Genomic DNA, 72,089 nt, shown 5'->3' with positions numbered 1-72,089 from the left:
AATTTTTTATGAATTTGAAAACTAAAAGACGTATGTGCTTTCACCAACAACTTCAAAAAGGCAATTAACGTATGTTCCTCTAACCAATCGACGTCTAATGAGTCTCTTAAAATATCTTTGGGCTTAATTTTTTATGAATTGAACACTAAAAGACGTATGTTCTTTCACCAACAGACTTCAAAAAGGTAATTAACGTCTGTTCCTCTAACCAACAGACGTCAATCGTGTGATTTTATTTACAATATTGCCACCAGTCATTTTTAACGTTGGGTATTTGGTTATCCGATGTTGAGTGTTAGACATTATATGCCCGTTTTTACTAGTGATGGCGATCAAGTTGTGAAGTCTCCTTTTGAAGAGTAATGAGACACCTATTTATAAGTGTAAATGGGTTGATAAAACCCAACCTCCCACGCCAGTAGTCATCCATCAACTACGAAGAATCACATAACTTTTGGATGAAGAAGTGGTCAAACTGTGTGACACTGTGAACAACTACTAGTGACTCCTATTCTCATCAGAAAGGAACGAGACTTGTGACTAACGAAACTGAAACTTGCAACGTTCATATTTTGCAATATACTTTTTTTACAACAATCCTCCATATATTGCAAAATATAAGAGACAAAAAGAAAGAGAGAAGAAAAACATGGATCCCATATAAGTTGTAATGCCTGAAAGGTGATATAGCAAGCTATATGAACCAACCTTAGATTGAAAAACTCAACACACAATGTAGTTTGTATAGCAAGTTGTATGAACCAAAGATACTTGATGTGCGTTAGCATTTTATTAATCATAATACACCTCACTCGACACTCTTATAGGTAATTTTATCAAATGTATATTGCAAATCATACACCACCCATAAGGGATATGAAAATCATTACAAACTTTGTTTAAACTAACATTCTTAAACCACATAAAATTTTTATTACAACATTTAACATCTCAATAATGCAGTTTTTAACAACTTCACACACGTCATAAGAATAGATATAACTAATTCAAAATCAATTTAGTGTTATCAAAACTAACAAACGACTTATTTTTCCCCATATGAACCTTATTCATGGGATCTCTAATCACAAAGGTTGGGTTACCATCACTTGTTTGTTTGTAAGTGGCTTAAGTCGCATTGTCCTCGATGTTTCTAAAATCATATTTCTTTCTAGGGGTTTTGTTAGACGATTTGCTAGATTTCGTAACTTCACATAATCAATAGAAATAATTTCATTCCTCAGAAACTGTAGCACTATATTATGTGTCAAATATATATGTCTCAAAGTGTTTTTAGTTATAACTATTGTCGATTCAAAATCACATATGGGTTAATTTCATTCCTAAAGGAATGTTTGCTAACAAGTTTTTCAACCACTCAACATCACTATTAGTCATTTCAATAACAATAATAATATTGGTTGTTTGGTTGATCTTCATGTAATTACATCATCCCAAGTTTAAATAGATAATCAATAATGGATTTTGTCTTATCCAATTAGCATCACTATACCATTCTAATACAACGAAAAATCCAATATAATCAATGATATAATTCATTGAACTTTTTAAGTACCTCATAAGTCTACTAAATGTAGCTCAATTTTCCTTATTAGGACATGGAGTATACATACTCAATCTATCTACTGCATAAGAAATGCATGGTCTACAAAAGCTCATTAAGTGCAATAAGCTCCCAATTATCTAGGTATACTAGATTAAGAGATTCTCCACTATTTTTCTTTAATTTAGAGTTAGTATCATAAGGGGTACTCACTGATTTAAAGTCATAATACCCAAACTTTCCAAGAAGTTTCTCAATGTATTGTTTTTGGGATAGTTATATACTAACTCCCTTCCTTATGATTCTAACTTTTAAAATCACATTGGCTTCATTTATAAACAACTTACATTTCAAAATTAAATCATAGAAACAACTTGGTTCAAGAGACTCTCATTGCATATATCAATCATTAGCATATAAATATAGTTGAAATATTATTAATTTAGAGTATGAAATGAATGTATTTTGTCTTTTTGTAATGTTAAAATATCATTACTCATAAAATATAATTTAGTTTAAGAACAAAACATATTTTTTTTAAATAGGAGGATGAAAAATATGTTTAACTCATTTTTTTCATTATTTTAGTAGTAATTAAGCATATGGCATTTTTAACTCTCTTTTTTCTTGGCATAGGTACTAAAAATGATCAAAAATGTGTATTAGGATGTGTATTAGAATGGCAAGATACTAAAACTTATCTAAGAAAAAAAAGGTATCCTTTTAAGTATAGGAATTAAAGAAGAAGAAAAATGAACTAAAAGAAAGATGTTTAGGGCTAAAGAGAAACTAAAGGAAAAACAAGCATATACTAATTCAAGAAAACATAAAAACATATTAAACTTGGACTTAAAACAAGGTAAAAGTTACGAAGAAGTTAATTTATTCATGAACATAGATACATAAAAACACAATAATTGTTATCATGTGGCTCAACTATAGTGCTATAGTTTGTTATGCTTAGCCAAAAAGTTAAAATATGTTGTCCTGTATTTTCTACTTCCATGGCTCAGCACTAGTGGCTATGGCTTAGCACTTGGGGTTTTTAAAAGTCCTAAGCCTCAAAGCCCACTATGCATTTTCAATTTTTCCTTTCATTTGCTTTACAATCTCTCTCTAACGATTTCTACATGATCACTAGTGCAGAAAAGCTCATAAACGTCCGTTCTTTCGCCCTTTTGACGTCCACTCTTCCCCCGACGTCTATGCGGGTGACGTTAAATATAGACGTCAGTTGTGTCAGCCGGACGTCTATATACGTCCGCCTGAAACAATGGACGTCTATATGGACGTCCGCCCCCTGGAACAACGGACGTCTATATAGACGTCCGTGCCCTCGCCCCCGGACGTTCAGTTGCTTGAATTATCTGTGGTAGGGGCTGGGGGGTGGACGTCCGTGTGTGCATTGCCGGACGTCCGTAGACGTCAGTTGGTGCACTAACGGACGTCTATAGACGTCCGGCAGTGCACCAACCGACGTCTACTGAGTGTTTTTTTTTTAAATTTATTTTATTTTTGCATTAAAACCACACCTGAAAAGCAGAAAATTGTCCCAGAACAATTTTGTAATAATATAAATATACGTTTCATATGAACAAAGTTCTACTTAATGTGGAGTTGAATCCACTAACAAAACTATCATAATATAACTTAAACTAAAACTAAGCAATGTTCAACAAGAAATAATAAAACTTAAACTAAAATTATTCCTAACTCCATCTTTGCAGAAGATATGCGGTCCACTCCTGCCTTATCTGTTTAATTGTGTCCTCTGAAATAGGCGATGTACTCTTGAAGCGCTGCAAAATTCAAGAAAGATTCATTATGGTTTCATATATGTTGAAGATGAAATTGATTTGTAATGTATTGAAGGTATACATCATTACCTCATTCCAGTCATCTGTAATGACAGCTCGAATGATGGTCTTAATCCAACACATCACATAGAAGCCACATTCCCATGAATCTAGCTACTGGTTACACTAAAATCACAAACTAAAAAGTTAAGAATTTTGATCATTCAATAACATATAAAAATGAATTAGAAACTATAAATGACTTACAACCTTTGGATACAAAATTTGAACCAGTGACCACGAGATTTACCAATAACTCCTCCCAGGACGGACGTTCGGGCCCTCCCAGGACGGACGTTCAAGTGGCTGACATGGGAGTTGAAGCGTTCCTAATGAACGTCCGTTACCTCCCAGGACGGACGTCTAAAGTTTCACTTATTTACGAATATGCCACCGGTCAATTATTTACGTTGGGGCTTTTTTGGAAGGACGTCTATGGGAAAACGTTAAAAGCCAATTCTGCACTAGTGGATATTTTACTAATATTATTTTCTTATTTTTCACTCCAAACATCTTTTTGCAATGTTGATAGAAAGTAGTGTAATGATTATTTTGTATAAATTTTGAACAATGAAAGTTAATTTATATTTGCTTCTAATCTATTATTCCTAGAGAATATATAAATATTGGTTTTATAAGACACTATTCAAAATAATTTTTTAATTATAATCATAGATACATAATTTCATTATTTTGAAAACTTGAAAATATAATAATATATGTTGATTTTGTTTAAGCTTAAAAATGCGGATAAGTAAAAAAATGTTCAAAATAAGCCATTTTTTATAAGTTCAGAAATTACTTATATTTGGATACAATTGAAAAAAGACATTTTGTTTAAAAAAGTTCATGTTTTGAAAGTTTTTATGAATTTATTTTGATATATTTAAAAGATTACATATAAATAAGCTTTTAACTAATTTTTAGTTTTGATATCCAAAATATAATAAACATATTTTAATTTATTTAAAAAGAAATGGTTTTTTTCTCAAAACAAATCCATAAAAATCAAATAAGTTATTTTTTTATAAAACAATGCTAATATAATATAAATATTTTTGTATATTAAAATTGAATAAAAATATAACAATTTTACAAAATAAAAAAAAATAAGAAACTAGATATTAATACAGTTGCATAATTTGATTCAGGAACATGACGAGTGGATATGTTAACTTAATAAAAAACTTTTAATTTTATTGCGAATATATTATTAAGAATAAAATAATTAACACATTAAAGAAGGTAATGGACTAATCCTACTTAATGAATTATATGGATATTGATATTGTGAAATCTTTTAATAAATTATATTTTGTCCTTGTAAGCTTTTTTGACCTCTTTAGAGTGAAGTCTTTTGAAATGGACTAATTTGACAAATCTATAAATAATTTATTGAGTATTGCTCCCTCCACCACCACCACATGCTCCCTGCACCACTTTATATCTATTTTGTTCTTGTTATAAAACGGTGTTTCACCTTCAACGGACATCCATTTACATATTTTATATTTTAGTTTATTGTTTTTATTTAAAAAAAAAAGAAATATTCAACAGATGTGGTCACATCCGTTAACATCTGTTTAAGAAATTTTTAAAAAATATTTTAATTATTATTTAAATAGTAATACATAAACTAAATTAATAATAATTATTTTATTAAATAAAATAAAATTAATTTATAAATAATTAAATAATAATTTTAAAAAAACTAAATAATATTTATATATTAATTTAAAATATAATAAATTAAAAAATTAAAAACTAAAAAAAAAACTTCACGGATGTCACCACATCCGTTTTAATAATTTTTTCAAAATATTTTAATTATTATTTAAATAATAATATATAAATTAAATTAATAATAATTATTTTATTAAATAAAATAAAATTAATTTATAAATAATTAAGTAATAATTTTAAAAAAGTTAAATAATATTTATATATTAATTTAAAATACAATAAATTAAAAACTAAAAAACTAAAAAAAAAAACTCAACGGATGTGGTACATCCGTTGAAGAAAAATTCTTTCACGGATATTGACATTCGTTTAAGAAAAGAGGTGGAGGTGTAGGATATTTTAAAATATAAAAAATAGTTTTAGAATTTAAAAGCAAATGTGGTGGTACAATAAGCAAGTGGTGCAGGGAGTAATCTCTAATTTCTTTTGTTACTACTTCTTCTTGCGTACAAGTATGCTTTAAAAAACTGAAATATGGTAAAACTTCACAAGCTTAGTAGGTTGCTTCTCTCCATTTTTGGCATAATTAACTAGCTTTGCAATACTGACATTTTACTTTTTTTTCCAAAAAAGTTGTTCGCATGAAGCATTATCTTGCAACTTACCTTATATGATATTTTGATGTTGGCAAGACGCTAGGAGATCTTTCATACAATAATGAAAAAATGTACAATTCTTACAAATATAAAATAAGCATTTATTAAAGTTTGACATTGAAATGGTTAAGATTTACCTCTATAAGACAAAATATACTTATTGTTTATTTAATACTTATGTCCATAAAAAAAATCACATTTTAAACTGTGCTTGTATAAATCCACTCACAACTTATGTCTATTAGACTAAACTTAATATTTTGCGATTGAGGTGACGTGATATACAAAACTTTATTTTCACACTTAATTATTTAATAACATTCAAAATCAAACTTGTAATTTGTTAAACTTAAATTTAATAATAATTATAATTCAATTAAAGTTTAAGAAGATTTTTTTTTTATAAAAGGAAAAGAAAACATAATCAGCTTTTTGAAAAAAAAGGGTAAAATAGACTTTAGGAGGAAAACAAGCTTGCTTCCATTTTCGTCCTCTCCATGTTAACTCATGTTTGTAAGATAAAGAAGAAAATGATAAAATTAGTTCCATTTTATTTTTTATTTTTATTTTAAATTTAAATGGAATACAATTTTAGTTTTCTCTCTTTTGTTTTTTTTCAAGCCGCATTTTGTGTTCCTTTGTTTGAAATGGACACATTGGGTCCCTTGTTTAAAAACCCCAACATTTTGTATATTTTTATAGAGATAATATTATTTAAAACTTGGTCAAACATTAAATATAACTACAACTTTTAATAAAAAAAAATTAAGTTGACATTAGATCATTTCACTAGATCAAATCCAATTAGGGTTTTATTTTTCTTAATTAACTTAATATGATTTAAAACATGGCTTATCAAATTTTGGTTTTCAAAACATTTAAATGCACTTAGTCATAAAGTTTGTGAGAATATTCATTGTAGCTGTCTACACACTTTGAAAATGCGATAATGAAAATCTGTTAGATAAAATCAAAGGGTGATTATACTAATCATACAACTCAAACATAATAAATAATAAACAATAGAAAACGAGTAAAATCATCCAGCTCTCTTGTTTTGGTGGTTTGGATAAGACAGAGGAAAAAGATAAAGACTAAATTACTAATAAATATAACTTGTGTGGATGTTAATCACTTCAATTTTTACAATTTCTATGAATAACACGAAAGTGATTGATTACATGTCTGATTCATTTCACACTACAAGTCTTAAATCCATTGGATAGAGTGTTTCATTTTTTCCTCCCACTAAATAATGTTCATATACACAATTAAATTTTCATTGCAGATATATATATTAGTATCACTACAAACGTTTTACACCCAAAAGGTTTGCCATAATATAATATATTTTAGATGATTTTGTTTTATTTAATTTTAAAAAATAGTTAAATTTAAATGAAAACAGTTTAAATTTTAAAAAATGTTACTCAAAAAATAAAATTAAATAAAAACGTAGACTCCAGAGGAAAATGAATCCTCAAATAAGATTGAAGAAATAATATAAATTAGTTAAGATGATTAAACCTAATAAATATATATAGTAGATAATCTGAACACCACTTCTATATTAGTAAGTAATCTTATGTTCTTTTTTTCACAAGAAAAAAAAAATACTAGTTTGACTAATCTTTTTCTACCAGATTATCTATTAAACACAATTTAGATCAATCATTACTTTTAGGGTTAAATATGTTTTTAATCCCTAAACTATTGGCCGTTTTTTATTTTTGTTCCTCTTTCAAAATAAGGTACAATTTGGTCCTCATTCTTTTCAAAACGTTCGTTTTAGTCCTCAAAAACTAACACCGTTAAAAATTTGGTCCACATTTAGTCAACAAAATGAGGACTAAAACCAAGAGGGACAAAAACCAGAAACGACCAATAGTTTAGGGACTAAAAACATATTTAACCCTTACTTTTATACATGGCTATAAGTTTAAAATTTGATTTTATATGTTTCATATTTTATTCAAGAATAACGTGATAGGGTACGAGGGCTTTTATGTCTTTTCGCTTTCAAGATCTCACGCGGTAGCAGAAAAGGGAAAGAAAATAGTCCAACGTTACCCACCAACATTGGTGTTGGTGACAACAAGTAAGGTTTGAACTATGGAAAATGTTAGGTTTGCACACCTTTGACTTGGTCCAAACCTTCAATTATTATTTTCTATTTTCCACTCTTGGAATTTTAGGTATTAAAAAGTTGGTTCCCATTGTTGCATTCATTCATTTATTTTATTCTCCAACTTAAAATAAAGGGAACATTTTTTTAATTATTTTATTCAAAAGTTAAATTGAAAATTGATGACACAATTAAGTCTATCTCCATATTGTACCAATCCAAGAACTAAACGTAATGGGTATTGGAAAGAAAATGAAAAAGTTAATAATTTGAGTTAAATTTATAAAGAAAATTAGTGGTTTAACACTATTATTTAGTTTTGTAATTAATTCAATCATCATTTTAAGTATTATTTATTTTAGAATATAAAATTCTTTGACAATTTTATGTATTTTGAAATTACAGGATAAAAATATATTTAAATAATGTGTAAGTATTGAATTACCGGAACAATTATTATGATGATATTTTAAATTTTACTTAATTATTTTTGAATATTTTTAATTTAGATATGTAAAATTTGTTATTGGTATAACGTTTTTATCAGCAAATTAACTGTATTATTTGTGTGGTAGTGAAACTGAACAAAAAATATTAAATCTAAAATTTCATATTTAAATTATGAAAAGAATACAATTGGACGGAGAGATATGGTCAAAGTTATGTGTTACATTTATTAATAAAATTTAAATGATTTTTATACCAACAATATATATAAATTATAAAAGTGAAAGTGAGTGAGAAGGCACTATTGAAGTTTACACGACATTTTGAGATATAAAAGAAAAAAGTGTTACAATGCTATGTTGGGTTGTCCCACGCGTGTGATTCTAGCGCGTTTCTAACATTTTTATGTGAAAAGAATGAGATGAGCAAATAATTATGGGTCTATATTTTATTCTTAAAATGAATGAAAACTTCAACATGTCTTGTAAATTGTAATAATTAGTAAAACTGAAAACAATTAATATTTGAATAAAATATATTAGTTTTGACACAAAACACGGTTAGTTATTAAAGTGGACTATTTGCCTTCAAATGATATTGCACTCAAATTTAATGAAGGATAATGATATTTTGATAATATTTTTTTTGACAACATTTTAACATTATCTACGTGTCATTCTGTGATTGGTCCATGTTGATGTTTATGATTATTATTATTGATTGTGGAGTAATTTTGAACCAATCACAGAATGACACGTAGATGATGTTAAGATGTTGTCAAAAAAATGTTGTTAAAATATCATTATCCTTTAATGAATATATAGAATTAATGGTTTAATAATTTTGGTTTCTGTATTTCACTTAATTTTTAGTTTCTGTTTATTATCTTTTTTAAAAAAGTTCTTGTATTTTAGCTAAATGTAACTATCGTCCTTGATTTTCTTTTACATAATTTTCATTCTTTCATTATAATTATGCTTATGTATTACTTTTAATTATGGATAATGATATTTTGATAACATTGTTTTTACAATATTTTAACATTATCTACGTGTTATTATGTAATTGGTCCAAAATTATTTCATAATCAATAATAATAATCATAAACACCAACATGGACCAATCACATGGTACAAAGATAATGTTAAAATATTGTCAAAACATTATTATCCTTTAATTATCTAAGCTAACACATTCTATCTCTTTCAAAAGTAACATGCTCAATAATACTTAAATATTTAAATATTTAATTTGTTTATTTTTTCAAGTTATCACTTTGATTTTCACTTAATATTCCTGTAATATTATTTCACTAGTTAATGATTGTGAAGTAGGTTAACACATTATTAGTACTCATATATATGTTATATATATGGTTGTTAGGTCAATTTGCTTTTAACTAGACTACAATAAATATAAAAGTAAATAAATAAATTACAAAATAAAATCTACTAAAGTAAACTAGGTTATATAGTTAATTCGAAATAGGTTATGTTATATTACAAAACTTTTAGCTTTAAAAAAATAAAGTTAAATTAACTTGTTTTTATTTTAAACTAATAAGTATCCAATTCATATGTGAACAAGATTACTTCGTGTTACACAAAAAGTAAAAATAACAACTTTTTTAATTGATCTCTCTGAATGATTGTGTGTAAAAGTTGGTATTTGTCCTTAAACCCATACTTAAATCCTCATTTAGGTACAAGTAATATACAATTAAATAATTTTATTTCATAATTAAATATTTGAGATTTAAAATACTTTTACTCGAATGGAAATTAAAAATTTAATGTAAAACTTTGTCTCAATTTTTTATACTTAAATTTAGAATTAAAATGATATTTACTGATTTATGAAATTAAACATACTTTAAAATGTTAAATTTATCCAAAAGATAAATTACCGATAAAGGTATATTCGCCAAAAATGGATCGGGTGTAAACGCATGAATAAAACTCATGTGGCAACGCGTCTATTTCAAAAAGTCCTCTTTTTTTTCCAAATAGGACTTAAGTATTCTAAAATCTTAGAATGTTTTTATATATTTATGTTGTAAATTCTACTTTTACACCTTTTAAAGACAATTTTACTAAAATTTCCAAATCCTATGAGTTTTTTTTTTTTTTTTGGAAAGATGTGGATTCTCACCCTCTTTGAGAGCCAAGGTAGTAGAATCATTCAACCCTTTCAATCAATAATTTAACATAAATAAGATTGTGTGTAGCTCAGTTTCACATTAGGGTTGAAGTTGAGAGAATAGTGAAAAGACACTATTGCCACACATGGTTGCTGATTATGTGAACCCCACAATGGCATTCTGTGCAGCTTGGACCGTCTATGATGGGTACGTTTGTCATTGAATGATCATAGTTTCGTGTGGCCAATGTCTTCGGCTGATAGACAAGTTGCAGAGAATTCCAAGAAGTTTCGTTAATTCTAGGTGGGTTTGTATTTCTTTTTCCACTTGCTTACCACTTTCACTCGGTTCCTGAAGCTAAGATTGTCGTCATGATTATCATATATAGTGAATAAACAAATGGGCATCTTTAGACTATAATTCATATTATTTTCTTACTAGGGTTGCTCAATTGCTCCTAACTTACCACAATTCTTAATTCATTGGAACCTTTAAGCTTAAAAGTCTTGTTATCTTTTCTTCCTTTGTCCACGTCTATATTTATTATTCTTAGATTTTATTGGTTGTGTATATCAATTCTCAAGTACCTTGTCAACATATCTTTTGTTTATCTGTTTTGTTGCTATTCCACCAATCTGACCTTCCTAAGGAAACATTTTTTTTTAATATATTAAGGAGACATCAAGAGGTTGTCTTGCTTGCCCCTTTGGGTTGCCTATAATCAAATTTCTCTGCTTCTTGGTCAAAAGCCTTACCCGGGTTTCTGTCTCTGTCTCCAAGAGCATCATCATCATCATCCTCATCTGCCAGAAGTTGCACCAGGTACCCTTTATCCTTTCTTTGATTTCTTCTACCTCTAGAATATTGATTATGTGGTTCAATTTTTGTAAATTGGGTGGTTCCTAATAACAGGTATCGGTTGCAATTCTTGTGTTTATTGTAAGTTGAATTAAAGCAAGAGTGGAGAAAAAATGTCTTTGCTTTCTAGTTTCTGAATTCAGTGTTTTTTCCAGGGAGTATTTAGCTTTTTCCTGTCAAGGGTTGGTTCCCCAAAAATATATTTTTTTTCTCCCTCATCTTTTTCTTTTCCTGCATTTGCAACAAAGTTTTTGGAAGGGAGTTTTGTTGTCTTGAAATAACGTTGTTTCGTCACAGTGGATTCTTTAACCCTTTAGTTTCACATATAAAAAACACAGAGTGATTGGTTGACTAACTGTTCTTGGAAGTCTTATACTTTTGAAATCACAATTTTTGTTCCAACCAAGATACTCGTTTTTTGTGCTTTCTAGTTATTTAAAATGGCAAATTTGTTGTCAATATATGTATGAGTCCTTTTTTTTAGTGTCAGATAAGATTAATGTCTGAAGAATCATCTATCAATACAAAAGTTTTAATTTCATGGGTATTTTCATTCGATTTCAAGAATGCGCTTGGTTATGTTGATTGGATTTAATCCAGTTAGCATCTGCAGTCATTTCACTAGATTGTACACATGGGTGTAAACTAAATATATTTTTCTCTTCCAAATACTGTGTTGCTTGGTGAATAGTATCTCTCAAGATTTTTGTCTTTCAACAACCTGAATAGCATCGTGTGATGTAGTCGACCTTGCCTAGCAGGTTAAGGTTCTTGTTGCTGTTGTTGTTGTCCCGAGTAATGTGTGAAACCACTATTTTAAGAACGAAATTATTTGCTATGCAAGGTGAAGCTTTATCTTCCATATAAATTTATGTGATGATGGCCAATTATTAAATTTTGTTAATAAGTTGCTTCATATGTTTATAGATCGGTTGTGTTCTAAATCAAAATGTTTTCTAATATTGTTGTCTTCCCTTTTGTTTCACCAATCTCAGCGAAGACATCCCAGAAGGTTCAACGAGATTTCATCAGTGAGCATTCATTTTACAATTTCTCAAGGTAGGAAAGGGAGGAAAAAATAAAGCCTAGTAGTTTTAAGGTTTAATCCTTTTGAACATCCTTATTTGTGAAGGTTTGTCTCAAATAGCTCCTCGTATTCTAAATGGTCTCAATTAGGTCCCTTATTGTATAAAATTGAATAAATTTAGACCTCGCCGTTAATTAGGCTGGACGATGTTAAAAATTTTGATGCGTGACTTGGTAACATGAGCAAGTTGTTATGACGAGGCATACATTGGTCGTTGAGTTGGCTTTCTTTTAAATAAGTTGGTGGTCGGCCAGGTGGTCGGCCACTCGGCCTGGTGGTTGGCTAATCGGTTTGGTGGGCGGCCACTCGGACTGGTGGTTGGTCACTAGGCAGGTCGGTCACTCGACCTGGTGGTCGGTTTGGTAGTCGACCACCAGGCCGAGTGGCCAACCGCCAGGCCGAGTGACCGACCACCAGGCCAAGTGGCCGACCTCCAGATCGAGTGACCGACCGCCAGGCCGAGTGGCCGACCACCAGACCGATTGACCGACCAAGAGGCCGATTGGCCGACCACCAGGCCGAGTGGCCGACCACCAGACCGAGTGGCCGACCACCAGACCGAGTGGCCGACCACCAGACCGAGTAGCCGACCACCAACTTATTTAAAAGAAAGCCAACTCAGCAACCAATGCATGCCACGTCAGAACAACTTGCTCATGTCACCAAGTCACGCATCAAAATTTTTAACGCCGTCCAGCCTAATTAACGACAAGATCTAAATTGATTCAATTTTTCATATTCAGACACCTAATTGGGAGATTTTACAATATGAGGACCTAATTGAGAAATTGCTACAGAAATAGAGATGTTCTAAATGATTAAACCTAGTTTTAATTGATGGCTGATTTTATAGCATCTTCCTTACTAATCTGTGTAATGTTTTGGGTGCAGACTGAAATTTTGTATGAGCTGAGTGAATAAAAGGAGAACTATGTCATTGGTTATATCTACAGAGTTGGCTGATGCATCATATAGGAATGCCAAGCTCTACACACTAAAGGGAACTGATGTTACACCTGATCTGTCCTCCCACAATTTTGTTCCGGATAAGCACAGAAACATGTATATCACAGATTCTTACTCCAGTGAGAATTATGAAAAGTACTTCCGTGATTCACCATCAGAAGAACTGATAGAACCGTCTAGTTCCAGCATATCAGGAAACTCAGTTCACCCTGACTCTTCTTACCTTCTCCGAGCTAGTTCAGGAGCTTCTGTGATTGTTAATAACCCATTCGACAGTCGTATCTTGTCTACAAGGCATCACAACGCCTATCAGTCCAGTTTTGAATCAGATTTTCTGGAAAATAGGAGCCCTGATGGCCTTGACTTTGATGGTGAAATGAGATTAAAACTACAAGAATTGGAGAAGGCTTTGTTTTCGGATGAAGAAGAGGAGGAGGAAGACATATTTGAGACTGCCCAAATCATGGACATTGATCCTGACATGGCTGAGTGGGCCAATCCACTTCAAGGTATGCTACTTCATGACTCACCAAAGGAGTCCTCATCCTCTGATTCTTCCAATATTAGCAGCATAAGTAGCACCACCAAAGAAACTTCACAGAACTCACCCCAGACCCCCAAACAATTACTTTATGAATGTGCTAGTGCGCTTTCAGAAGGAAATGAAGAGCAAGCCCAATCTATGATAAACAATCTCAGGCAAATGGTCTCAATTCAGGGGGAACCTTCTCAAAGAATTGCAGCCTACATGGTGGAAGGGCTTGCAGCTCGCGTTGCTTCATCCGGAAAATGCATCTATCAAGCATTGAGATGCAAAGAACCTCCTTCTTCAGATCGTCTTGCAGCTATGCAGATCCTATTTGAGATCTGCCCGTGTTTTAAATTCGGATTCATCGCTGCAAATGGTGCTATAGTTGAGGCTGTTAGAGATGAAAAGAAGGTTCACATAATAGACTTTGACATCAGCCAAGGAACACAGTACATAACTCTAATACAAGCACTTGCTTCAATGCCAGGTAGGCGACCTCATGTGAGATTAACTGGGGTGGATGATCCTGAGACTGTGCAGCGCTCTGTTGGTGGCATGAACATCATAGGAAAAAGGCTTGAAAAGCTGGCAGAGGAACTTGGATTGTCATTTGAGTTTCGAGCAGTGGCTTCAAAGACCTCAATTGTCTCACCATCAATGCTCAATTGTCGTCCGGGAGAAGCACTTGTAGTGAACTTTGCATTCCAGCTTCATCACATGCGTGATGAAACTGTATCCACAGTGAACGAGAGAGACCAACTTCTTCGCATGGTTAAGTGCTTGAATCCAAAACTTGTGACAATTGTGGAGCAGGACATGAACACCAACACCTCCCCTTTTCTCCAAAGATTTGTTGAAGCATACAATTACTACTCTGCTGTGTTTGACACTCTTGATGCAACTCTGCCTAGGGAGAGCCAGGACAGGATGAATGTTGAAAGGCAATGCTTGGCAAAGGACATTGTCAACATTGTGGCTTGTGAGGGCGAGGATAGAATAGAACGGTACGAAGTTGCCGGAAAATGGAGGGCAAGATTGACCATGGCTGGCTTCACTCCATGTCCAATGAGCACAAATGTTAGAGAAGCAATTAGGAAACTCATAATTACACAGTACTGTGACAGGTTCAAGATAAAGGAGGAAAAGGGAGCACTTCATTTTGGGTGGGAAGACAAAAACTTAATTGTTACTTCAGCATGGAAGTGACCGACATAAATTCTTTGTTGCTTGAGACTCATTGTAGTGTTGATGTAGTATTTGTTTGTTTGTTTAGTCTGTGTATCTGTATGTTTATGTTTGGTTCAAACTCAGATGTATACTACTAACTTGCAACTTATGCTGATACAAACTTTCATGTGTCATACTGCATGCATGGATGAAGGTAAATGGGGGTAATATCACACATTAAACGATTATCAATGCTCAGGCTTGAATTCACATAATTTCTTGTTGGCATAATTCTGGTAATTGAGCAAGATTACAGCATACAAATCAAACAAGAGAATCTGAACTATTTTGATATCTACAACTGTAGATACCCTGTTAAAGTTACTCTTAGTTCATGATGATTTTTGTTCGCGCAACAGCTGGGAAGGAAGTAGATGAAGTTTGGGGAGATGAAAGAATTTGGTTTATACTATTATTTTTTCATTAAGGATAAAGTGGACATTTCATCATACCTTTGGAGATGCAGATTGAGATCATGGAGGTGCAAGAAGCATTGCCCTTGAGGATAGCATATGTTGAGCCCTAATAAATGGTGTGATTGTTCTCATATTATCAAGTGGTTATGGAAATAATTTCAAACTTGGTTAGAATAATTTAAAATTTAACAATTTGATGTGATCCAAAGTCCATTTTAGTATTTATGAGCTAGGAATAAACTCATTAGAAATCAATATATTATATTTAATCTAAAATTTTAAGATAATATATTTCTGTAACTTTTTTTATTTATATTTTGTTCATTTTACTAATTTTTATTTAATATAAAACTTTGAATTCATCTTAAGTTTCTAGTATATAGTTAACATTATCACTAAGTTACACAACCAAAATTTAGCTCTCAAATTTAACTAATGCGGGAAGAACTTATAGATACAGAGAAATAGACACTTGCTTCATGATTAAAGATGGATGATGTAACACCTCTATTAGAATATTAAAACTCATATTGTTAAAAACTTAAACATAAAATCACAGAATTCATTCACCAAGTAATATGAGAAATATATGTTTTACTGTTAAAAAATATAAAATTATTATTTTAACGAAATATTTATCGATAAAAAAAAGGCTTATTTCTTCGAAAATACTAAAAAAACTAAGGAAAATTGTTCTCCTTTCCTTAACGTATCCCATCATAAGTGTAACATCCGATATTTTTTTTCTCTAAAATCTATAACTAACACAAATTACATAATTTAAAATAAATCTTCATTTCCATTAAAAATAAACATTGTCTTTTACAAACAAACTTTATTAAAAAGTAAAAATATAAGACTAAAATATTATCTTAAATGTCTTCCAATATCGACAACTCTTTCTATTGTCGTGTATCTTTCTCAATACATATATTATCATCTACTTTCGTATAAAATATTATAATCAAATATTATAATCATAAGTGAAAACTACAACCACAAATAGATAAATGAGCTAATGTAAACAATAACTGTCATAATAATAGTTTTCATCACAATATAAGTTTAAATTTATTTTTCAATAAAAAAACATAAAATCAAACAACATATCGTACATGCACACACAAAAATATGTTGGCTCACACAACAATTAAAGAAAGCATATTTTCATATCAATAGTATGATTACTAGTGATATCTGCTCAAAAAACTTAGTTGAAACTCTCACATGAAATTTACCAACAATTGCTCATGTGCCTCTGCTCCCTAGGAGTCTTATGGGCGAAGCTCATAGGTGCCACTTGATAAGAGTCTAGTTTACTTAATATTGCATATAATTTTGACACTTATCTTGTATGAATTTGACATAAATCTTATTAAAACAATCTCATTTACTTTAGATTATACGATAAGGAGTAAAGAAATTAGAAAATATGGAATTGGACGAGTTTGTGATGTTTTTGCACATAAATTCAAGGAAATCAAGAGATATTCAAATATGAGCCATGCGGATGAGTATCAATATTAGTGTTGAGCCACAATGAAGAAACCTTCATTGCAAGAAACATCAAGCACCAAAATTGGTGGCTGGGCTTCAAGAGAAAACCCTATTGATGAGGTTTCTCCAACAAGAGTGATGGGTTGTATGCAGTGGAAGATGGAAACCAAAGTTGGCAACGGAGATGCAGAGGTGAATTCAATGGTGTAAGTGATGGTTGAAGAGTTGTTTGGTGTGGGTGGAATCTAGCTCAGGTGGCCTTCCTCTGGAAGGAAGCTAGATGGAGAAGGAAAACTCATTAGAGTGACTTTTGGATAGAGTTTAGGGTGTTGGAAATGCATCAGCAGAGTAAAACTCAATATTCTTCAAAAGTGATTTCTACAATGAATGAAGAGTGACCTTATAGATGATTCACCCCTGTGTGCATCAGTAAATTACAAGGTTGATCAGCCATGATCTAGGGACTAATGCCACGTGGAGGGAAGCAAATCTGGTGTTGGGTCATCATAGTCACATGGTCCACATGCTGAATGAGCTGGCTGGATGGAGTTCGTGCGCGAGGACGATTCCTAGTTCCTGTAGCGTGTGCTTGAGCTCCTGGAGGCTCCGACCACGTGCGCTTGGGCGCCCTTGGTGTTTGGCGCTCCAACGCCATCTGACTTTGGTTGCTTTGATTTTGGAGCTTCCTTCCCTTTACCTTGTGATTTTATGTTCCTAGATGGCTTTCTAGATGCTTATAGAGTTTCTCTTTGAAGTGAACCAAGAGGTATTGGTTTGCTCTTAAGTTCATTGTGAAGCATTCTTTGTTATTCTTCTAGTAAATGATTCTTTGACTAATTTAGGGGTTTGGACCCAAGTCATCCCTATTGGAAAGGAAAGTTCTATTGTTGACCACTAAGCCATAAACTCAAGCATGAAGGAAACCTACTTAGGGAGGAAACACCATGGTTGACCAACATCTTGGGAGCTGAAGCGACACAATTTATTTCTATAAAATCATAGTGTTGTTTTGTTATTTGTATGGTGATTTTGTAGTTCAATTCTAGAGTTCTTAGACACTCATTGTAATACACTTAGAAAGAGAACCATGGGTGAAGGATAAGAGTTCCTTGTGCTTGTTTTAGGATTCATTATTAAGAGCATCTAAACTCTTCCTTGTTGGGATTGAATATAATTTCTCTAACTCTATATTGTATTTGATCCAATATATGTTATGTTCTTGCTTTAAGTGTTGGTTATTTGATTTGTGTTTGTTTATTGCTTTGATGACTTGATCACTCATCTTACTCCATGAACTTAAATTAAGTGAAAACTAGTTTAAGTTTAAATCCAATCAAATATTTTAATGCTTGTTAGATGTTAGGAATAAATCTAAGGCTTTAGTTGAATATATAAACGTGTTCATTGATGCAAGAAGTCATTCAATCAGGGGTGAAAAATCAAACTGAGTTTGATAACCTTAGGTTTTAAAAGCCAATGATGAGTTTATACTTACCATAAAGAGAACTTAGAACTTTCAGGTACACTAAAGAAACGAACTTAATTTATATCGAGTTAATAATAGTGTAGTGAAGGAAGAGTAGCAAAGTTCAATCCCAATATCATATCAACATCACTTATTCTTGTTATTAATCAAACTTGTTTTCAAATATGTCAAACTTTATAATTGCTTTATACAAATTCAACTATATCATAAGTTATTGATATTTTAAACCAAACACGTGAATACGACCTTATTATGCTACAACTAAACTAGTGCACTTATTGGAAATATTAGATATCCAATGTTTCAATTAAACTCTTTAAACTTCACTCTCATGTTCCTCCTTTGTTTTCCTTCAAAAAAAAACTCACTTATGCTTCTACTAGATCATTGAACACTTCATTTGAATGTCTTACCACTACCTTTAACTCATCTATTTTATAGGAGAAGTGTAGTTTATATTTTCTAAGATTCAAGGGAAGAAAAACAAAAAATTTGGAAAAGAGTTTAAGGTTTTTAATGACTTTGTTGAAGAGAAACATCATGCGGATAAGTTATTTCATTTAAGTATTGAAAATACAGAGGATTTTAAATGATGTTTTATCTTTATGTTATTAGTTTAGCTTTTTTCTTAGTATATACATATTTCATACTTCTTATCATTAGAGCGGTTTAGTTTTCTTTGGAAGTTTGTTTTTTATATCTTGAACATATCTATCTTCAAAATAGTATTCTCTATAATATAAATGAAATTTTTATATCATTAACACAAAGTATGTACTTAGATAAATCTATATTTTTTTTAAATTCATATAAAGCTGTTAAAAATTATTAACATACATTAATAAATTATGTTTATTTTGTAGTATATTTTAACGTATAATTTATAAATCAATTAAAACATATAAGGCATAACCTTTTAAACTTTAAAAAAGAAAACTTAATAATATTCAAATCCAAAAATCCTTCATTTACATATTCTTACGTTATTGCACGCAAAATTTACAACCATGTATACGACATTTCTAAACTTAGACACAAAATTAAACTTCGTCTTTATTTTAAACTTTAATACATTTTAATCTTAAAACTTTAAAAATAAATAAAAATATTTTTTACTTAACAATGTTAATTATTTTTTGTGTGAAATGATATTCTAAGTTGTTGACATTCGAGTTGTTTAATAATTTAACATTTAATACGTAAAATAGAGTTAACGTTAATTGTTAAACGAACTATATTCATTTATCTTAAATTTAGAAACCAAAATATATAATACAAATATCAACTTCACGTATAAATTTAAAAATTAAAAATATATTTAACCATGCATTTAAATATACAATTTTATAACCTTTTTAAACTTTAAAAAGAAAACTTAATAATATTCAAATCCAAAAATCCTTTTTTACAGACAACTTTTGAAAAACTTTCTTGCACGAAAAACTTTGAACTACATTAAGTTTGTATACTGCACTTTTAAATAGTGGTATAATTTAAATTTATAAAAAGTACTATTTTATGATTAATTTTAACTTACATTAATAATTTTTTATTTATTTTATAGCATATTTTTGTGTACAATTTTATAAATCAATTAAAACATATAAGGTATAACTTTTAAACTTAAAAAAAAACTTACGCAGTTTTAAATACCAGTATAATTTAAATTTATAAAAGGTACTATTTCATCATTAATTTAACTTACGATAATAAATTATTTTCTTATGGTATATTTTAATGTATAATTTTATAAATCAATTAAAACATAATAACATGCTGTCATATAAAAATTGTTTAATAAACAACATAAATCTACAAATAAGGACTACTTTTGCTTTTTTATTTGGATAACTCTTGCATACAATTTCTAATTATTATTTTTCAACTTTTATTTAAGCAAATTATTCTTTACTTACTTTTTCAACTATTAAATGAAAATAATTTCAGTACTATTCCAACCTTGCATGGATATTCAGAGCAAAAAACCGAAATATTTCCAACAAATAGTTATTAAAGTAAAAATGTCAAAATGTGAACACTCTAACAAGTTTAAAAGTTCAATTCTATAAAATTCTTTTAAAAAAATTTAAAAATCTAGTGATTAACTGAACTGTTCATTCAAACTTCAAAACTAAGAAATACTGTATCTAAGAATGCATATGAGAACAAGAATAAATAATGACTAAGTAACTTTAACGGATGTAGAACTATTGAATTCAATACATTTGGGGCATATTCATATTATACACGTATGACTACTCTAAGGCCTCTGCCACTATATTTACAACGTTCACAATCAAAAATACTCAATGCTTTACGCCTACAAAACACAATGCTACTTCTGCTTGGGCCTGAAATTCTGCCAAAGTTTCTACAATCTTCTCACGGCATAAATTACTTTCATTCTGCTCTGCAAGCATTCTCCTCAACCTTCAAAAGGGGTGTGGTGGGTCAAGATTTGGACAAATGGAAACTTTTATGCAAATTATGTACGAGGATTGAGGACTCGTACGAAAAAATGCATCATTCAAGAGTCATATATTAATTTATTCCAACATTATTGTTAGGTGGTCAGTGCATAGAAATTAAAACAAATACAAAAGATAAAATACTTGGAATAGAATAAGGTAAGCATGTCTACCTGCGGACAATAGCAGTGTCTCCGTGACCAGTAAAAATTATCATCATACCATTTGTGGGTAAAGACAAGTAGAGATTATAAATTCTAGCATCCATGCGAGCCATAATTTCCTTCAGTTCAGCAGGTGCTTTCAACTTGAAGCCTTTCTGTTTAGCAGAATTGTTCTGGCACGTTTGTAATGCCATCATCTCGGCAAGTCTTTCATTCAAACTATCAGAATCTTCAGCTTGCTTCTTCAGGTATGAGTGTAGCTCCGAAAACTGTGTCCAGATAAAATGTACCTTGTCATTCTTCACCTAAAACAAAAAAATCAAGGCATAAAGTAGTCATTAAATGTTAAAGGGAAGGGAAAAAACAAGGAAATATAACCAGCTTATGACAAGTACCTCCTTCTTGGTCTTTGCAAGTGCTTCATCATCAGAGATCACTGGAATTGCATTAGAGGACTCAGAGGCATACCGTTTTACTATGGATATATCATCAATCAATGACGAAGTTTTGCCAGACTCACTCAGAATAGAAAGGAACTTTTTCCTTGTAAAGGATGGAGGGGAACCAAAGTCAGGCCCTGTTTCAAGAGGGTGACAGTAGTAACGTTAAAAACAATATGGCAAACCAAAAGCTTGCTGAAAGAAAATTTCATTATTTCACACTGAAGTATAGTTTTCTATGTTTCCCATCCCCTCCACATTTGTTCTTGCCAAATTACTATATACATATTATTATGACGTTGCTGGTATGACGGCTGCACCCTACACACTCACGTAAAAGGGTAACAGCTCTACACGTGAAGCAAATCATCTGCTTTTACAGATTATATACAGAAACTGGAAATGTATTTAAACTACAAATGCATTCAAAACTTCCAACATAGAGATTGCAGCATCAGCAATAATGCATGAAGAAGAACTACTTGCCATTTCTTATCTTCAATAGTGCCAATTCCAGGGTAGCTCTAGCATCTTCGATGCTGTCATGTCCATTCGTTGATTGTTGTATCTCCCTTGCTAGAAATTTCTTAGCAAGAAACCGTAGAGCTTTTTTATGAGATGTTCCCCGGGGGTGTCTGTACAACACTGCCGTGTCTATGATCACATCATGGGATATCTTCAATGCTAATAAATCATTTTCCAGAGAATGCCCAACAAGGATAGTCTCCTCGTAAACAAACTTTAGGAACAGTTCCTGAAAATGTGAAGCAAATCAAACTAAATCAGCAAAACAAATAGTTTCAACTTAAATGGTTCAGCACAGCACCAGAAGTTTGAGCCTATTAGCTGAAATAAGACAAAAGACCAAAACCAAGACAACTAAAGTAATAGAACCTGAATGTCTCTCAGACTTGTTGTCACCCCATCTAACATTTCAGGCGTTATTCCACTAAATCTGCACAACATAACTTTTAGTTGATGCGGACAATTTTGTTTCAAATCCAATGAAGAAAAATAGATCATACTGAACAATTTCAACTTTGATTTTTTAGATTTAAACTTATTTTCTGGTTTTGTACAGCTTCATTTTAATTGCAGAAGATAAGAGTATCCCACCAATACCAAACAACAACATATAATACTCTAAATCTATTCAAGGGTTTCAAGCACTAGAAAGTTGACAATACTCTGATATGTTCTCAGTATTTTCCCAGGATCATTAGGATACCTAACAACATCCATTTAATCTATTCATTTTCATAAAAGAAAAGTCAATCCCATATAAGATGGAAACCATACCCCCAAGCCAACTTTGCAATAACAATGTTCGATTGGAGGGAACTGAAAGGAAGAGGAGGGAGGGATTTTTATAAATTTTTGCTGTTCGGTTCAATTTTAAAGAAGGGAAGGGAACAAAATCCTTCCTCATTTAATATTTTCTCCCCTTATATACAGGGGATTTGGGGGAGATTTAAAGCATTTTAAGTATAATGACTGAAATACCACTAATAATGTTTCGAAATTTAAATGTTAAGGGTACAAAGGTAGACTAACTTTTAAAAACCCTACCCTATCACTGCTAACCAAACAATAAAATGACTACCTTTTCTCCTCTCCTATAAACTAAACAGTGCCCTTGTGAAAAGATTTTACAAAGGAAATGAGAATCAAAGCACACAATTACTCCCATCAGAAGGGAAAAAAGAAAAAGAGAAATGTTACACATATAGATAATCCACCCGCTACCTGGATTACCCATAGTTTTCATAGGTGAGAGCATTAGAACTTTGAACTAATGCATGGCTGTATGGGTAACTTCTAATGTTTGTAGAACTTACAAATGTGAAAAAAAAAATCATTTTAACTAATAAGAAATATGTATAATTCATGTAAAAAATTTAAAAAGAAAAAAAAAACTACCGGTCAAGCAAATTGTAAAAAAATGAAAAAAAATGTTATTTGAGATCATATGTATTTGAGATTTAAGATGAAAATAAAAATTTTAATTTAAAAAGATGAATTTAAATGCAATTAAAGCTGGGAATTGAGAGGAAATGTCTTGATGGAAAATGAACATTTGGAAAAAATTAATAATTCAAGAACTTTTTTTTTACTATATATGAGAAATAGAGAAGATTGGGAGAGAATATCCCTTGTGTGTGTTGCATACACATAGGGTAATTTATTTATATTGTAAGATATGGGCCAATGCCCTTAATACATAATAGACTAAGCCCAAATAACAGAAACACACATCTTAACATCTAACACTCCCCCTCAAGCTGGAGCATATAAATCATATGTTCCAAGCTTGTTACAAAGATAATCAATTCTAGGTCCTCGTAAGGACTTAGTGAATATGTCTGCCAACTGGTTGCTTGAGTTAACAAACTCAGTCTTGATATCTCCGGATATGATTTTTTCTCGAATGAAATGACAATCAACTTCAATGTGTTTGGTTCTCTCATGGAAGACAGGGTTAGAGCTAATATGGAGAGCAGCTTGATTATCACATATAAGTATCATGTGAGTGACATCTCCAAATTTCAATTCACTAAGCAATTGTTTAAGCCACACAAGCTCGCAAGTAGCTGATGCCATAGCTCTATATTCTGCTTCTGCACTAGACCTTGCCACAACACTTTGCTTCTTACTTTTCCAAGATATCAGGTTGCTACCAATAGAGACACAATATCCAGAAGTAGACCTCCTATCAGAAGGGGAACCAGCCCAATCAGCATCTGAATAACAAACAATTTTTGTATCGTTGTTAGGGCCATATAGCAAACCTTTTCCAGGTGATCTTTTAATATACTTCAGTATGCGAACAACTGCATCCCAATGGTCTTCACATGGGGAGTTTAGAAATTGACTCACCACACTAACTGCGAAAGAAATGTCAAGACGCGTAACAGTAAGATAGTTTAATTTACCAACTAGTCTTCTGTACTGTTCAGGATCTGAGAAAGGCTCCCCCTGATTTGGTAGGAGTTTGATGTTAGGGTCCATAGGTGTCTCAACAGATTTACAGTTCATTAACCCTGTTTCCTCCAAGATGTCTAACGCATACTTCCTCTGAGATATGACAATACCATCATTGGATTGTGCTACTTCAATACCCAAAAAGTACCGGAGTTTGCCAAGATCTTTGGTTTGAAAATGATGACAAAGGTGTTGTTTCATCTGAGAGATGCCAAGATAGTCGCTTCCTGTGAGAACAATATCATCAACATACACTATTAAGTAGATACATCCAGCACTCGAGTGGCGATAGAACACTGAATGATCCGCTTCACTGCGAGACATACCAAATTGTTGAACAACACAACTGAATTTACCAAACCAAGCCCGAGGAGACTGTTTTAGGCCATATAAGGATTTGCGAAGACGACATACCAATCCAGATGACTCCCCCTGAGCAACAAAGCCAGGCGGTTGCTCCATATAAATTTCTTCATGCAAATCACCATTGAGGAAAGCATTTTTGACATCAAGTTGGTAAAGAGGCCATTGGCGAAGAGCGGCCATGGCAATGAAGAGGCGAACAGAGGTCATTTTTGCCACTGGAGAAAAAGTATCACCATAATCCAAACCAAAAATCTGTGTGTAGCCTTTGGCAACCAGTCGAGCTTTCAGACGATCAATCGTGCCATCAGGACCAACCTTGATAGCATACACCCACCTGCAACCAACAACAGACTTTCCAGATGGTAATTGGACCAGCTCCCAAGTTCCACTTTCCTGTAAAGCACTTAATTCATCCATCATAGCTTGACGCCAACCAGGATGAGTTAAGGCATCACTCACAGATTTGGGAATTGACACAGAAGAAATGGATGAGAGACAAGTATAAAAAGATGGAGATAATCTGTTGTAATTAAGAACAGTATAATGGGGTGAAGGGTTACGGGTAGAGCGTATACCTTTACGGAGGGCAATAGGCAAGTCAGACTCAGTTGCTGGAGCCGGAGGAGACACATGAGGCGGCACCGGAAGTGAGTCATGAGGGAGACGATTACGGCGACTATAAACCTGAAGGGGTGGAGGTGAAGGATGATCCTGTGGTGAAGGAGAGTCTAAAGAAGGAGAAGACAAAATGGGTGGAGCATCACCAGGAGGATCACATATAAGAGGAATATCAACAGTAACAGGGAGAGGTACAGAACTAGAAGATAGATGTGAAAAGTAAAAAGAAGACTCATCAAAAGTGACATCAGCAGAGATAAAATGACGATTGAGGGAAGGGGAAAAACACTTATAGCCCTTTTGTGACCGTGGAAATCCTAAGAAGACACATTTGTGAGACCTAGGAGATAACTTATCAAGACCAGGACTAAAATCATGAACAAAACATGTAGACCCAAAAACTCGAAGAGGTAATGGATGCAGAGGGTCTTGAGGAAATAAGATAGAATGAGGGATTTTGTTATCTAGGACGGAAGATGGCATGCGGTTGATAAGATAACATGCTGTGAGAACTGCATCACCCCAAAAACGGGAGGGTACTTGACCATGAATAAGAAGTGTACGAGTTGTTTCAATAAGGTGTCTATTCTTGCGCTCAGCCACCCCATTTTGTTGAGGGGTATAAGCACATGAGGTTTGGTGAAGAATGCCATGAGAAGCCATAAACTGTTTAAGCGGTTGAGAAAGGTATTCACGGCCATTATCACTTCGTAAATTTCGAATAGAAACCCCAAATTGTGTTTTTATTTCATTGAAAAAAGATTGAAAAATAGAAAACAACTCAGAACGATTCTTCATTAAAAACAACCAAGTACATCTGGAATAGTCATCAATAAAGGTAACAAAATACTGAAAACCTAAAATGGACTTAACACGACTAGATCCCCAAATGTCAGAATGAACCAATGAAAAAGGAGACGACGCCCGTTGTGAGACACTACGAGGAAAGGAACTACGAATATGCTTCCCTAACTGACAAGACTCACACGACAAACTTGATAATGTGGACAACCTCGGGACAAGTTGTTGTAGTTTGGCAAGACTGGGATGACCGAACTGAGCATGAAGAAGGGATGGTGACTCCATGACAACGCCAACATGTGGAGAAGGGCGGAGATGATAAAGGCCATGAGACTCACATCCTGTGCCAATCATGTGTTTCGAACTCCGGTCCTGCAACCAAACAGAATCTTTAGTAAATGAAATAACACAATTAAGAGTACGAGTTAAACGACTAATGGACAATAAGTTGAAGGGAGACCCAGGGACATAAAGTACATGATCAATGGATATGGATGGAAAAATATTAACAGTACCAATACCATGAGATGAGACTCTAGACCCATCAGCCATTGTTACTGAGGGTAAATTATTCGGACATGACAAGGAAGAAAACAAGGACTTGTTACCAGTAATATGATCGGTGGCGCCTGAGTCAAGGACCCAAGGTCCAAGGGAGTGAGTTAGACCAACAAAAGGTGTACCTGTACGTGCAACAGATGCAGATGTAGTGGAACCAGAGTGCTGATGATCCTCATACCATTTGAGAAATTCGTTAAAGATTGCAGGTTTGTCTACGATATTAGATGAAGTAGGATGGTCTGCAGACGGTGATCGGGGAGGTGGATCAGAATTTGCCATTGCTACAGGTCGAGGAGGACGTCCATGGAGAGCATAACATCTATCAATTTTGTGGCCTAACTTGCCACAATGGTCACATTTTGGACGTCCTTTACTTGGCTTGCGAGACCGACTTCGATCATCACGTTGAGCAGCCATAACAGAGGAATCATCAGTATGAGGGGATGTCTCAGTGACTGGTTTGCTCGGTATACGCAAAAGAGCAGAACAAGTAGAAGTAAAGTTGGGTATGACAGGAGAACCCAAAATCTGATCACGGACATGAGAAACATCATCAGAGAGTCCGTATAATGCCAACAACATGAAGAACTTTGATCGTTGTTCCAATTCTTCAGCAGGAGTGGAAGCAGGAGGTAATATATCATTAAAGTCATGAAGAAGGGCATGAATTTTACCCAAATATTCTGCCATAGGACCAGGATTGCGCGGACCAATAACAGTTAATAGGTCCTGACAAACACCATAAAGACGCTGAGTGTCATTGGTGTATAACAACTTCGCTTGTGCCCATACTTCTGAACATGTTTCATAGGATCGAAACATTTGTTTCAGTGAGGAGTGAATGGTGGACTTTATAACAATGCACAACTGAGCATCAATTTTCATCCAGCGGGAAGTGTCATCTATGGGAGCAGTAGTCACATTTTGAGTAAGATGATCTAAGTACCCTTGACTCTTCAACCAAAGTTTGATGTCGGACGCCCATGTTGCATAATTTGTGCCATCTAACTTGTCAATGGACAAGTGTACATTCACATAATTGGTATATATTGAAGGATCAGAAGATGAGCCACCAATAGAGGTGTTTGTAGACGAGGAAGACGCCATAGGGAAGGAGAAACCCTAAAAATTCAAAGTGCTCCGATTGACGCAACGACCACAGATCCAGAAAGAGGGCGAGGAGGCGATCACGGCGGTGCTGATCGGCGGCGGAAAGCTCCGGCGACGCGCGGCGGCAGCGGCGGCAGCGGCGACTCTTGCGGCGGCGCGTGGGAGGTCCGTTCGCCGCGATCTTCGTACGACGGTGGTCGCCCGGCCGAGACGATTCCGATGGTGTGGTCGCCGGTCGATTCCGGAACTCCGGCGGCGGCGGCGGCGGCGGCAGCGGCGACAGCGGCGGCGACAGCGACGGCGGCAGCGACAGCGGCAGTGAGAGGTGCCGGAGACCGTGGAGTTGACTGGAACTATTCCTGTGCTCTAGATACCATATGAGAAATAGAGAAGATTGGGAGAGAATATCCCTTGTGTGTGTTGCATACACATAGGGTAATTTATTTATATTGTAAGATATGGGCCAATGCCCTTAATACATAATAGACTAAGCTCAAATAACAGAAACACACATCTTAACATCTAACACTATATAACAAACTGCTAAACAATGATGAAACCATGTGGCATGTGGAAAAATATATTGAGAGATATCCTCAAATTGAAAAATAGGGACTCAAATTATAATATGGATGTTGATTAGATCAACTCATGAATTTATTAAGCAATAGCATTTTTAATATCCAATATTAAATAGTGAGCTTATTCAGGCAAATTGACTGATATTGAAACAACTTACCTTGTGTTGTAGTCAATGATAGCATTTGACGGTTTAACCAATCTATCTATCAAAACCTGAAAAGATATATCTTAGAAATTAAGCCATCACTATGCAACTAAATGTTCCCAATTTTAAAGAAATGACTGAGTCTCAATATATAACTTGCTTACTTCAATTTCTTAAAGATTGTAAACGAAACAGAATAAAAGACAAGCAAAACAGAATCTCTAACCAATAGGATTTAGTCTTTTACAGACATATATATAGGTAGCTTCAATAACAATTAAAAAGCTAGGCTCTTTTCTATTTGGCCAAAAGAATATAGAATTGTTAAAAATGCAATTACATCCAGCATAGCATAAAGAGTTTTGTCATGAAGCATTCTAAGGAAACAACTTTCTATTTATCTACTGCATACTATAATGCCATTGCTGCAGAAGAGCATTGGGAACACCTTTGTGAAGCTACTTATTTACAGTCAACCTATTTCGAAGGAGAGGAATCACAGCCGAAAATTTGTGGCTGCTACCATGGAAATCGCAGACTTTATAGCTGCTATTCTTTCACAACACAAGAACAAATCTACTATTTACTCATTCAAATTTTTTCACCATTCTAGTTTTTCTTGGGGTGTTTTTTTGTATACCCGTGTTTGACATCTGATTCAGGATAACACCTTTCATACTTGGCTAGTATTTGAGTGTTACAACCCAGACACTTGGCTATGGCCGACCTCCATATCTGCCACTGAACGTTCACTCAAGTATCATTTCAGGCCAATCCCAAATTTTATATAGCATCTTTGTTTCTTTCCATATCAAGTTCAGAGTGGCAGGTGTTTTATTATTTTTATTTTCAGACAGGATATAATGTGTCTCCACGTTGGTCTCTATGTTGATTCTTCGTATGTTCCTTGATTTTCATGTCCCTCATGTACTAAGCTCTAGCTTATGAGTTTTGAATATTAATTATAATATTGTTTACCTAATTTTTCTACTTCTGAGCACTTATGTGTTCTGTTAAATTGTTTAATTGTATTTGTAGTCCTTCAAAATAGTGGTCATCATGCCATGTACTATCCCACTATAGCAGTCTTGAGGCAATCACTGCGCCCAAGAATGAGATTTATAACTACTTCCAAGAACAACACGCTTCATGAAGGGAAGGACATGGTAATTTGTATACATCTCAATGGAAATAGATACATAGTAACAGTCAGAAACCCATGAATTATGCTGTAGTTAATATTTCCTTGTTTGGTTTTAGTTACACAATTAGGAGATTTAATTACATCCCATAATTAAGAGGATTAATAGACTGACATAATATTTTATATTTATTGCTCAATTGTAGGGATAGATTATATCCATCATAAATTAGGATTTTCAGTTATTAAGACTTTGTTTTCTATTTAAGGGAAATTGCTGCTCCTCTACGAATAATATAGAAACAGTTATTCTGAATGAAGCAAGCACAAGATATGAAAAATGAGAATATTGATAAATATTTATTGAAATTTTAAAAATAATGACCATTCCTCTTAAAAACAGTGATAGATGCATTTTCTTCACAAACAAATAGTTCGAAAAAAAAATCAGTGAATACCTGTCCTTTGATGTCCACTAGAGTAATTCTTGTCAGCTCAAAACCTTCATTTGTTATGCACTAAGCAAATGGTAAAAAATAGATTGATCAAAATTTTATATGTCAAGGATATACATAAAAAAGGGTATAACTATTTTCATTTGTCTCAATATAGAATGAAGTTTTTGGCCATGCATTCCAATTAAACGACTGTCAGTATAATTTTAAGCTATGCTGGAATAACGTGCAGTTCAAGTACCACATGTTAAATGAATTAGTTCTAGGAATTGAAACAATTTGGACAAGTTTATCATCATCATCCAAAACTTCATTTTCTCAGTAATAAAAGGTTAGCTTTAAATTAATCTGGTATTGATTAACATACCATCTCACAATCTAGTGCCAACATCTCATGAAAAGGAGATCCTGGAGGTGCAGGCAAAGTAGAAAGAAAACCTGTAATCAACCGGGCAGATAAAAAATTTGCCCAGTAAGAACAACTTCATAAAGATTCACATATATAATCACTAGCAGAGTAAATTTCACCTGGTTGATTAAGAGAATATCCATTCTCTTCTAGCTCTTTCTCAGTTAGTGTATAGTATGTAACAGGGAAAGGTATGTCTTTCGTAAGCTCAGTAAATGTTAGACTGTCTGTATCATGAGAACCTTCTTCTGCATCAAGATTTCACATTTCATAAAGCAATTTAATTTATAGCGATAGCAATGCATTAATGTTTGTGCCATAAAGAACAGTTCAAATAAAGTTGCTCCAAGTGGAAAAACAACACACTATAGGGTTTAATTTGAATTGTCATTCAAAACCTTTTTCGTTTAATTTATAGAATAATAATCTTAAAATGAATTCAAAATTAAGATAAATGAAATCTCACAAACTTAGTCACAATTGAGAGTGAACCATGACAAGTTACAAAACATATATAGGTGGTCTAAGTACACACACACACACACACACACACACACACACATATATATATATATGTGTGTGTGTGTGTGTATATATATGTATGTATATTATCAGCAGTGTAAGTACACATATCAGAAGCCGGAAAAATTCCTACTGCCAAGGAGCCTACTTTTCCTTGCTAATTTAGCAGTGATTCCATTCTTGATAACTAATAATCATGTGAAAATTCATAAATATTAAAGTCTTTATAAGAAAATATCATAAACCATCATTGAAGAAGTTTATTGGTTCCCCACCCCCCAAATATTACAGATATACAATCCAAAAGACAAGCCATCCTTTGGATTTGATAGCTTACTTTTGCAACTCATCAGTCAATATGCATCAATTGTACACAATAATTAAGCAGAAAGGATTCCAGATTAAACCTATTTCCTTTTGCTGTGTTACCGAACATTTTAAGAATTAATTAGCAGGCAAAATACGGGGCTGAGTACAAACAATTTGAGGACTTCAGGTTCCAGCAAGATAACATTTGAGGAAATTGTCACTCCAGGAACTTTTGAATCAATAACTTATCTATAGAGCCTCAAATCCAACACCTATTTCCCTCACAGGAGACATTTGTATATATTGGTTTGAATAATGAAAACCTTGATGTGATGTCAGAGCAGGTCTATTCTCATCCCTTTTTCTTTTCATCTTGCATGTTAGGAGTGCATCTATCGTCTGCATACTATCTGACACACAGCTAGCCAGGGAGAGAAAATAGAAAAGTTTAAGTGCAGAGGAACATTTTGAAGGAAAGAAGGAAACAAGTAAATACAACATTGTCTACATACCTAAGAGCCAGCACAGGCCTTGGTTTACCACAGATTTTCTTTAAATTGTGAAGCATTTTAGACAGCGACAAGAACAAGGCTGCATCTAGGCCTGGCATATAGAGCATAACCACTTTGGGAATAAGGGGTTTATTCTGCAAGTAATGAGACTGCTACATTAGTGATCTGTCGAAATAAAATGTAATATGTTATATGTGGTACAAAACAAAGATCCAGAATTCAAAAGTATAGCTATTTTTAAATTGACAAGAGTGGTCAACTAATTCTTTTATGTATAGGATCAGCCAACATGTATTTATTCTTAGCTTAAAGCACTTTAGGGTAGTCTAACAACCTTTTCCAAATTCAGTGACATGCAAGCATAAAGATTGATAAAAATAATCTTTTTGTTAAACTAACATAAAACTAGTTGTGTTAAACATTCCAAGTCTGTTACATGCCCCAGAAAATCAATGTTAAGCAGAACCACTAAACTGCATAGACTATAACTCGCTCAACATAGAGAAACAAATGAATTTTACCCCAAAATATAGCCAAATAACAAAGAAAATTCAGATCACTACCAGTGAAACAGAGAAAGTCTGTTGTTACAAATGTTCACTGTCTATATCCATCATTACTAATATAATCCGGTAGGAAGGGAGAGGAAATACCCCCCATATATGATTAGGTCATATACCAGATTTACTAGGTGATTATAAGTGGCATTTACATGTCATATATACCAAAGGATATAGTTTGGCCACAGGAACTAAAAACTAAGCCTTTCAAGCAAATACTTTGACCCTAACCAATAAGTACAGAAATACAATAAATTTTTATTTATTTTGTTATCACATTCATAATTGCAATTTTTCAATGAAAATCTCCAATAAATGAAATTTAAAACTCAAAGAAAAATCATTTTTTTTTTTGTTTTCATTCGTTTGTTTTCTTTCTCTCTCCTTTGCCCAATGTTTTAAGTCTCATGGTGACCAGTAGTATTCTGAAAATTTTAACATAGTTTATGTGTGTGTGTGTATATATATAGATATATATATTCTCAAATTCTGGAAAAGCTACATAAAATTCACGACATCCTACATCTTCTAAATCAAGTCTTCTTTATCATTCTCACAACGATTACAGATGGAGATTTCATTCTTTGAAATTGAAATCTAAAATAGCCCTCCCGAGAAGCCCAATGTTGTTCACAGGGCTTTCTTTAGAATCACATAATGCTGCTACCCCATCTGCAACAGCTGATATGTACCACTAAACTAAACTGCTCAATTACGATGCTATGTTTTAGTGTCACTATAGCACACTATTTAAAACCCAGCCTTTGCCATTGTCTATCTCATATATACAAATGTTTCTTTCATTGTTGCATTTTACTTCCCACAACCCTTTACACCAAGGCAAGACTGCCAAAACAACTGAGACTTGCCACTGCTGATGTGGCCGGTGCCCCCATGTGCTGATCAGTGGTTCATTTTGTCTGTGTCCATCTGAACAGCGAGTGCTAGGTTTGTCACTTCACAGTGGCTGTTTACCTTGCTATCCCAGTATTAACATGATACAATTCACAAGGTTCCCACAACCACGGAAGCAGTTTGGAATACAAGTTCTAAACAGCTACAAATATTTTTTTTTAATAATTATTGAAATCAAAGACAATTAGTACCTTGATAAAAACCCATGACGGCATAAATCCTTCCCCAAGCACCCAAGTTACAAGTCCTTGAATATCCTGCTTCACCACCTCAGTCATGACTACTTTTGATTCAAATTTCAATTCACCAATGGTTGCAAAGACTTACCTTTAGATCAAGAACTGAATTATCTTCTGGTGAATTGAAAACAACCTCTGCCTTGCCCTGCAAAAGCACAACGATTAATCAACTTCTTTTAATCATACACCAACAGCAGAAAATCACATGAAGAAGGAAACAGCACAACCATAACAAAAAAAACTTATTTGGGAATCATTTCAAGGGACAATATAACTGTAGCTGTTCACAGAAAACCACGTAACTTCGTAAAAACAACAGAAAATGAAAAAAAAAAAAAGAAATAGCATTGAATAAACACAGCCACTGCACATCCTCGTGACTAAAACCACATTTTGAATTTTTTTTTCTTTTCTTTATAAAAGCTCAGACACAACATACTAGAGAGGAACGAAAAGAAAACCTTCTCCTGAACAAGAAGTTAAGAAAAATTGAAAGACGAGATACATTGAAAAGGAAAATAACGATATAAAAACTTACTTCGGGTCCATAAACATCGTAGAACAAGTCGCGTTTTTTCTTAGCTGTAGAATCATCTTCTTCAACACTTCGCAAGGTTTCAGAGGAAGTCATTCTCCCAGCGGCTACTACTTGGAGCATGATTCGAATTAATTAGACAGAAACATTTTTTTATACTACTAGTGTTCTGGATCGGGTACGGTCTTTTTTTCGTTTTAAACCAATGGGCCTGACATCTCAGTGTTGGGTGTTGCTTCCTCCACCACCACACCTTTCTTCCTCCACCTCCCCAATTGTTTTTAATTCCAATTATATCCTCAAATTAAAATTTTTTTATTTTTATTATTTTAATTTATTCCAAACCTAGTTCTCCTACTTTACTCCCTGCACCCAATCTTTCTATGGGTGTTGCTCCCTCCACCTCCACAGCCTTCTCTCTCCACCTTCCCAATTATCTTTAATTCCAATTATATCCTTAAAGTTAAAATTTTTTATTTTTATTATTTTATTATTTTAATATTTTAATATTTAAATATAAACTAATATAAATATACATTATTAAAATACATTAAAAAGATATTCAAAAATAATAAATCAAAATATTAAAATATCTAATAAAATAATAACAGAAACATAAAATTAAAACAAAGCTTAAACGGATGACATCCTTCAACGGATGTCAACATCCGTTTAAGGCGAAACGGATGTCAACATCCGTTTAAGGCGAAACGGATGTCGACATCCGTTTTGCCTTAAACAGATGTTGACATCCGTTGAAGGATGTCATCCGTTTAAGCTTCGTTTTCATTTTACGTTTTAGGGTTAAAGGATTATTGGAAAGATTATTGGAAGGATTATTGGAAGGGTTTAGGGTTTAGAGTTTAGGATTATTGGAAGGATTATGACTACGTACCTGGAGAGGAACCACGACAAGCACATTACACCACAAACGCACTGCACCACGTACTGCACCGAAAGCAAGAGGAAGATTGTTTGATAATTCTTTTCACGATCATTGAGCTTTGCAGAAAAATATTTTACTCATACAAGGAACTGAGCTTTGCAGAAAAATATTTTACTCATACAAGGAACTACGTAGGTTATCAGTGAAATATGTTATAAATGAGTAAAATTAAAAAACAATAATTCTAAAAATAAAATTTTACTGAGGGGCAAAATAGTAAAGGGGAGGTAGAGGGAGAAGGCTGTGGTGGTGGAGGGAGCAACACCCTCTTTCTATCTCTCAATTCCGTTTAACAATTTGTCCTCTGTTTTACTTTACAACTCCATTTGTCTTCTCCGTTTCACTTCTCTTCATCCGTCTCTTTCTTCTTCATTTTCCTTACATTATTAAAATACATTAAAAATATATTAAAAAATAATAAATCAAAACATTTAAATTAAATTATTAAAATATTTTCAAAATAAAGAATAAACTAATAAAACAAATCCTAAAATTAAAAACATAACTCGGAGTCCGTTTAAGGAAAGAACTGATGTCAACATCCGTTTATGGAAAGAACGGATGTCAACATCCGTTTATGGAAAAAACGGATGTCAACATCCGTTTAAGGAAAAAACGGATGTCGACATCCGTTTTTTCCTTAAACGGATGTTGACATCCGTTCTTTCCTTAAACGGATGTTGACATCCCTTGAAGGATTTTGACATCCGTTGAAGGATGTCACCTCCGTTTAAAGGTTACGTTTTTTATTTTAGGGTTTTATTTGAAGGTTTATTCCAATACGTACCTTAAGAAGCAACACACGCACTGTACCACTCCACACACTGCACCACGAGAGCGACACTGCACCACGAGAGCGACACTGCACCACGAGAGGGAGACTGCTTGATAATTCTTTCCATCACCACCAACCTTTACAACTTGTAGTATCTCACCGCGACAAAAGAAAGAGATGAAGAAATATAATGTTAAAATAAAAAAAAAATATTTTACTCATGTACGGGGAACTAGAATAAGTTATTAGTGGAATAGGTTGTGAATGGGTAAAATTAAAAAATAACGCTAAAAATAAAATTTTACTTTAAGGGCAAAATAGTAAAGGGGAGATGGATGGAGAAAGGTGCGGTGGTGCCTCGATAGATAGATGGAGAAGAGTAAGCTTCAGCCAGACAGAAACTGAAACTGGATCAATGGGTGCTCTCCGCACTGTGCTCCGTCACATTAACACGTGCGCCACCTTCGCTCCACCGCCGCGCCTTCCTTTGGCATTGCGTTTGAGTTGTGGCGTCACGTGGCACTATCTTATTCCCTCCAAAACCTCTAGAACCGTTAAATACCGAGCAGGTTCAGACAGTTACAAGTTAGTAGTGAAGAAAGACGAGCGGTTGACAGCGGGAGAGTGTGTCGACGAGGTTGTTGGGAGTGGGACCACAATTGCGGCCATCGTAACTTCCTTGGGGGGGGCCACCTGCTGCTGTTGGAATCGTTCGGCTTTCGGGCCCTGAAGCAGTGTCTATTGCGGGTCGGGTGTTCCGGCCCGCCCGGAACTCGTGGCGGCCCACCACCCACGTCGTCGAATACGGTGCCGTCTTGGACTCCGATGGCAACGTCATCGACGAGGTCTTGGTGGTGCCGATGCTGGCTCCGAGGTCGTACACGCGCGAAGATGTGGTGGAGCTTCAGTGTCACGGGAGCGAAGTGTGTCTGCGCCGCGTCCTAAGGACTTGTTTGGAAGCCGGAGCAACGCTTGCTCAACCAGGTGCGTCTCTGTTACTCTGAATAAACTTAATGCTCTTTTAACCCTCGCACGACAACCAATCCAAATTGCTCATTAGTGTCTACTTCTTTTAGGCGAGTTTACTCTTCGCGCTTTTCTTAACGGGCGTTTGGACCTTTCACAAGCCGAAAATGTTGCAAGATTAATCGCCGCCAAATCTGTGGCTGCTGCGGATGCTGCACTGCAAGGAATTCAGGTATGTTTAACTCGACGCTGTTTCCGTGTTTTACTGTATCATCGTCATCATGTTTGGTGTAAGACTTGGCTGGTTGCGTCTGTTGACAGGGTGGCTTTTCTTCTCTTGTTCGATCTTTGCGGAGTCAGTGCATTGAGTTGCTTACTGAGATTGAAGCACGTTTAGACTTCGATGATGAGATGCCGCCTCTGGATTTGAATTTGGTTATGGATAAAATCCATGACATGTCACGAGACGTTGAGAATGCATTGGAGACAGCAAACTATGACAAGCTTCTGCAGTCTGGATTACAGGTATGGTTTGGAACAGTGTATTCAGATTCTTAAGGTTTTCTGATTTTTTTTCTGGTTTGGAACACATCGCATAATATGCTGTATTAGGTACATAAGTTTGTTTCTTCTCTTACAAAATGGTTTTGACCTAACTCAAACCTATACAACCCATTTGTAAAGTAAGGATTGTCCCCAATCACATGTTATGTTTTGGCATTAGTTTTAGTAGATGGAAACAAATAGTATCCTAATAAAGTTTATTAGACCTATTCTGTTACATGCTATTGGTTCACTCAAATATTTATTGCAACACTTGAGATGTCAAATTTTTTGGCATAAAAGTGTGCTGGAAATTTCACATAAACTTTTAAGAAATGAACAAATTATATAAGTGGGATAATCCTCACTTTACCAGCTGGTTTTATAAAGTTGATTAGGCTTAAATTACTTTGTGATACAACATTAATTTGTCATTCTATTTCTATGTGAATATGAGGATGACTGTTGCTGTTCCTATTTTTTATCCTAATATGAAAATCTTTCAGATAGCTATTGTTGGCCGTCCGAATGTTGGCAAGTCAAGCCTTCTGAATGCATGGAGCAAAGTATGTCATTGTCATTTTGGTTATTCGAAAACTTAAATTTGATATTTATTGTTGAATCTCTTCTATAGATGTCAACCTTGGTGTTGGCCAACTTAAATCATTCTCGAAGTATTTTTGTACTTAATCTGCGTCTCAAGTCCATAATTTATCTTTAAGCGGAAGAACTCACACATAATAAGTATATGTATATGTATGTATGTATGTATGTCTGTGTGTGTAAAGCATTGTGATTGTTTAACTTATTGAGCATGATCTTCTTGTAGCATGCAGAGTGAGAGGGCAATAGTTACTGAAATTGCTGGAACCACTCGTGATGTGATTGAAGTAAGCATCAGTGTCAGTGGTATTCCTATCACCCTTCTTGATACAGCAGGCATCAGGGAAACTGATGACATTGTGGAAAAGATTGGTGCGGCTTTCTTTCTTTTCTCCTTTAAGTTCAGGATATCTGTAATTTTCCTTTGTTTTTGTAGCATCTTCTTTCTTTTTTGGATAAGTTAAATATAGTCAGCTCAAAGTAATTTTATACAAGCTTTCTAATAATTATTGCTTGCTTTAAGTGTAGTTTAAATGAAACACTAATAAAATCTAGTGAAAATTAGATAGAATACGGCTATAGACTTTACCTGATGACTTAGCTATATAGTTGGATTAGATGTCTTTTTTCGCATGCGTCTAGTGTTATGCTACTTACCTTAACATCATTACTTCACATGATGTACTGGAATTATATTTCTATTCTCCTACTAGGCGTAGAGCGGTCTGAAGCAGTTGCTAGGGGTGCTGATGTAATTATCATGACAGTGAGTGCTGTTGAAGGGTGGACATCGGAAGACACCAAACTTCTCGAAAGGATTCAATCTACCAAGGTTTGACCATATAATTTTTTTCCTCCTCTCTCCTTTGTTTTATTCATTATATCTAATTACTATTTTGATATAGATAGCAGCGTAAACATTTTATTTGAAGGAGAAATAGTCGCATCATTTAACATTTGAGAGAAACGTAGTATCAAGATATCTATGCTAACTGGGAAGCATCGAACTATATATGTTACCACAAACATATTCTTAATATCATATGACATGATAAATTGGCATACAGACACCTGGCTGCCTTAAATGCTTTGGTATCCTATAGTCAACAATGGTAAAATACTTTTTTCTGCTAGGTGGGATCAATTACATAAGACCATTTAGATCCTGTAGTTATCTCTAAAAATTACATTCTGCAGGATATTGTTCTTAAACATAATAAATATTGCATTACACCTTTCATTTTTCTTTTAGTATTAAGCTTGGTACCTGTTATTATTTTCTGTCATGCGGTGAGAAAAGAAAAGATGCATTTTCATATTAGTCTGCAATCTTTACTTAACCTTTCTGTTGTAAGACAGAGATCAACTGGATCATCCACCCCGGTAATCCTTGTGGTCAACAAGATAGATTGTAAACCTTGTGCTGAGACTGAATGGGACAAAGGATTCCAGAGTCATAAAATGTTCAGCAAACATGTGTTTACATGTGCTGTTACTGGTCAAGGATTACGAGACTTAGAGAGGGCGGTATTACAGATTGTGGGTCTTGAAGGCATTCCTGCTGGGGGTCGCAGATGGACTGTCAATCAGGTAAACTATCATTTTGGCTTTCCATCTTTCTTACAAATTAGTAGGAGCTTTAAAGTTTTCTTAACCTTTTGAATGGGAAGAGAAGGAACGAATAGACTCTTAGAGACCACGTATCTTTATTTGGTAAATTTGAACAAGGAGTAATGGTCAAAATTATGCTTAGCTAAGAATAAAATGGTTGATGGTAAATAACGATATTGCTGGACTCAACAAAGACTTTTCTGTTTTCTACCATTCCATTTTCACTCCAACCAAGCAATGGCTCTAGTGTTGATCTTCTGTTACATGACAACATTCTTGCACATGCACCCACATACTCAAAAAAGAGTAGTAAAATAAGCTTCTTCTCTTTGGGGGGGAGGTCTTGAATCTGGATTGTGTTTGCTGATATAACGATGTTGCAGAGACAATGTGAACAACTTGTTCGGACCAAGGAAGCACTTGCAAGGTTACAATCATCAATAAAGGAGGAACTGCCTCTTGATTTTTGGACAATTGATTTGAGGGATGCTGCATTGTCCCTTGGACAAATAAGTGGAGAAAATATATCGGAGGAGGTTTTATCAAATATATTTGGCAAGTTCTGTATTGGTAAATAGAAAGACTCCCAATACGTACGTGGTGATTTTTAGCTAGCTTCCTTTACATTTCTCACTCATGTATAGGACGCCAACTTCAATCTGGTTCAGTACAGTTCCCATGGATTTCAAGCCATGATCAGTTTTGTTGTATGTTTCTCGTACTGATTATCACTTGAGCCCCTCCTTGTGTGGTTGGGATGATTTTTAAATTGAGTTGTAGAACTTTTGAATGAACTGTCCAAAAATATGATGCAACATTGTAACTGCAAATAGGAAATACGCAAACGCAATTTACGAAGTTCTTAATTTCATGGTATCCAAAAATCATTTAGTTTCAATGTTAATTTAAAAAAAAATTGAAACATTTATGTCGAAAACTGAAGAATATGGGAGAATGGGAAGAATATATACAAGATATGCATACGCACCAAGGCACTATTGGCCTGTACCTGATTGGTTCCAATTAATGGTGTGTTCCTTCAATTGTTGTGTTTCTTCATGCTTGAGTTTGACCATATTCCGAGCACGTATCATGCTCAAATTTCAGAAGGATGCATCACCCTCAAATAGAGATTGGTAAGCGTGAACCCCTTTCCCCTTGGGGCACACAACTCCTCATTCCTTGGAGCCAGGACCAGAGATTTAACAATCTCGATTGCGGGTGAAGCTTACTGAATACTTGGTTCTTCGATTAAATGCTTGTCTTTTTGAGGTCTTGTTGTTTGCCCAGGTCTTATTTGATGTCCAAGTTTTTTGTTCTTCGCGTAAGACTTTTAATTTTCAGGTCTTTTATTTGTTTTGTGCAAAAAAAATTGCTACTATAGCGTTTTGCAAACATGAAAATGAGAAGTAGCAGGGGCTCGTAAACCTTTTTTCTCCCTTTTGCTAAAATCACAATGACGTGAAATTAAGAACATTAATTGTTAAAGGGATTGATGTTAGTAAGAAAATTGCTCCAAAAATTGATTTATACTCTGACTGTTATTTGAAGCTAGAAAGAATATACGAACTAGGCCACTGATCATGAGAGACTTGAATTGATGGTGCTTTAGAATTAACAAAATTCTGAGGGGGGTAATGGTCGCAGGGTTATATATGGTTTTAGCCTTTACTTAAATAATTTTGTCATAATTTCAATCATGGTTATTAAACTCTCGAGTTAACTCGTAAACTCATATACGAGTTTACGTTTTCAGACATGGCTTCCGAGTTAATTCGAAAGTAAACTCGTTTTCTACATAAACTCGGTAGAATCGACTGTGAAATCGGTAAAATCATGTAGAATCGCGAGTTTAGAACAATTCTGCGAACTTGAAAGTTATATATTTAATGAAATGCATCAAAATTAATGACAATAATCCAAATATTTATGTTTTACAATATTTATTTTTATGAACCATATAACTATAGATTTTATTTATTTAAAATTATATAATTTTGAAAACTTATTTATATAATTTTTTTTCATCTGTAAACTCCTACGAGTCGAGTTTCCGAATCGAGTTTACTTGACTCTCACGAGTTTACGCAAACTTTCGAATTTGATAACCTTGATTTCAACTTTGTAAAAATCAGACCTTTACATCTCAAACATAATTGTATGGAACAATCAGATGTTACAAAACTTGATAGCTTGATGAGTATTTTGTAACTTGATGTAAAGCATATATCGACCACCCAAAATTGTTATGCATAGAATAAAAAAGTTACACGTTATTACATTTTTATTCAAATGTAGGAAGAGAATTAATTAACCAGCAAATAAATAGATGGAACATGGCGATGCTGATTTTGATCCTCTAACTGCATAAATTAATAATCAATCCAAGACTAATGTCATTTACATTTTAAAGCAACGGATTCCTTCAGTAATAGGGATATGATCTGCCTTCTTTCCACAACTTGGCCCTTGGGGACAACAACTTGGCCAAGGGAATCAATAGGATCCGTTACATTTATAAGACACATACAGGTTCCTCTAACCAAGAACCTTTCGAAGTTCATCAGTCAACTTCCCACGACCCGATGGCTCCAACTGCACCAAAATTTCCAAGATATAATGAAGCAAATAATAAACTAAACAGTTTAAGAAAACAAATAGTAACGACATAGCTAATGAAATGGAAAGTTCAAGTTCTTTACCTTGCTTAAAAGGGCTGCAAGACCCTGAGGTAGAGCTTGCAAATCTAGAGCTGAGTCACCAATGTTTGTCAATTGAAGCAACACTTTCTGCACACGCAGTTCCTTTAGTTTATTCTCGTAATTTGCAGGATTGTTTTTCCATTTGAAGAAGGCTTCATCATCCAACCACGCATCTTCTTTACTATTGGCAATATCAGAATTCAAATACCATTCTTTGAGCAAGTTCATTGCAGATGCATGTGACAAATGGTCACCAGCAGCATCTCTCACACTGTTGATCAGTGACTGCTCTCCAATTCTTCGGTGAAGTCTCTGGTAGAAGACAGCTCGGGAGTTACGCCAGTCCAGAACTTCTCTAATTACACCCTTGGCAGCCATTCTTAAGGAAGTATCATGTAGTTCAGCAAACTTTGTGGCTATCTGGGTATACACAGGCAAAAGCTGTTTTTCACGGGATTTAATCTGCGGCTGTAGGGATTCAAAGGCGGCAAGGTCCCTGTTACTCTTGGCTTCCTGAAGTTTTTCCTTCAGAGTTATCAATTGTTGATCCAGTCTACCCATACACTCTAACAATTCCCTTGTTCTGAATTTGATCTCAATCATTCCTTCTGGCTCAAGGACATTACCTTTAGCTGTTCGATCAGCATACATTTCAATGTGGTCTGAATTGATTTGACTGTCAACAACCACCCATGCACCACCTCGGAGTTCCCCCATCATTGGGATGTACACAAATATGGGTTGCTTGTATGTTCTAAGGTTCTCCACAATAGTTGAACCAGCCTGAAGAATTCCTTCAAAAAGGTCCCTTTGCCCTCCTGAAAAGCCTCTCCAGTTGGCGAGAATGAAAAGCGGGAAAAGGCAATGGTCCCAAGCGCATTGAAGGCTTTGAAGAACTTAGAAGCAGAGCTACCGTGCAAACTATAACTTACTGAAGTCCTATCAATCTTCTTCCCTAAGACATGTTGGAAATCAAATATTCAAACAGTTTATGTCCGTGAAATAAAGAGGAGGAATCAATCAGGTGTTGAGGCTTTGACAGACAAGAAGAAAAAGATCCATCACCAGCTTACCATTGTAAATGGTAACACCAATGGTTGTACCAGCAAAGCCTATTGTGCTGAAAGTACAGAGTGCATTTACCCATCTCAGTGAGTGAATATCCGGGAGCTGGGAGAGAAGTAGTTCAAAGATTCCAAAGAAAATAATAAAATGCTGCAGGGTCAATGTTCCATTATCATGATAGTGCTTGTAAACTGCCTGTATAAAAAGAACATATCCACATCCCCAAAAATGGAAACAAATGGTTTTTATTGTCCATAAGAAGATTTGTATAAAAAGAGTTGAAGTTAATTAAACTCTGGTAGATGCATAACCTTAAGGCTGCTGCCAGCTGCAATTTGAATGGCAATGTTATTTCCCAGAGAAGCTACCTGCTGAAAAATGGCAATAGACCAGTACCCCCACAATCCTTCAGGAATCAATAAACAAGAAATTAGAGTATTGAATTTGACAATGATCATAGCTATTAATGCCACAAGCAGAGAAATTAAATAACATGTACATATTATAGGACTAACATAAGGATAAGGTGGTAAAAGGAAACTATTTGCAGTAAAACCAACCGAAAATACTATGTGCCAGATGTCTGTAGGTAAAGTGCTTCTCCCCGTTCCATTTCCACAGAGAAGCGATCAAAAAGCTAGAGTACCAGGTGGCTAGTGTTGCACTCACCAGACTACTCACACCTGAAACCATTCATAGAGAGAAACACCAAAAAAAACCAGTTAACTAATTATCCAACATAAGTCGAACAAAACATACGAAAGTGACCTCATTTGAAATGAATAAAATATATAAAATTTGATCAGCACCCTGGTGGAGACAAAACGCCACTACTGTAGAATTTAATTATAAATTGTCTGATTATGAAATTTCCGTTAAGAACAATTCAGGAATGAATAAATAAATAAGAAATTACCAAGAGGCCAACCGAGAGAAGCAATAGCAAAGGGCAAAGGGGAAAAAGCAGCAGGGGTGGCAATGGTGGTTGCAACATGGAAAGCTGCTTGCTTCCATGTTCCTTTACCTCTCACTGCTTCTTCTGAATCGCTTTTCTCTGTTTCCAATTCTCGCGTTGACTCCATTCTGTTTCTGCTCCTAATACTTTGTTTCTGCCTTTTCCCACTCTGTACACAGATATTTTAATTCATTTTATCCTTCTGTTCTCATTCATGTTGCAGTTGGAGTTTACACTATCATTCTCTACGTTTGTTGACATTTTTCCTTGCCCGTAGCCGAAATCATGGACACACAGAAAGCGACATAATTCTACTACAACCTTTGTGGCAGTTAAAAAGCAAGATTTCATGGTCCGACACGGAAATGGGAACTGATTAACTATTAGGAGCATTTTCGTCTTTTAAAAAGTGTCATGAGATGAAAAAAAATCAAAATCATTTATTTCATAGCAACAGACCAAACCACCATTCATTATTTATACAAGAGAGGTGATATTTTGACATTACAAAAGACAAACGAATGTCTAACATTTTTTAAAGAGAATGTCAAACAAACTTGGGCGTTGCTCCCTCCATCATCACACTTCCTCCATCTCTCCTTTACTATTTTGTCTTCCTCAGTCACTTTCTATATCTGTCTCATCACATCTCAAAGTATTATGAGCTGCTCTATTACCAATCATAACATTTGCCAATTCTTGAATTGCATGGGAAGTGCTCTGCCTCATTTTATCAACCAGTATTCCAATGTGATCTAAAAGCCCTAAACCCAAGAGTCGATTCCTCAGTAGCTCAACAGTAGTAACATAAGGTGGTATTCCTTCATCAATCATCATTTCAAAATACTTACATGCCTCCTCTAGTTTTCCTTTCTTCTTACAAAAACCATGAATCAAGACAGAATATGTTGAGACAGATGGAAAAAAATTTTTGTCCACCATGTTCTCCCAAACTTCAGCTACCCTATCAAACCTCCCTATCCTGATCAACAATTTGAGGACCATGTTATATGTATGGCGATCAGGAAGACATTTATCTTTTTCCATTCTAAACATTAACCTCAGGGCCCTATTGACCTCACAATGATCACAATGGTAAGCTTGTATTGCATTATAGCTCCAAATATCTGGTTTAACTCCTCTTGAAATCATTTCATCCAACAATTGATAAGCTTCTTCCACAAGTTCATTCTTACATAGTCGTTTTATAATACAATTGTATGTAAAAACGTTAGGCAAAAGGTTGTACCTTCTCATTTTATCAAGAACCCTGAAAGCTGATTGCACATCATTTGCACTGCAATACGAATGAATAAATATTGAATAAGTAAAAGCATCTGGCTCAACTCTTTTTGACAACATATCGTGAAAAACATTCTTAGCTTCATCCACACAACCACCTTTGCAAAGAGCGCCCAACAAATTGTTATACGCAAGCAAATCCACTGGACATCCTTGTTCAAGCATTGCTTCAAACAGTTCGCGGGCTTTATCTGAATCACCAATCTCACCCCATCCACTTAACAAAATGCTGTAAGTTTTAGCAGATAAAGAGAAACGATTCTTAGCTTTGTCAAAAAATTGTTGAGCCTGCTGGAGATGCTTCCTTTTGCATAAAAAGTACAACAACTTATCCAAATCATGAACAGTTGGCATAACTCCAAACTCATCCATTCTATTGAAAGACCGAATTGCACCATCTGGTAAATTAGCCCGGCTATATGCCTTGAAGATGAGCCAGAAAATCTCACCGTTGATTACATATGAACGAGAGTCTCTCATTTCTATGAGAAAATCCCATAGTATGGCAAACTGTTTGCAACTTCCTAATATCTCCACCAAAATGTGGAAGCTCACATCATTGTGTTGAAAACCTGGAATTGATTTAGCCCAAAGAAAGAATCTATGGGCTGAGAAGCCAAGATTCTTGCACCTTTTCAAGACCTGTTCGACCAAATTAGTGGATATTTGTGGAGAAAATGGCTTGAGAGAGAGTTCTAGATCATGGTGAGGGTATCGATGGTCACTGAGTACACGGGATATCTCATTGACAAGGTCTGGTAATGATGGCCCTAAGACTTGAGGGTTTGGGAAAGAATGAATGTGGTAATTGGGTTTGTGTTGGACAAGGGTGCAAAAGAAAGAGGGTAAGGTTTTATACTTTGAAAAAAATGACTGAAAAGCCATATGGGACAATGTCATATCAATTCCAGCACCGGGAAGGATTCAACTTCGTTAAAGCACCTTCACTCCAACATTTTTCATTGCTCAAAATCTGGGCTTCTGTGAAAGTCATCATGGATGTGCGTGCACAAGGCCATGGCAAGCACAATTTGCACTCTTCCCTGTTTAGACAAAAAACAAATTCATATGCAAGAACAGCCAGTGGGAAAATATTCCTCTATATGATAAACAGATGTAAGAATCAGAGCAGCAGTGGCTCCAACCAACAGAGCAATTTCTCCATATGAAAAGCCCAATATTGCTTACTATCCTCTTGCAGAAAAACCGAATTCATTCGAAACCCTAAAGAATTATCAAAGGCCAAAATGGAAATTATAGTCAAATGGTAACTAACCTGAAAGCATAAATTGAAAAGAATAGAATTAGCATGGCATTGTTACAGTTTTGGTGTTTCACATGAATGACCATTGGTAAAATAAGCGAGTTGCTTCCTTCACCACCATCCTTGTTTCCTCCACCTCACCAACCAATCTTATTTTCAAAATTATCTTTCTGTTTTAACTTTTTTATTTTTTACATTTTAAAATTCTTTTAACATATTTTAAAACCCTAATTTACCTCTCAATTTCACTCCCATGGCAGCTCCACCCACCACCACACCACACCAATACAATAATGCTATACAAATAGGTATTGTTCTAGTTTTAAACCAGAGCAGAGATTAAAAAAATTGCAAAGATGCAGTGAGAAAAATATTCGACACATCACGAGATCACACAGAGCAGCAACACACGATTTACTTATTTGTGATGTATAAACAAAAAAAAAAAAAGGAAATCGGAGGGAATAATCCTTCCCCGACAATCCATGTCCATATCCATATCCTAACCAATTGAAGAGTAACTAATTAATGATAGAAAAACGAAATGACAGAAGAAGCAGGTAAATGAAGGAATCGCACATCGCAGCCGGCGAAGACGAAGAAAGAAAACTTACGGTACGGATCCGAAGTTGAACAGAAAAGCAAAGAGGATGGGTTTGGTTGACTATAGTGGTGCTTGTGTTGAATAAATGTTAGTCTCTGTGTGTGTAACTTTTGGGGGTTTGAAACCATCAAATGAAACCGCAATTCACAGAGGGAGAAGCGGGAAGTGCTCAGTGAGGCTGCGAGAAAACAATTTCTTTACATTTTTTTTCCACCCAAACATCATAAATTATATTATTATTATTATTACTATCATTCTTATATTAAAAAAAACTCCCTCTTTGTTTTCTTGCACCCTCATTTTTGGGATAATGTAATGGACCGAATCTGTCCATCTATCAGTTGGAAAATAGAGTCAATGATGCTCTTTGCAGTAACGTGCATCCAATTATGAACACGGGTTTTTTTTAGTTTTGATGAAAAAAAAAGTATTTTAACTTAAATTATTTTAAAATATGTTATGATTCGATAAACAATTGCAAGTCATAAACTAAACAATTGTTAATAGACTGTAATATGATTCAATAAATAAGTGGAATAAATATTCCTTATATTAGATAAAAAAAACTTGGAAATATATCAAATTTAAGTAAGCTTTTTAAGAAATGGTAAACTTCAAATTTCTCCCAAAAAAACTATGAATTTCAAATTGTCAGTCATATATGTTCTCTTACACATTTTGATCAGGGCTGGGCAAAGTATACTGCACTGCACTATACTATAAAAATTTGCAGTTAACTATAAAACAGTTCTCTTAAACTAAACTGAACTAAAAATAGTTAGGGTGAACTGAACTGCACTAGTTTTTAGTCTACTCATAGTAGAGTGCAGTTCAGTAAACTAATCCTGTTGCACAGCACTACTTTTCATTCCAAATGCATGCAGTATACTTATTTTATAAGTCAAATCTTGATTAAATCAGATACTTCCGAGCTATTTTAAAATTCAAAATTTTCTACATGAAAAATAAATAGGTTTCAAAAACCTGCATTATATAAAAATGCCGGGATGAAGTCGATCTGAGTCATTATGGTCTCGTATCCAATAATAATCCTGCGATTAAATAATTGCAAAATCAGCACTTGAAAAATCAGCAACAACAGCAGTGCAATTACAGCACTTGAACAATTGTTGTTACAGCACTTGAACAATTGCAAGATCTGAAACAGCAAAAACATTTGGATCAAAAACAGCAACAAGTATATCAATATGATCAATAGCATAAACTAAATCAAGAGCATTGTAAGTGAAATCAATAATAGCAGTGTCAGCACTAGGCTTAATAAGATCAATATCTATATGATAAATTGCTGACAACATATTTTAACGTGATCTGACATATTTTAAAGACATTTTTTTTCCTGTATATTGAAACACTTTTATTACCCCTCATAATCAATTTAAAAATCCAGCAAAATCAAGGATTACGACAGAGCTAGTTTTCTGCTACAAATTGAAATTACTAGTCAAACATTAAAATTGAAGAAAGAGAAAAGAGACACCCACATGATGAGGTACCATATGCCTCCCTTCCCAGATAATGAGAATGTGGGAAGATAATCTAAACTGGGAATATCAATGATTTCATACAACTAAAGTTTACTGTAATACAGAAAATAATCTCAGCACAAAATTCAATTTTTTTCCCGAAGTTATTGAATAACAAGTGAATACAGACGTGGATATTCAAGTTGTAGTATGTTTGGTTAAAAATCACGTATTCTTCAAAAGCTCTCTCCATAACTGAATGAAATAAGCTATTATTGTGAACCAAAAAAGCCATCAATCATCTAAAAACCAAAACAGTCCTCACAAAAGTTTAATTGCCTTCAAACTCAATATACAGTAAAACAAAACGTTTCAGATAAAAGCACTAGAGAAGAGACTACAGTAAAACAAAACTCAATTTATATAGAGATATACCTCTCTATATAAATAAACAAATTAGTCTATAACTTTTCAAACAGAACAAAATTCTAAAATTATATATATATATATTGAAAATTCTAACTATTTTCTTGTTTATGTGAAAATGGTTTTCCCTACTGTTAGACGTTGCTGTAATCACTTTTACATGAAAATGAATATATCAGTATGCTGTCAAAAGTTTATGAGTTGAGATGAAAAGGGTTCAACATATATTAAAATTCAAACATATTGTATGTCTCAGTCAATTGCGTTTTAAATAGGATCTAGCTTGTTCCAACAGAAGAAGAAAAAAACATGGGAATTACGTGGAGTGTTCTTCTATAGTATCACCATTATTTGAGCAAATGTTTAAAATATGAACAAAGCATGAAGTTGAAGAAAGACTATAAAGGCAAGTGTTGGAACAAAAGATATAGAGAAAAAGAATATAACAACATCATTGAAACCATATTGAACTACAGGCCTAAAGTCAGAATCAACATTATCAAAATTGGAAGCAAAAATAACATTCAAATCATCAAAAACAACATCATTAAAAGAAGAAGCATCAGCTAAAATATTAGAATCATGAACAATAATAGCTGGCATGCTATCCTGTTTTTCACTCCAATCTGCAGGTTCGAGAGGATTCTTCTGCTTGCCTCAACCAAACTTCTTAGGAACACGATTATAATGAAGGAATCGTTATGTGATGACTGAGATGATTTGGTAACAAACAGCCACATGTAATATCTAAAAGGGTCTCACATAACTAACCAGTTGAAAATTCAAAGAACTCTTACTATTTTCCTTAGGGTTAAGAGACACAATCCATAAAGTAAGAAGTACCAACATTATACTGCACCATAAACACCTTAAATTCATCAATCAAGCAGAAAAATAAGCACAAAGAATGAAAAGGGACAATAAAAATGGCGAAAAGAAGAAACCCCACAACATTAAAATTTCATAAATCATAGGTTTAAGGAAAATACAGAGTAAGGCGGCAGCACATAGAGGCAGAGACAGCACAGACAGGTAGAGACAACACGGAGAGGCAGAGGCAAAGAGTGACTAGCTCGAACACAATAATCGAATCACTACTTACCTCGACGGTCGGTATGGCAGTGAACAAGACAGGCCCCTCGACATTCGATACATCAACAACGACAAGGGTCAGAGCAGGGTCACCGTTGGAACTCTCATTTGTCGACAGAGTCACGGTGGCAGCGGCCGCGCGTCACGGTAGGGCTAGGGCAGAGTCACCGTGGGTTTTCGTTGAAGCTCTCTTTCGACTACAACGGTGGGCAGCGATTGGGTCACCGTAGGATTACTGTGAGTTTTCGTTGGAGATCTCCTTTGCCAACAAGATCATGGTGGGCAACGCCGCATCCAGCCAGAACAGGGTCACGTTTCAGAAATAATTGGAAAGGAGAGGGATACAGTTTTCTTATAGTTAACTGAACTAAAAACGTAATCAGTTCAGTTTTAAAAATTAAACTATAAAACAGTATATTTAACTTTTTAGTAAAAATGGATTAGTAATTTTTAGTATTATTCAGTACAGTTAACTATAATTAAGTGCAGATTAGTTTATTTTACCCAACCCTATTGATCACAAGGTTTATTTGATCCATATCGATTATATATTTTATTCGTATTTTTAGGAGTTTTTTTATTGGTGTTTATGTTGTAGAGATTTCTCTAATCAACAATATCTATGGGTGCTAATGTTTGTTCAAATTTATTCAAGATTATTTTTACTGTTGGGAAGTTTTCAGCCAACTAGGCTAGAATTATCCTAAACTAAATATTAATTTAATAGTAAAAGTATACGGTAGTGTAGTATAAGTAGTTTATTTGGAACTTTTCCAGAAAAATAACATATTAATAAATATTAATTATCGATAAAAAATACTTTGACCAACGTAGAGAACTTTTCAACTGAATGAAAAGGTTTAAGAAAAATATGTACCGAAATTATTACAAGTAATACTAAAATAATAATATAAATTGAAATTAATTGATTTTTTTTATCAACTTTGGGTTGAAAAATATCAACTCAACTGAAAGGCATCGTTGAGTAATTAATAATTTTGACTTATTAAATGTTATTTAATATTAAAATGATTTTTCAATTGAATTATTTTATACAAATATAAAAATTTTAAACTGTCTTATTAAATAAAATATTTAAAATGTGATATCCTGAATACTAAACGCCTAAGCTGGGTTGACAGTAGTGTTAATGAAAAGTGTGATATTCTTGTTTTGATCACATGCAAGTTTATTTGGAAAGCTGAAAATGAGGAGATTTTCAACTACCTCTTTCATCTGTTTTGGTGCATTAACCAGGTTTAATCCTTAATCATATAGTTTCTAGAACATTCACGGAGAATGGATAATTAGTATTTATTTTTGTACTGGCCAAATAGATAAGAGCGTACATCCTATTAAATATCCATTATTATATTTTTTTTGGCAGTTTTGTAATATTTTAAGTAGTTATTAACTGTTTCTAATATATATATATATATATATATATATATATATATATATATATATATATAATATAACCTCGAGATTCTATAAATATTTATATATATTTTTGAGGAAAATACACTGAAACTCATACTTATACTTTTATATATAAAATTTTTACTGACTTAATAGTGACATAAAAAATTTTGTAAATAAATTTTCTTTCACTTTTTAACATTTAAGAATATTTATAAAAAGACTCTATCACTTATGAAAAAAGTACACTTCCAAATATGATAACAACAAATTTTTAATTTCTATGAAACCAAAGACAAATTAAATATGATAACTTTTACTTGACAACATGATAAGAATTTGGATTTCATGAAATCAAGGGGTGGGTGAGATTACATATATAGATTTAATTATTTATTTTCTAAGTTGACTTTGACTTTAGAATCAATCAGCCACCCCTCCTACATATTCAAGTCAATAAATATATATATATATATATATATATATAACGTTTAGTATATTAAATAAGCAATAATAACAATATTTTTGACATAATCTCCTTAATTAATTATGTGGATCACTAATGCTACTATAAAAAAGGATTATTAAAAAATAAAATAAATTGCTTTCACTCAACATATAGGTTCCAATATCCCAGTATCTTTTATCACCCACTCCCTTTCACTTTCTTCAATACATTATATACATTGCTAATGTATAGTTCAACGTGTTTCAGTATTTGATAAAACTATAAATGGTAGAATTCGGCAAAGGATTCCATGAAGAAAATAACATTGATTATATTTCCTCATAGTTTGATCAATGATCAAATTAGGTTGTTTTTGGAAGAATTATGGATTTCAATGAAAAGTCATTTGGTTAGGTCGATTTAAATTTACTTTATTTGTATTTTTTTTAAGTATCTCCTTGACCCAGTCTATTTATGGGAACGTGGATGAGTTTAAATATTTAAAAATTAAAAATAGCAATTTCTTTTATAATTAGAAGACAAGCTTGGAAGTTTCAAACTTAATCTCGTTTACTTTTGCTGGATTTGATTAAACGTGGAAAGAGAACATTACAATAAAACAAATATTTTCATCTGCATTAAATGATGAAATTATCAAATAAAAAGAATAAAAATATGACATAAAACGTGGTTCAAAAAATTGATCTCGTCATATAAATATTGTTAAATTAATTGCATATTCAATTATATGTCATGTTTTAATCCAAATAACATAGAAAAACTAATACCATAAAAATAAATTAAAAAACTCAGAATTAAATTATATTTTCATTACATTATAAAAATTTAAGTTTATTACTAAAGTAATGAATTCATATTAAATTTGAGTTTATTACTAAAATAATGAGTTCATATTCTAATAATTATAAAAAGTATAAATATAAAACTCTTAATTTTAATAATGTGTGTGGGGTAATCCAAAAACAAAAAAAAAAATTATAAGGAAAAAAGATAATGTCAAAATTAGCCAAGAATCATTCAAGTATTCATATATTCAATTTACTTGTAATGTGTAGTTGGATGTAAAACTTGTATATGTGGTATTCAATTTAATTATTTCAGTGCATTTTCAACCTAAGTTTATCTGATATCTATAATATTGACGCAGATTAAGTCACATCACTTTGATCAAACCCACCCATAATCACCTTTGCCTCCAGTAAAATCAGTTTAAATGGTTTTTTGGAAGATAAGAAAAAAATGAAATATGATCAATTAGTTAATAAATAATTGTCAAGTTTGCAGTGGGTTAACTTTATTTATCACAATTTCTGAAGATAGATAAACTAATAACTAAAAAAACTCTTCATTTGGAAAAGCATTCTTTAATGGACTAATTCAATGATATGAAGGGTGTTGCTCCCTCCACCCCCACACATCTCTTCCTCCACCTCCCCTTTACTATTTTGCCCCTTCTTCCACCTTTCCTTTACTATTTTGCCCCTCAGTAAAATTTTATTTTTAAAATTGTTGTTTTTTAATTTTATTCATTTATAACATATTTCACTGTTAACCTACGTAGTTTCTTGTATGAGTAAAATATTTTTCTACAAAGCTTGGTGATCGTGAAAAGAATTATCAAACAATCTTCTTCTTGTTCTCGGTGCAGTACGTGGTGCAGTGCGTTTATGGTGTAGTGTCCTTGTCGTGGTTCCTCTCCAGGTACGTAGTCATAATCTTTCCAATAATCCTAAACCCTAAATCCTTCCCATACTTCCAATAATCCTTTTAATATCCAAGCCTATAATCCTTGCATGAGCCGCAAAACGTAGTAAAATAAAAACGAAACGTAAAAGGAACACTGCCTATGGACGGATGACATCCTTCAACGGATGTCAACATCCGTTGAAGGCAAAACGGATGTCGACATCCGTTTAATCCGTTTTGCCTTCAACGGATGTTGACATCCGTTGAAGGATGTCATCCGTCCAGAGGCAGTGTTCCTTTTACGTTTCGTTTTTATTTTATTTGTTTATTTTATTTACAGTAATTTATATTTAAATTTATAATTTTAAATGTTATATATGGTTAGTTTTTAAACGTAATAATTTTGTTAAAATATGAATTTGTTAAAATATGAATTTGTTATAGGTGGAGAAGAAGCTTAACGGAAGAGAGAAAGGTAAACGAAAATGGAAGAGAGGAAGAGGTGCAGAGGGAAGTAAATCAGAAGTTTTAAATAAATTAAAATATTAAAATAATAAAAATAAAAAATTTTAACTTTTGAGGATATAATTGTCATTTTAGAAGGATATAATTGGCATTTTAGAAAATTGGGGAGGTGGAGGAAGAGACGTGTGGGGGTGGAGGGAGTAACACCCTGATATGAAATAACCCAGAGCCCAATAGTCTTTTTTGGGCTTTACTAGATTTCGCATTTTTTAGGGCATTTCTTTCTGCACCCCTTTCTTCTTCCTGAACCCCATAAATTGTCATATCCTCTTCCATCCTTTATTAAAAACCCTAAAAGCCTCACGTTTCCTTCTTCACTGTCTCCCTCAACTCCTTCAACTACCTCCCACGCTCCAAATAGACCAGAGATATTCCTCCAATTTCTTCCATACAATATCCATCTTCAATTTCTTCCATACAATATCCATCTTCAATTTCTTCTTCTTTATAATATTTTCAGAAAAGCACTCAATTATCTCATTCTTCTTTTTCAATATTGTTTCCTTCTTCCCTAACTCATAGAGAGAGGCCACACATCTCTTTTCACTTCAACGCCCAATCTGAAAAAAATCTTTTTGATTTTATATGGAAAACTAAAATATTTAAATATATTACGAGTATGGATTGACGTTTATTTTAAGTTGTTTTGAATACTATATAGATTCTTTAATGGTTATGGTTCTCTTTAATCTAAGTTCTGTGATTTACTTTCCTTATTTTTTTTTAAGTCGGATAAGTATGTGTTAAAGACACTTTGACATTTAAGTAAATAATACGATTTTTGACATTTAAGTAAATAATACGATTGTCACAGTGTAAATGATACATATTATACATGATGATGTAAAATCTTTATTTATAGAGTCTCTTATTACATTTTGGATTCACCAATCCGAAAATCTGCATCTCCGATTGACTACGAGCAAATAAAATATGTCGTCTCGCTTATTGCTATCTACAGGTGATATGCACACCAGCCTGTGCACTCTATTTTTTCTGTGTCATATCCAAATGCAAATTTTCCATCTACTTTGATTGTAGTTCGCTAAAGAGAAAATAGAGCCACACGAAACAAAATGCAACACTTAATATTTTACTAATTTCATACTTACTAAATGGATAAAGTATGGCACCTTTTTCACGTTTATAATATATTGCATGGATTTAATTTTTGTTGTATGCTTATGATTTATCTAGAAGCCTTTTCTTATAACGTTAATGGCATAACCAAACACGTCACCAACACGCACATGGATACCAAGTGCCCATGGACGATTCGTTCTACTCCATGCTGGGCACAACCATGCCATCAACCTCCCTCTCTCTGGCTACAACTATTAAGAATTTCCTCAAGCTAGAGTGCCCCAATGTCATCTCATGCGCCGACATGCTCGTCGTTGCCGCCAGAACTCGCTTGTGCCATCAAAAAGCTCATAATGGAGGCTAGTTTGTCTGTTATCATAATGGAGGTAACAATAATGGTCAATCTATGCAAGACATTCCAAAACATATTTCGGTCTGCAACACTCTCTTCTGGATAGGAAATTCTATTCCAGACCAAAGCTTAGGTGACTGGTCATGGAAGAGTTGAGGAAGCGGGAGAGGGTGGGAGAAGCTTCCACGTGCACAGGAAAGTCAATGACGGTCATAAAGGAGGTGGGAGAAGTTTCCACGTGCAGGATAAAAGGGGAAGTTTAAAATTTATGGGCGTGCGGGAGAAAAAATGGGAGTACAAAAAGAAATGCTAGGAAAAACAATATTATTATGTAATTAAAATTTATATTTGAATTTTTGAGTTATATATTATATTTAAATGAAATAATATATGTCATTGTTAAAATAAAATATATAAGTATTGTATAATATGATCTCGTATAAAATAAATATACCATAAAATTAATATTAAAATTTTTAAATAGAATCACACTCATAAATATAGACAGCTTAAAAAGTAAGAGAAATGATAAAAAGATATTGGCATATGGAATACCAAAACATAGAGTAACACTAATATTACTAAAACTAATAATATTATTAATTGAAATAATAATACTAATACAAATAATGTTAACACTAATAATAATAATACTAATAACAATAATGTTAATGCGAATAATAATGATAATGATTCTACGTACTACTATTAATAAAAATTAATGTCAATAACAATAATAATGTTAATACCAAAACTAATACTGATTAATACTAATAATGCAAATATTAATATTAATTCAAATAATAATACTAAAAATAATAATGATACTAATAATACCACTAATATTAAAAATAATACTAATACTGATAACAACAATAATAATAAATTTACTAATACTATTAATACTAATACTGATGTTAGTTAAAATCATTATATTAATAATAATAATAATGTTAGGACCAAAACTAAAACTATTTCTACTAATACCAATACTAATTTATTCAAATAATAATACTAACGATAATAATGCATATGCACACATCTTAAAGTGAAATGTAGACATATATCGAATTATTATTCCGTACAAATACTAATACTAATACGTATAATAACACTATACTACTGAAACTATTATTATTGTTAATTGAAATTGTAACATCTAAGTTTTTCGCTTAATGAAATCTAAAATCAACAATAATTAAAATAAAAACTTGTTCATGTTTTATTGAAAATCTGAATAATAAAAAAAACAATCTTTTTTCCAATCATAATTGTACCAGAGGTGCCGAATGCCGTACGGAAGGACGCCCACATAGACGGCGCCATATGTACCGATAGAGGACGTCTACCCAAAGTAGAACGTCCGCCCAAGAGCTGGACGTCCGCCCAAGAAGTGGACGTCCGCCTAAGTTGGCGTGTCCGCCCAATAATCCGGACGTCCGCCAAACAGTCTGGACCGAGCATCCTTAGGAACCGGACGTCCGTCATCCGCCAGTCCGCCCAATAATCTGGTACGCATTCACGAGCCGGACGCCCGCCCAAGGATTGTACGTCCGCCGAGGAGCTGGACGTCCGCCCAAGGGTGGACGACCGCCCAAGAGCTGGACGTCCGCCCAAAGAGTGGACGACCGCCCAAGAGCCGGACGCCCGCCCAAGGATTGTACGTCCGCCCAAGAGCTGGACGTCCGCCCAAGAGCTGGACGTCCGCCCAAGAGCTGGACGTCCGCCCAAGGGTGGACGACCGCCCAAGAGCTGGACGTCCGCCCAAAGAGTGGACGACCGCCCAAGAGCTGGACGCCCGCCCAAGGAGTGGACGACCGCCCAAGGAGTGGACGACCGCCCAAGAGCTGGACGTCCGCCCAAGGAGTGGACGACCGCCCAAGAGCTGGACGCCCGCCCAAGGAGTGGACGCCCGCCCAAGGAGTGGACGACCGCCCAAGAGCTGGACGTCCGCCCAAGGATTGGACGTCCGCCCGAGAGCTGGACGCCCACTTAGGGTAACATCCCTGACCGACCATCATTCCCAACCGACGCACGTTGCTGATTACACGGTTAAATGCTAATGACACATTAAAGTCCTTAACGAAGATTAAGGTATTATTGGGCCGTCCCCAGGCCCCCAAAAGGTAAAAGCCCATTACAACTCACTATAAATAAAGGTCTCAGGTATGAACTCTGACCAACTTGAATAACGATGCATACACGCATTACAATCGCTGTGTCATAATACTGACTTGAGCGTCGGAGTGCCTTTAACAGGTACCCGGCCCCTCCCCAACTGGGAGTGTGGAGCAGCGCTAGGAGAGGGAGGACGCCCGTCCAGGAACAGCGTTCGTCCATCACTGTACCGTCCGCCCAATCTGCATCAGCTGGAGAGAGGCGTCCGCCCGTTTCCAACGTTCGTGATCGCTCGTCCGCCCGGCTCCAGCAATCGCCATCAGTCGTCCGTTCGTTCATCTTCGTCGTCCGCCGGTCCGTCTCCAACAGTAAGTTAGTGTGTTTTAACAGGGTCCGCCCGGAGAGGAGGACGTCTGCCCGGTTTGTAGCGTGGAGCGAGCGTCCGGATTGGAGGACGTCCGCCCGGCTTGGAGTAGAGAGCGAGCGTCCGGATTGGAGGACGTCCGCCCGGCTTGGAGCAAAGAGCGAGCGTCCGGATTGGAGGACGTCCGCCCGGCTTGGAGCAAAGAGAGAGCGTCTGGATTGGAGGACGTCCGCCCGGTTTGGAGCGTGGAACAGCGATCGCCCATCTTGGTGCCGCCCGTCAGTGCAGCTAGCTCTGGTTCGTAGGATTCAGCAGTGTCCGCCCGGCCCATGCGTCTTCGTCGTCCGCCCGTCCGTCTTCGACAGTAAGATTGTGTGTTTTTACAGGGTTTCCACAGATCCAGTCGAAACATTTGGCGCCCACCGTGGGGCCGTGTGACTTCGGTTACCCAAAGGTGACCACAAGAAATGAGCACGGACAACCTCATCACCAGTACTTCATAGCCGCTCGACATATGTCCTCGGCCCGTTCGGCCTCCTCATATGTAAGGACGCTCGGTCTCAGCATTGTCTCGACCGTTCAGCCTCAGCATAATCTCGGACGTTCGGCCTCAACCTATTCTCGGCCATTTGGACACATATTTTCGACCTTACAAGGTACGAACACACCCTTTAAAGCTAGAAATACGATCATGTTTCCCTTATACTGAAGGTGACCAACCAAGCCGGACTTAAGCGTTCGTCCAATCCGGACCTAAGCGCTCGTCCGCCCGGATTCAAAGAGCGTTCGTCCAATCTGGACTCAAGCACTCGTCCGTCCAGCTTCAAAGAGCGCCCGTCCACTTGGCTGTAGCCAACGACCGGCCGAAAAGCTTATAGTAGCGCTCATCCATCACGCCTCATCAGGCACTCGGCCATTGGGCCTCAACTCTCGGCCGTCCGGCCTCAACATATTATTGGCCGCTCGGCCTCAACATATTATCGGCCCGCTCGACCTCAACATATTATCGGCCCGCTCGGCCTGAACACATTATCGGCCCGCTCGGCCTCAGTGTATTCTCGACCGTCCGGCCTCCATATTTAAGGACGATCGGCCTCAGCATGATCTCGGCCATTCGGCCTCCAGATATCCTCGGCCGTTCGGTCTCAGCATTGTCTCGACCGTTCGGCCTCAGCCTATCTTCGGCCGTTCGGCCTCATCCTGATTTCGGCCATTCAGCCTCCACATGATTAAAAGCGTACGGCCTCATCATAGTCTCGGCCGTTCGGCCTCAACCTAGTCTCGGCCATTTGGTCATAGCATATTTTCGGCCTTACAAGGTACGGACACATACTTCCTTTAAACTTGAAATTCGCTATGTTCCCTTCATAGTGCAGGTAACCTGCAACAATGGCCACAGAGCGAAGGACCGTCCGCCTTACCAAACCCAAGCTGGTGAAAAAGAGCGTTCCAAAGAGAACGACTCTCAGCTTGGTTGGGCGACGAAGCGAAGGGACGTCCGCCCTACCAAACCCAAGCTGGTGAAAAAGAGCGTTCCAAAGAGAACGACTCTCAGCTTGGTTGGGCGACGAAGCGAAGGGACGTCCGCCCTACCAAACCCAAGCTGGTGAAAAAGAGCGTTCCAAAGAGAACGACTCTCAGCTTGGTTGGGCAACGAAGCGAAGGACCATCCGCCCTACCAAACCCAAGCTGGTGAAAAAGAGCGTTCCAAAGAGAACGACTCTCAGCTTGGTTGGGCGACGAAACGAAGGACCGTCCGCCCCATCAAACCCAAGCTGGTGAAAAAGAGCGTTCCAAAGAGAACGACTCTCAGCTTGGTTGGGCGACGAAGCGAAGGGACGTCCGCCCCATCAAACCCAAGCTGGTGAAAAAGAGCGTTCCAAAGAGAACGACTCTCAGCTCGGTTGGGCAACGAAGCGAAGGAGCGGCCGTCCATAACTTAGCCAAATCTGGCATTCAGCAATGACCGGCCGCCCATAACTTAGCCAAATCTGGCATTCAGCAATGACCGGCCGCCCATAACTTAGCCAAATCTGGCATTCAGCAATGACCGGCCGCCCATAACTTAGCCAAATCTGGCATTCAGCAATGACCGGCCGCCCATAACTTAGCCAAATCTGGCATTCAGCAATGACCGGCCGCCCATAACTTAGCCGAATCTGGCATTCAGCGATGACCGGCCGCCCATAACTTAGCCAAATCTGGCATTCAACAAGAGCTGGCCGTCCATAACTTAGCCGAATCTGGCATTCAGCGATGACCGGCCGCCCATAACTTAGCCGAATCTGGCATTCAGCGATGACCGGCCGCCCATAACTTAGCCAAATCTGGCATTCAACAGTCAACCGTCCGACCATTTGTCCTCCAGGATACGCCAAGTCGAACTCCACGAGGACCCCGCAATTCGGAGGCCATCTAGAAAATCCCTTCGCACAATAAAATTATGCTCGGGCTTGGGGGGCTTATGTAATAACAGGACCTCCCGGCATAGGACGAGCATCCAGCCATGGGGACGACCGCCCAAGATGGAACGCCCGTCCAATGTGGCGAGCGTCCAACGACGTCCGCCCAAGATGGCATGCCCGTCCAAAATGACGAGCGTCCGCCCAAGATGGCGAGCGTCCAGCCAACCAAGACAGAACGTCATCCCAAAGAGGGGCCGTCCGCCCAAAGATGGAATTCAGGACGAGCGTCCAGCCATTTGGACGTCCGCCCAAGATGGAACGCCCGTCCAATGTGGCGAGCGTCCAGCCAACCAAGGCAGAACGTATGTACCAGGGAGTGCAGAGCGTCACCTAAATGGCCAAATGCCCATCCGCCAACCGGGTAGAACCCCTGTTTGTAAGAGAAAATTTGAAGAACTTACATGGAATTTTATCACCACAAGATAGCACCGCACTCTCTACACTCACAAAAAGTGTTCTTCAGGAAAATACCGAGGGACGAAACGTCTGGGAAATATGTATGACCATGGCGTCAAATCTTCTCTTGTTTTAGATGATTATTCATAATCCTACGCACACTACGTGCACTAGGACTTGGGGGGCTTATGTACCAGAGGTGCCGAATGCCGTACGGAAGGACGCCCACATAGACGACGCCATATGTACCGATAGAGGACGTCTACCCAAAGTAGAACGTCCGCCCAAGAGCTGGACGTCCGCCTAAGAAGTGGACGTCCGCCTAAGTTGGCGTGTCCGCCCAATAATCCGGACGTCCGCCAAATAGTCTGGACCGAGCGTCCTTAGGAACCGGACGTCCGTTCAAGGACGTCCGTCATCCGCCAGTCCGCCCAATAATCTGGTACGCATTCACGAGCCGGACGCCCGCCCAAGGATTGTACGTCCGCCGAGGAGCTGGACGTCCGCTCAAGGGTGGACGACCGCCCAAGAGCTGGACGTCCGCCCAAAGAGTCGACGACCGCCCAAGAGCCGGACGCCCGCCCAAGGATTGTACGTCCGCCCAAGAGCTGGACGTCCGCCCAAGAGCTGGACGTCCGCCCAAGAGCTGGACGTCCGCCCAAGAGCTGGACGTCCGCCCAAAGAGTGGACGACCGCCCAAGAGCTGGACGCCCGCCCAAGGAGTGGACGACCGCCCAAGGAGTGGACGACCGCCCAAGAGCTGGACGTCCGCCCAAGGAGTGGACGACCGCCCAAGAGCTGGACGCCCGCCCAAGGAGTGGACGACCGCCCAAGGAGTGGACGACCGCCCAAGAGCTGGACGTCCGCCCAAGGATTGGACGTCCGCCCGAGAGCTGGACGCCCACCTAGGGTAACATCCCTGACCGACCATCATTCCCAACCGACGCACGTTGCTGATTACACGGTTAAATGCTAATGACACATTAAAGTCCTTAACGAAGATTAAGGTATTATTGGGCCGTCCCCAGGCCCCCAAAAGGTAAAAGCCCATTACAACTCACTATAAATAAAGGTCTTAGGTATGAACTCTGACCAACTTGAATAACGATGCATACACGCATTACAATCGCTGTGTCATAATACTGACTTGAGCGTCGGAGTGCCTTTAGCAGGTACCCGGCCCCTCCCCAACTGGGAGTGTGGAGCAGCGCTAGGAGAGGGAGGACGCCCGTCCAGGAACAGCGTTCGTCCATCACTGTACCGTCCACCCAATCTGCATCAGCTGGAGAGAGGCGTCCGCCCGTTTCCAACGTTCGTGATCGCTCGTCCGCCCGGCTCCAGCAATCGCCATCAGTCGTCCGTTCGTTCATCTTCGTCGTCCGCCGGTCCGTCTCCAACAGTAAGTTAGTGTGTTTTAACAGGGTCCGCCCGGAGAGGAGGACGTCCGCCCGGTTTGTAGCGTGGAGCGAGCGTCCGGATTGGAGGACGTCCGCCCGGCTTGGAGTAGAGAGCGAGCGTCCGGATTGGAGGACGTCCGCCCGGCTTGGAGCAAAGAGCGAGCGTCCGGATTGGAGGACGTCCGCCCGGCTTGGAGCAAAGAGAGAGCGTCTGGATTGGAGGACGTCCGCCCGGTTTGGAGCGTGGAACAGCGATCGCCCATCTTGGTGCCGCTCGTCAGTGCAGCTAGCTCCGGTTCGTAGGATTCAGCAGTGTCCGCCAGGCCCATGCGTCTTCGTCGTCCGCCCGTCCGTCTTCGACAGTAAAATTGTGTGTTTTTACAGGGTTCCCACAGATCCAGTCGAAACAATAATCTTTATAGAAAAGGAAAAAATTAGGCTAAAAGTTTTCTCCAAACATTTCTTGATATTAACCACTTACCTCTAGTGTTATTTAAAAACATGATCATCGATCACAAGTAAAAATCACCTCTACAAATGTAAGAATAAATTAATGAAATAACATAAAAACTTTAATTTTAAAAATAAATTCCGGAAGTGCTTAAAATCCCAAAACATCTAAATAGTCATTAAAAAATTTAAATAATTAAAAATAATCTATCAGTAATTTTTAAACCTAACAAAATTTTGAATCATAGAGTTTTCAATCCGGAAATATCAATCTTCTGATTTCGACATTCTAAATACCAACATGCCTTCTAGGATTTGCTCTAGGATTTGCTTTCTCTGTCATTACGATAATACAAATTCTCACCCTATGATACCACCATTATCTAATTCCTCTTCCACCTCCAAACACACAGAGAAAAACATGCATTTTTAGTGCCAACACCTATAACTCACTTTAGATTGTCCTCTGAAACCCATGGAGGGAAGTGTTGGTGGTGTCTATTAGTGTTCACTTTCTGGAATATGAAATTGGAGGGTTCCTTATCAATTTGGGAATTTTTTTATTTTACAAAAATGAATTCTTTTGGAATTAACATGGTGATGAGAGTAATTGGGCTGAGCACCATTTTCATTGTTATGTGTTAAGGGGATATGGATGTCAGGGGATGATAATTGATTTTTTGGGTAATTGTTCGGGATGAAGAATGCAGGAGTGTGTGTGGTGAATGATGAGTGTGTAGATGGTGGATAAATTAAAGGGAGGGAGAAAAAGTTGGCCACGTGACAATGCAAAATATTTTTAAATAACTTTTAATAGTCGTAGAAGACCTGCAGCGGACGTTCAAGTCACATATGTTTCTTGTGAGTTTTAAAAAAGCTAGGTCATAAGAAAATGTGTTTTACATTGATATCAAACCTGTATTTATAAATCTCGTGTTGATAATTAAATCAGACCTATTAATTGATCATTAATAATTGTTATTATTCATGTTAACCGTCATATTAATCGACCATTAATAGCTGTTTTAATTTCGGTTAACTGCCCATCAATGATTGTTATCGCTTATTAATTATTATTCAATTATCTCAACTGCTGCTGTCCATTGACTTTTGATTTGTTAGCTACTAGGTCCATTGGCCAGGCTACCATGTAGTACAACTTGATTGAAGTGTTTTAATAAATCTTGGAACTCAATTGAAATAAAAATCTGACTTGAAATTTTTCAATCAAACTTGGGACTAGGGATGACAACGGGTCGGGTCGGGCATGGATAGTGTGATACCCGAACTCGACCTGCATATAAAAATTGTACCCGTTACCGCCGAATACCCGCATAAAAAATCCGTGAATTTTTTTCAACCCGCAGATACCCGTTGGATAGTCGTTTTCAACCCACAAATATTTTAAAAATTAATATTTATGATTTTTTTAAAAAAGTCCAAATTAAATTGCAAAAGAAAACATATAAAATTTAAAACATACGTCTAAGTACAATTTAATGGACAATTAAATAAAAGTTTATATATAAATTCAAATTAATAGTACCTACAACATATACAAATACAAGTAATTTTGAAAAAAAAATCTAAAAATGACACTCTAAGATCTATGTTTCATCTCCAATATCTTCATTCTTGATAATTTAATTCATGAAACAAATAAAAGACAATTAAAATCATCAATAAATGACACTAACTCAAGAACTTTCAGTGTCACCGAAACTGAAACCCCTTTGGTAGCTGAATCACCTCACCTGATTGCACGAAAAGCGTGTGTGTGTGTATTGCACGAAGAGCGTGTGTGTGTCTGTGTGTGTAAGTGTGTGTGTGTGTGTCTGTGTGTAAGTGTGTGTGTGTGTCTGTGTGTCTGTGTGTGTGTGTGTCTGTGTGTGTGTGTCAAAGGGGAAAATAGCAGACACGTAAACACAGGAAAAAAAACTAAAAACTTAGAAAGCCATTGACATAAAGCAATTGAATGAGCAAGGGGAAGAAGTACTACACTTGCAATCATAAATAGAAATAAAAAAGAAGCAAGAAAAAGGAAACAGATCCCTTAAAATTACACATCATAAAAAGAATAAACTTAAAAGGTAATAAGAAAGCATACCTCAAATCCTTTTGCTAGTGACTGGATACTTGGATTAATTGGCTAAAATAAAAAATTAAGAAGTTGTAAACAAGTTAGGGTTTGTTATTTCTTTTCCTAGAACTTGATGACAGAGGCAAAAAGAATATGAAACATAGAGTGAACATCAAGAAACCAACTTTAAGTAAGAACACCTAGTAGGGTAAAATTGTAATTTCATTTTCAAAACGGGTAGCGGGTGTTGTCTGCAAAACCAACGGCAAGTGCACCGGTTGCAACGTAGCAAGTGACAAATATCGTTCTCTCTTAAGGGACTTGTGCAGCACATGACAATTCTTCCTTTTATAACTCAATTAGACATCAAAGTGTATAAAAAACACAAGAAACTCTTTTTGGTATTTTATCAAACAGTTGGTGTGCAAGGAATTTAACATAAAGTATTTACAATTTGTTAAGATTAGAATTCATCCATTTCATTCTCATGCATTCACAAACATCTCAATTCCATCCAATAGGTGTTCAATTTCAGTTCTAGGTTCAATTCATATTTCTCAATACATCAAGAATCAAAATTCATGCATGGGTGATCAATCCAAAGCAAGCATTAAGCATAGAAATTGAATACTAACATGAATTAGAACAACATATATCATTAACATCACAAAATACATAAGAATTCCATGTTTTACAACTAATCTCAACAAATAGGAAAAGCCCTCTATGGTGGAGAACTTAGGGTTCTACAAAATTGAAGAGATAAGGAAGAAATTGAAACCATAGAAGTGTGCATAGCCTTTCCCAAGGTTCTTTGCAGCTGCTCCATGCTCCAATTGCACTTCCCCCTCGCATCTCCATCTCCAATTCGTGACCCATCTTCTTCCTCAACCCAAAAGGGGCAAAATCACTATTGGTGAAGCTTGAAGACCCAAGGAGGAGTGGGAGAGCTTCCCAACACCCCAAACACCCTCAAAGGGTCTCTCACAATCTCTCTAGGTGAAGAATGAAGTGTAGGAGGAGAAGAATCCCTCAAAATCGCGAGACCCATGTTTAAATAACCCATTTTGACACATCAGCACCGTTCGCGCTCAGCCCCCTTCCTGGGGCGCCCGGCGCCAGAGTTGCGCGAAGACTGGCGCCTAGCCCCCTTCTTGGGGTGCCCGGGCGTCACCGGCTCAAGCACACCAGAAATCAGCTTCTGTGCAGGTGTAAAATATACGGATATAAATAATTTAAAAAGAAAATATAAATATAAATAACTAATAATAATATTATGTCTAAGAAATTTAAATAAAAATAAAATCAAGTTAAAACATCACAAATTTCAGATTCAAAATTAAAATACAACAAAATATGATGTAAGAGTTGCACACTTGTTGCTGTTCCTTTTGCCACGTCCATTATGCAACGCTATTATGTAACACCCAAAGCGGCCACCATGTTAAAAACTCCACATTGCCACCGCCATGTTTATAAAGATAAACTACAACTGTGTCTGTCATACCGCTATCATAGCGGTTTTTCTGATAACATTGTTAATTAAAGAAAAGTATCTGTCTATCTACTAAACTAGTTCATAGGTCCATATTATTTTTTTTTTATTTAGAGTAAAAATTTGTGATCCAAAAGTTACTTACATACACCCTCCACTAGTGCTAACCATTAGTTTCACTAGCTGATAAGTGATAAATGAAATCGAATCAGGATAGTGGGAGAATAATTAAGATGATACCTTATAGTCTGACACTTCAATGAATTCTGGCGACATAGGAAGAATAATTTTTAAATCAGTATTGATCAAACATAAAGCATGCATAATTATTGATATGAGACACAATAAATGACTTGGAAGATACAATTGGTTAAAATCATCTGATTTGTCAATTCATCATTGTGAGACCCTTGATAATTAGCAAAAATAAATTCTGACACCTCACCATTAATGCACGCCACATCATTTCTCAGCCATTAAAACCCACTTCTAAATTTGATTCAATCTCTCTCTGCTGTGCATTGAAAGACACGCCCATCATTTCTCTGAAACATTAAAAACGCACTTTGCACCACATGCACACACGCCACCTGTCGCGGAAGAAGCTTCCAATTCAGAGTTTGGTGTGCAGGTGTCGGCTTGGGAGACGTTCGTTCAAACGAACGTGGGTTTAACAAAACTGGATTTTTGAAAACTCTCTCTCTCACCTGCACCACTCATCTTCTACCTCTGAACTTAACTCTTCATCTTCTCCAACCTCTCTCTAGAAACCCTAAAACTTCTCTCTACTGTTACTCATTCATCTCTTCTCCGTTTAACATTCAGAACCGTAGGAACGTTCCTTACGCCGTGAACTTCATTTTGGTCCGAACAACTTCAGATTCTGTTAACGGTAAGATTTCCAACTCATACACTCGTTTCTGGAATTCCTTCGAACCCAGATTCAGTTGCATGCAAGGGCTTAAGTTGATATCGTTTACGTTTCTTTGGTTAGACTTAGTTGAAGAGTGTAAGAAAGATCGTGGAGGGTAGAAAACCAGAAGTTGGGCAAGTCCAAGTGATACTCTTAGAACGAACACTGCTATCCAGGTAAGGGAAGCTTATATATTTAATTTATACTTGTATGATTGCATGAAGGCATGATATGGGTTGTTTGTATGAAATATATGTATATGTGTTGTTCTGGATCTGCATGAACGAACCCTGTTGTGCTGTATGAATATATTTTCTGTTGGTTGAAATGCATGTTGAATCGGATTCGTATGAAAGATGTATGACTATAGTATGGTTGAATTTATTAATTTGATGAAATCTGTATAGTATGAGAATTAATCCTGGATATGAAAATTACGAAGTAAGAATCACATGAGAAATAGTGAGTTAACTTAGTTGAAAATCTGGATCTGATAAATTCCCTATGATAAATTACGATCGTCATCGAATGGTCTTACACCGTTCGGTTTCCCTGAAAAAGACTTAGAGTTGAATTCTTTCATTTGGGAAGGGTTCGGTTTGAGAACGAGTGTCTTTATTTGAATTACTATGTTTGAGCGTTCGGCTCCACATAGAGTTGTCGTACGCCTTAAATTTAATAATATTGCATTAAGTAGCGTTCGGTCTTGTACTGAACGTTCGTCCTAAATATCGTTCGGTCTTATACTGAACGTTCGTCCTAAATATCGTTCGGTCTTATACTGAACGTTCGTCCTAAATATCGTTCGGTCTTATACCGAAGCGTTCGTCCTAAATAGCGCTCGGTCTTATACCAAGCGTTTGTCATGATTGGGGCTCGGTCATCTACCTAGCGTTCGCATTAATGAAGCGTTCGGTCTTAGATTGAATGCTCGTCCTTATAATTGATTTCTTAACGAACGTAAATAGCGTTCGTCCTAAATGGCTAGTAATTGTATATTGGCGCGTTCGGTCATTGACTGGCAGTCGTCCCATTTTAAACAAAAACTTCCCAATGTAATTAAGTATTCCTCTTGATGTATCTTCGTCCAAGTTGAGTCAATCTTACCTCTTGGTACTTAAAATATTCTGAAATTGTTTTATTATTTTGGAGTCTTTCTGATTGTTAAAGGGTTCTGCTAAATCTGGTTTTAACGTTCGTCCTATTCCTTCAGAAAGTTAAACGTTCGTCTTTTTAAGAGAGTGGAACATAGAATGAAAATGTTATAAATATGAAAGGTTAAGATGTTTGAACACTATATTAAATGGTTATACGATTATGGAATTTGAACGAGCGTTCCAAGGAGGAACGTCTCAGATATGTTAAATATTAAATTTGGTAAAGTATGACCGTGGATAAGTTAAGACTCGCTGTCCATCCTGATGTTTCGTGATGCTCATCTTCATGTAGAGGAGGGTAGTCATGTGTGGGAACGGCAGGAGGTCCTTAGTCCATAAGTTAACATGGGCGACGTAAGAACGGATTAACCTCGAGTGGCAGCTGTGAGATTAGATCAGTTACTACACCACTCGGGTGCAAGGACGCTTGTAACTACATGGTTCATACAGTCCGGACGGTCTGTCTTATATATATATATATATATATATATATATATATATATATATATTTCTATGTTATTCTATGTTAAATTACATGTTGTATGTGTGAATTGAAATGTTAAGGGTATGTGTTAATTGTATGAATTAAATATTATAAGCTTACCCTTTCGTTTTTCCTTGTGTTGTCATACTGTATATGTACGTTCGTCCTGTCTTGCAATGATCATCCGTGTGGATGTGAGCAGAAGGCGAGGCTACCCTGGAGGACGTTATTGAAGAAGAAAACTTGGTTGAAGTTGAAGTGAAGGCGGAGTGTAACATCCCAAAATATAGTAATTACCATAATTGAGAATTAATTACAATTAACAGTAAACAGCAAACAGTCTTTACATTAATAAAGCAGAGTTCAAAAGCCGAACGGCTTGAATAAAAAAAATAGCGTACGCTCAAACAGAAACAGAGATAATTAGGATGAACGACTTTACAAAATACTTAGCCGAACGTTCAAACTACGCTAACATTTACAGTACTAATCTAACGAGCGCTCTAAGGCTCGGCCTTTACTTCCACTTCCACCAGATTTGCATCTTCTAAATTTTCTTCTTCCAGCATTTCTTCAAGAGATGCACCACCATCTGCTCACATCCACACGGATGATCATTGCATTTTGACAAGACGAAAGTACATGGACAGTAGACAACACAATGGAAATGCAAGGGTAAGCTTATAATATTTAATTTATACAATTAACACATACATTTAACACTTCAATTCATACATACAACATGTAACTTTATCGTATAATTTAACATAGAAATATGTATATAACGACAGACCGTCCGGACTGTATGAACCATGTAGTTACAAGCGTCCTTGCACCCGAGTGGTGTACTAGCCGGGATATACCTAATCAGCTACCACTCGAGGTTAATCCCTCGCCCATAACTAAGCGATGAACGAAGAACCTCCTGCCATTCCCCCACATGACTACCCCCTTCTACGTGAAGATGAGTATCACGGAATATCAGGATGGACCGCGAGTCCTAACTTATCCATGTTCATACTTTACCAAATTTAACATTTAATACAACTGAGACGTTCCTCCATGGAACGCTCGTTCAAATTCCATAATCATAAAATCACTTAATATAACGTTCGCACTGTAATTTATCATAATTCATAATCAATCTCATCTTTAACTTTAAGAGTACAAAAGGACGAACGTTCAGTCCTTTGAAGAAAATAGGACGAACGTCCAAATACAGTACTGGATGGACGGACGTAACTCTCTGTTTGACCAGTTAAATGAACTGACTATATTGAAGGTATAATGATACTTTAGAAAATTTCATAATATAGATCTTGGACCAGATTCAATGTATCAAGGATGGTCAATAACACTTATAATTTTCTTTGTAAAATTTTTGTATATACAGAACTGATGCCCGTATTTGAACGAACGTAAGAGGATAGATATTCAAATGTTAGAACGAACGCTATTTTTGGACGAACGCTTCGGTATCAGACCGAGCGCTGTTTAGAACGAACGCTTCGGTATCAGACCGAGCGCTGTTTAGAACGAACGCTTCGACATAAGGCCGAACGATATTAAGGACGAACGTTCAGTAAAAGACCGAACGCTATAAGGGCGAACGTTCGACAGAAGGCCGAACGCTATATGGGCGAACGCTTCGGTTAAAGACCGAGCGTTCCATATTTATAAAGTTTCAAATATTTACATACAGCTGAGCTGAACCGAACGCTCAGACAATCAAATGGGGACGCTCGTTCTTGAGCAGAATTCTTTCCAAATGAAGGAATTCCATTCTAAGTTATTTTAAGGAAAACCGAACGGTCTAAGACCGTACGGTGACGAGCGTCATTTATCAAGGGGATGATTTAAGTTTCAGATTTCTCAAACTTAACAATTTCCATATTTCAACCTTTAAACTTATACTTTATGCTTCATAGGATTTTCAATTTATACACTTTATAACATGCATTCCAGTAACTTCATATTCAACATCAAAATACAGATTTACTTCATACAACATAACATCCATTTTTCATACGTATCAAACCAACATGCAGATTAATCAAAATCAGAAATCATATTCCATAACAGTGATCGTCCATACAGCTCAAACATCATACTTTTCATACATGCAATTCCATATTACACAACATGCAAGTATAAATTAAACGTATAAGCTTCCCTTACCTGGTTGGCAGTGTTCGCTCAAATGCAAAGATTGGATTTGTCTCCTACGGTGTTCTACCCTCAGTTTTACTTAACAATCTCACTGGATCTAAACATCAAAATCATAAATGGCTCAGATATAGTCCATGCATGAACCGAGAATATGGTCTCGCACGAAACCCTAATGGGCAACTACTAGAGAAGGGAACTTACCAGCTTGGATTCCAAATCTGTTTGGTCCAAAAGAAAGATCACGGCTGGACGAACACTCCTACGGTGCTGCAATCGTGATCGGAGAAGAGATGTGAGTTTTACAGTAAAGAGAAGTTCACTGGTTTTAGAGAGAAGTTGGAGAAGATGAAGAGGT

General features: G+C 35.7%; 3 protein-coding genes and 3 pseudogenes across 16 annotated transcripts; 2 read left to right on the top strand and 4 right to left on the bottom strand.

Annotated features, from left to right (window-relative positions):
* Positions 1-10,637: 10,637 nt before the first annotated feature.
* LOC124821132 (scarecrow-like protein 1 pseudogene) lies at positions 10,638-15,272 on the top strand (annotated as a pseudogene). Of its 2 annotated transcripts, none has more exons than XR_015782782.1 (4): positions 10,638-10,774; positions 11,147-11,293; positions 12,325-12,388; positions 13,308-15,272. The product of XR_015782782.1 is annotated as a scarecrow-like protein 1 pseudogene, transcript variant X1 (transcript). The 2 variants fall into 2 exon arrangements; XR_015782783.1 differs by lacking the exon at positions 10,638-10,774 and adding an exon at positions 12,091-12,173 and having other exon boundaries at positions 10,833-11,293.
* A 5,425-nt stretch (positions 15,273-20,697) lies between these two features.
* On the bottom strand, positions 20,698-34,509 carry LOC124821133 (Polynucleotidyl transferase, ribonuclease H-like superfamily protein). 4 transcript variants are annotated; one of them, XM_047292979.2, is made up of 14 exons: positions 34,375-34,509; positions 33,925-33,981; positions 33,789-33,854; positions 32,123-32,256; positions 31,934-32,031; positions 30,899-31,027; positions 30,738-30,808; positions 30,374-30,433; positions 28,787-28,842; positions 22,504-22,564; positions 22,096-22,363; positions 21,565-21,746; positions 21,179-21,474; positions 20,698-20,967 (listed from the first exon to the last, which is right to left on the bottom strand). In XM_047292979.2, the coding sequence occupies exons 1-14, from the start codon at positions 34,492-34,494 to the stop codon at positions 20,844-20,846; spliced, it is 1,722 nt and encodes a 573-aa protein (XP_047148935.1). In that variant the 5' UTR covers positions 34,495-34,509; the 3' UTR covers positions 20,698-20,843. The 4 variants fall into 4 exon arrangements, with proteins under 4 accessions (XP_047148935.1, XP_087957527.1, XP_087957522.1 ...); XM_088101401.1 differs by having other exon boundaries at positions 33,789-33,844; positions 34,375-34,434; XM_088101396.1 differs by lacking the exons at positions 20,698-20,967; positions 21,179-21,474; positions 21,565-21,746; ... (7 more) ...; positions 33,925-33,981; positions 34,375-34,509 and adding an exon at positions 23,746-26,748 and having other exon boundaries at positions 30,374-30,423.
* A 1,941-nt stretch (positions 34,510-36,450) lies between these two features.
* Positions 36,451-40,684, top strand: LOC124833998 (uncharacterized). The gene is given in 9 exon segments (XM_088101406.1): positions 36,451-36,774; positions 36,776-37,076; positions 37,169-37,290; positions 37,380-37,583; positions 38,108-38,167; positions 38,438-38,576; positions 38,918-39,036; positions 39,564-39,794; positions 40,199-40,684. Coding segments are annotated over 9 exon segments (1,638 nt in total). The 5' UTR covers positions 36,451-36,507; the 3' UTR covers positions 40,394-40,684.
* A 1,669-nt stretch (positions 40,685-42,353) lies between these two features.
* LOC148204971 (acetyl-CoA carboxylase 1 pseudogene) lies at positions 42,354-43,234 on the bottom strand (annotated as a pseudogene).
* LOC148204970 (GABA transporter 1-like) lies at positions 43,098-46,077 on the bottom strand. Of its 2 annotated transcripts, XM_088101388.1 has the most exons (7): positions 45,938-46,077; positions 45,787-45,834; positions 44,499-44,706; positions 44,143-44,265; positions 43,894-43,988; positions 43,591-43,777; positions 43,098-43,472 (listed from the first exon to the last, which is right to left on the bottom strand). In XM_088101388.1, the coding sequence occupies exons 3-7, from the start codon at positions 44,662-44,664 to the stop codon at positions 43,234-43,236; spliced, it is 810 nt and encodes a 269-aa protein (XP_087957514.1). In that variant the 5' UTR covers positions 44,665-44,706; positions 45,787-45,834; positions 45,938-46,077; the 3' UTR covers positions 43,098-43,233. The 2 variants fall into 2 exon arrangements, with proteins under 2 accessions (XP_087957514.1, XP_087957513.1); XM_088101387.1 differs by lacking the exons at positions 45,787-45,834; positions 45,938-46,077 and having other exon boundaries at positions 44,499-44,804.
* Positions 44,958-51,080, bottom strand: LOC148204969 (pentatricopeptide repeat-containing protein At1g52640, mitochondrial pseudogene; annotated as a pseudogene). 7 transcript variants are annotated; one of them, XR_015782771.1, is made up of 3 exons: positions 50,723-51,080; positions 47,718-48,866; positions 44,958-46,882 (listed from the first exon to the last, which is right to left on the bottom strand). The product of XR_015782771.1 is annotated as a pentatricopeptide repeat-containing protein At1g52640, mitochondrial pseudogene, transcript variant X1 (transcript). The 7 variants fall into 7 exon arrangements; XR_015782772.1 differs by having other exon boundaries at positions 44,958-47,885; positions 48,692-48,866; XR_015782773.1 differs by having other exon boundaries at positions 48,692-48,866.
* Positions 51,081-72,089: the final 21,009 nt, after the last annotated feature.

The sequence above is a fragment of the Vigna umbellata genome, chromosome 1, assembly GCF_029865625.1.
Source record: "Vigna umbellata cultivar VRB3 chromosome 1, Vumbellata_1.0, whole genome shotgun sequence".
Taxonomy (NCBI): Eukaryota; Viridiplantae; Streptophyta; class Magnoliopsida; order Fabales; family Fabaceae; genus Vigna; species Vigna umbellata.
This window is presented reverse-complemented; position numbering and strand designations above follow the sequence as displayed.

Excerpts from the sequence above, each read along its gene's own strand:
- LOC124821133 (XM_088101391.1), bottom strand. The coding sequence starts at position 27,113 with ATGAGGATCATCAGCACTCTGGTTCCACTACATCTGCATCTGTTGCAC. Across the intron at positions 26,749-27,059 it reads TGCATCTGTTGCACGTACAG|GACCGGAGTTCGAAACACAT; the intron begins GTACACCTTTTG and ends GTTTGGTTGCAG.
- LOC148204970 (XM_088101388.1), bottom strand. The coding sequence starts at position 44,664 with ATGGAGTCAACGCGAGAATTGGAAACAGAGAAAAGCGATTCAGAAGAA. Across the intron at positions 44,266-44,498 it reads TTCTCTCGGTTGGCCTCTTG|GTGTGAGTAGTCTGGTGAGT; the intron begins GTAATTTCTTAT and ends GAATGGTTTCAG. Across the intron at positions 43,989-44,142 it reads TCTGGCACATAGTATTTTCG|GATTGTGGGGGTACTGGTCT; the intron begins GTTGGTTTTACT and ends TGATTCCTGAAG.